This window comes from Cibotium barometz, chromosome 49 (genome assembly GCF_041138505.1).
Source record: "Cibotium barometz isolate CiBa-2024 chromosome 49, ASM4113850v1, whole genome shotgun sequence".
NCBI classification, from domain to species: Eukaryota; Viridiplantae; Streptophyta; class Polypodiopsida; order Cyatheales; family Cibotiaceae; genus Cibotium; species Cibotium barometz.
This window is the reverse complement of record NC_141094.1, coordinates 17,020,318-17,088,127: the sequence shown is the minus strand read 5'-3', so window position 1 is coordinate 17,088,127 and position 67,810 is coordinate 17,020,318. Positions and strand designations below refer to the sequence as shown.

Below are 67,810 nucleotides of genomic sequence, written 5' to 3'. Positions count from 1 at the left end.
CCCGTGTACTCCATGGCCAGTAGCTCATTACATAGAGCACATCCCTAGCTGCACCCTGCACGAGGCCGTACTACAGCCACTCTGCACCTACATACTATGTAGAAGCTGTTGCCTAGCTGTACTTGTAGCCGTACCTTGCAGCCCTTGCCACTTCTCAGCACCCCCTAATCAGCCATCTCTCAGGCAAGCCCTTTTTTAGTCACCCCACCCTTGTGAGGAGAGGGTGTCCTTAACTCTTCTCCCCCCGTGTGAAGAGACTTATAGTCCTCACCCCTTGAAGCAAAACATTTTTTTCCTTTAGGAAATCTCACAATCCCCCCCCCATTTGCACAGACTTTAATAAGAGGTTTTTGAGCTCAGAGGAGATTCACACGCTGCAGTTTTTTGCTCATGAAGTGAGCAAACGATCTCATCAGATTTGAGATCCGACTGAAACACTGCGATCGCAGTGTCAAGGGCTACAAGGCAATGATCAAGATGTCCCCATCCTAGAAACGCCAAAATGTCACCTCGGGAGAAGCATGCGACAATGAGATTAGAGAAAATGTCCCTAATGCAGCTCCAACCCTCCCGTTGCAAGCTCCACAAGGAAACAAGGCCAGGTTAGCTTGGTTATCATTTAAAAGGAGTTTTAAATTACTCTTTAATATTAATATCAATAAATCAAGAAAGAATATGTGAATTTTTCCATTGAAAAATGTTAGAAATTCAATGAAGCTATTATTTGAAATGATGTTGTATTTTGTAATCAATGGTTAGTATTGAAATTGCTATTTTTAAGAAAAGGAGTACATGTATTTTCTCTTGGATTTCGATGCTAACTTCGTTTCCGTGCTTGTGTAGCCGGGTGGCGTCGTTAGCAAGGCCTTGCCTCTCTTCAGACGATACTATTTTCCCTCATCCTTTCTTCTTTGATTGGGTCCAATAAGGAAGGAATCTAAAAGTTGGCATCCTGTCTTACGACTATAGGATGAGAATTCTTGCTCCTATGCTCTTCTTGAAGTAATTCTCATAAGAGATCCTCGCTTCCCTTCCTCCCATTGTCTTTTCACTTTGGTAGACCTAGATCTTTTTGTATTTCTCACCTCCTCGATAAGTCTTAGAGTATAGGTGTTAATATAATTAATACTTGCTCACTAGAGGTGCTTTAGGAAATCAAAATGACCCCTACAATATCAATGATTGTGTAGAGGTTGTGTGAGTTATCCTCATATAGTACCATTCCTTCATTGTCAACTATAAGCCTCCTCAAGAAGAATTTATCAATGACATTAGGGAGTTGAGTCCTTACCGGCTTAGTTTGAGCTCTTTTAGCAATCTTTTGGGCCTTTCTATCTCATCGGCCATGGCTAAAGGTCTAACATTATCAATGTCTCCTCCTCAGGACCCTCTACATCTCCTATCACTTTCCATGTCTCGTGCCTATACCACCAGGGCTACCCAAATCTTCTCACCACTTTGCCTTACATCCGGCTACTACAGATCAGTCCCAAATCATACCATTTAACCTCGCATGCCAACTTCATGGCATATCCTAAACTATTCATGCCTTTCCAGCCTGGAAGCAACTTTATCACTGACTTGGGTGATGTGAGGATGTGGTCACCCACCATTAGGAAGGAGGATATGTTAGCCACTCTCTAGGTTAACATGGTTTTACCTACCCAACCTACCAGAAGGCGCTTTGCCATCTTGCCCACTAAACAGGCATTATCATACCATTTAACCTTGCATGCCACCTTCGTGTCATATCTTGGACCATCCACGCCTTTCTACCTTGGCAGTAACTTTATCAATGGACTTGGGTGGTCACATTAAGAAGAGGGATACGTTAACAAACCACTCCATAGGTTAACATGGTTTCACCTACTCGACCTACTGTAAGGCACTTGGCTATCTTACCCACTGAATGTGCACTTGGCTATCTTACCCACTGAATGTGCACTTATCTTTTGTAAGACGGCATTGGAACATATAAAGCGACCTTACCTTGTGCTTAATGTCAAATAGGGAAAGTCTAAGGACTTCGTGTACATACTTGCTTAAGACTAGTAATAGAGGTTAGACCATTTTTTAAGTTTGGCTGGTCTACTGTGAAAACTAGTCACTTTTATATAAGTCATTTTTTACAATAAGCAATACACAATCATTTCCTTGTAGTAGACTACTTGTGAGCTCTCCTCTTCTCTTTTCTTGTTTGCATGTAATTGAATCTTGCATGTTTTGATGGATGCTAGATAGGATTGGTTATAGGTTTTTTTTACTTGCATTAGCTTCTCCTTCATCCCCCACCTTTTGTGAGAAAGAACCATCACAAAGGACCATCTCGTGCTGCCTCCATCTAGGCATAGAGAGATCTCCCTTCACCCTTAACAAAGGAGCATTCCGGTGTAAAAATGGAGTGAGCTATGTGATGGTTCGGACAAGCTACCGCACCTACATTAAGAAGTTACAATTGCAGTTGTAAGGCAAGGCCCAATGACACATGCTTCAGCACAATGAAGGTAAGGTCTTGCCTTGAACACAAATAAAGTAGTAAGTTTACATATTATTAAACATGACTAGTAGAACAAAATTGTTTGGTAGAACACATATCAAATTAAGATTCAAATGTCAAAGTTACAAGGGGTAGATATTTCATATAAGTGAAGGTGGTTTTTTAGCTTCTTCCTATAATAATTCCATAAATTGTAAATTTAGAGTTATTTGGCATGTCATCTAATTCTATGGACTCATGGACATCCTTCAACATCCATTTGGTATTAAACATGAGAACCCTAGAGTTTTCAAAACCTAAGTAAATACTGAGTTTATATTGAATCAAACTTTCCTATGAATCTATAATGGCAGCCAACATGCTCACCTTCTTCCATCATCGATACTCTAAATCCAGGATTTGTTAAGAGATGTGGTATGACATTAACGCTCAGAAAATTTAAACATTGCACTTCAAGATATCACCTTTATGCATGCCTACTTTCACCTTTGATTATTCTACTCTAAGAACACTATCTAAATTATTCTCATACGTATTCCTACATAACCACATTATCTTTGTTTTGTGCATATTGACACCTCTAAGGCATGATACATTCATGAAGGGGATAAACCATGATAGCTTGAGCCTCTAAGAAATCCTTCCAGCCTTAATAGATTTTTTAATGTTAAAGACTACCTTGGATTTAAATGAGGCTAACATACCCTTGCTCGACAATTCCTAATCAATAAGAGAAGCAAGACCTAGAATAGGTGGAATTTCAAGTCTACCATATAATTGGGAATTGGGAGGGATAATGTGCTTAGCATTACACAAAAATAAAGCTTTGTTTATAAAAAAAGGAAGAGGGCTAGTCTAGAAATAATACCTTCCCAAACTCAACATGCATGGATTCAAATGTCTTAGTGAAGAATTCCACTAACTGTGCTACCACTTAATGCTTGATGTGGGTACACATATGAAATCATGTCAATAACACCACATGAGAAGGAAAATATAAGTGAAATAGGCATAATAATTGCAAACTATAGCAGTGAATACCAATGAGGAGAAGCTTGTAATAACTTGTAGCTACTAGGGTAGATGGATCCAAGTTCTTGTCCCTAGCCGTGTACACATGTGGCACCTTGGCAACCACCCATTATGCCCTATTTTGAACTCAAGAATGTTTCCCTTCCAATGGTATTATACCAAGTCTCTTCTTGGTTTCTTCACCCTATGAGGGCTGCATAGTCACCCAATCATAAAGCTTGAAGTTCATAGGCTTCTAGAGCTTAAGCTTGCCATTGAGATACAACTCTAGTTAAGAAAGGGTGAGAAGGAAGAGAGGGAGAAATAGCTATAGGTTGCAAGCTTGAAGAGCTTAGAGAGAGAGAGAGAGAGAGAGAGAGAGAGAGAGAGAGAGAGAGAGAGAGAGAGAGATATGGGAGAGGGATAAAGGAGCAACTTACCAATATCCACATGCTAGAAGAGCTTAAGAAATGGTGAGGAAGATAAGAGAGAGAGGTCCAATAGTAGATAAGAGAGAGGGGGGAGAGAGAGAGGTCTAACAAAACAGAAATAAGAGAGAGAGAGAGAGAGAGAGAGAGAGAGAGAGAGAGAGAGAGAGAGCTCAAAACATTTGTTTTAAAATTTTTGAATGTATATATAAAAAGGTTCCTTTTTTGTATGAAAATCTACTTCATGGGGGAAATCCTAAATTTCAAATTTTGAATCCCTCTAGATTTTTTTACAAGTGAGACGGAAGAGCAAGTAAGCTAGCACACTATTTTAGGTAGGTACCATAGAGGCATGACCATCTTTTTTAATAAGGACCATACTAAAAGCGGGATAACTTTTTTAGGGGTACCATATAGGATGTTCCATATTTTTTAATAGGGATCACACTAAAAGTGGGATAACCTTTTAGGAGTAAGATAGAGTAACTCCAAAAGTAGAAGGGACCACCAACCTTGGGTACTATATATAGAAAATTTCGACAACCTTTTCTAATATATTAGGATCATTAGTTTATTATGTGGTGCCCCCTTATTCATGTGCATGATGACATAATTCATCTCAGAATCTACCTAGGTCATCATCAAAGCTCCTTACCGTAGTAGACGGGTGGCCATACACCATCGAGCATCTAGTCACCAAAGAAGGCCTTAACCCCAGTGGGGCCAGGTTTGAAGGCATCATAGTCCCCGAATTGGAGCTGGCTGCTACTCGAGTCCCTTTCCTCACACCCCTCTAAAGGCTAGGGACTGATACATCAGGGCATCACTCACCCCTCTAAAGGCTAGGGACTGATACATCAGGGCATCACCACTCTAGCCAATCTACTTACGTGCCAACCGACAAATTGGGCCGAAGCCTTTACCAATGAAATCCAAAGGCTCTTGCAAGAGTCCAACAGGTAAGGTACATTTTGTCCACATGCTTACAAAATCCTAGCAAAGTTTCCACCCTTACAAATTATAGGGATGAATGGGAACCTCGCCATTTTTCTTCTTCTTGGAATTGTGCAATAATTTCCCCCTTGGGAAATTATGACTTCACTATTGTGTAGGGGTATGACTTCACTATTGTGTAGAACCCTTATGTGGCCATCACTTGTCTTAATCACTCTCTAACCCTTTAAGGGAGTAGCTCTCTCTCTCTCTCTCTCTCTCTCTCTCTCTCTCTCCTTACCTGACTCCCTTCCCCCTATTACTTGACTCCCTAACCCTTTAAGGGAGTAGCTCTCTCTATGTCCTTACGTGACCCCTTCTCCCTATCACTTCCTTAATCCTCCTTTCCTCTCCTTGTTCCCCTTTAGGAGTCAAACTCTCATCGTAGTGAAACAAGTGGTGAGTGTATGTTGTGTTTGTGCCTATTTTTTAACGTTTCATATTGGGATTAATTGTTGTGGAGATAGCAATTAATTGGAACAACTAATGTATTTACGTTTGTGAGATAGGTGATGAGTAGTGCATGTGTCACACATGGAGAATCTTGTCTATATCATTTCAGATTATTATTATTCGTATTATTTTGTTAGCCATGTGCCAATGAGGTACATATTATTTATGCATGCTTGTGTGTGGCGTTGCTATATTATTAGCATATATATTAGAAGAGTTTTGGTTATATTACACTTAATGTGTGAACAAGTTGTAGTGCTTGAGCTATTTTTGTAAAAGTGGAAAAGCAAGCCCTATTTTGTACATATAACTAATATTAGCTCCTTGGGCTGTATATTGAATACAATTCTCAAAATACTCATGTCGTGAAAGTGGGAGCTACATGCATGAGGGCGGAGATTGCACCCAAAAGTGTGTTGATGGTGATGTCTACTCTATCTCATATTTTTATTTTATGTTCAATCTTGTCAATTTGATTCAATTATATGGTTTATTCCTTGATGTATTTGTGAGTTTGATTAATTTCTTCAAGAAGTACATGAGGTCTCATGATAGTAGTATCAGAGCTATGGGTACTTACACTTAAAGAACAGGGAGAAGCTCACAAAAATCTAGAGGATAAAGAAGACAAAAGCTCAAGAACTCATGGACAAAAGCTTGGAAGGTTTATGGGAATTTTCTAAGCCATAGGATGAAGAACAAGATCAAGGGCTACCAATTTATGTCACCCTTTCTCCCAAAACTACTTTTGTGTTGCCCAAAACCACCCTCTCTGGTGAAATTTATTTTTTGTCAATTCTTAGCCTCTCCATAATCCGATTGTATGGATAGAATAAAAAATTTAAGGAGGATTAAGATCAATTGTCAATTGCTAAACCCCTGTTCATGATAGAAATCCAGGAGAGTTGCCTATAAATCAATTTGAAGAAAAACGGCTTATTGGCTTATTACAGTAGAAAAATTATTGGATTAAAGTTTAATCAAGAGGGAAAATTCAAGTTTTCAAGAAGAGAATTAAAGCTTCAAATTTTTCTTCTCTCCCTTCCATCATTTGGCGACAGTGGCGGCAACAATGGTGGCCTTCCTCTTCACTTTTCTCACAGTTGCGCGCAGCGCGGGGTCTCCCAGCCGTGAAGAAACATCTTCTTTTGTATATTTGAAGCTTAAACTTTAAGCTTTGAAGCTTCATATTATTATAAGCTTTTTTTAAAAAAAGCTTATAACCTTCTACAATTACCTATTACATAAGCTTTAAAAAGATTATAACCTTCTACAATTACCTACTACATAACCTTCTACAATTACTTATAAACATAAGCTTTAAAAAGCTTATATCGCTATGAGTTCAAATCCCCTCAAAGCCTACAAAAAAAAAAAGAGAGCTCTATAAAAGCCAAAATTCCAGCAAGTGGACAAAAATCTTGATGGGGATTTCTTCTACAAAATTTTATGGACTTTTTCAAGACTTCTTCAATGCATTATTATTTGGATCATTTCGGCATCAAGGAGTTATTTTCCTAGTTATCCTCTACATTGGACGTGTCTCTTGGGCAATATTCTCGAGTTTTTGAAGATTTTCAGAATCATCGCTTATTGTTGACTATTCAACATCAACAAAATTATTTTTACCACTTATCTTTCAACATACAAGTTCTACTTCGAATATTTTGCGAACTTCTCAAATTCTAGCACATCGGTGATATTTTATTACTCAACCGCGCATTAGATGAGCTGAGTATTATTATTTTAGCAAGTTTTCATTTCTATATTTAAATTTGCAACTTTTATCTTTCCACATCAAACACGATTGATGATGAAGAAGAAGAACACCCCTACTATGATGAGAATCCCGACTCCTAAGGTTATATATTCATTTTGTTTCATTATTTTGTACAATAAATTTTATTTAAGAATTTTTGTAAATTTATAGGAGAGTTTTTATGCATCAAAAGTGGAATTGGCCCTTCCATCTTGAACTATACTTTTTGTTTTTTTCACTACGTATTAGTCTTGTGTTATGGGACACAAAGATTAACCATGTGTGAAGGATTCCAATGCATACTTATCTCTAGATTTATGTGGGATAATTTTTGGTGGTATGAGACACTATAATCTATTACATATAGAATTCCTTGATAGAGTGTATATCTGGCATAATCAAAGAAGTTACTAGAATTTGTATATATATATATATTATATATATATATGTATATATATAATATACATATATATGTATATTATATACATATATATATATATATATATATATATATCTATATATATATACACACACACACATACATACATACATACATACATACATACATATATATACATACATACATACATATATATACATACATATATATATACATACATACATATATATATATATGTATATGTATGTATGTATGTATGTATGTATGTATATATATATATATATATACACATACATACATACATACATATATATATACATATATATATATATATATATACATATATACATATATACATATATGTATATATACACATATATATGTATATATACATACACACACACACACACACACACACACACACACACACACACACACATATATATATATATATATATAGAGAGAGAGAGAGAGAGAGAGAGCGAGAGAGAGAGAGAGAGAATAAGCTTCATACAGTAAAGTATAATGGCTCTCTATTTTTGCACATTGACTTGTAATACTTTTCACTATATGTATTGAATGGTAATGTACTTGACACTTCCTGTGAAGACTTATTTGAATTCATTAGCCCCATTCTCAAGGGGCTTGTAGGGCAAGGCCCAAGGGCTGGTTAAAGTGCTCAAGTTTGGCTCTTTACTTTCAAGTGCTAATTTACGATTCAAGAATCTAGAAGTGGGGCAAGACTTGATCATGGGGACATATGTTGCTCGTGTGTGAAGACACATTGGTAAAAGGAATCACCACTAATGACAATGATTGAGAGGAGGTGAAAGATCAAATCTTCACAACCTATTCATAACGATCTTCAAGTGGGATTAGTTGTCATTTCCCAAAAATAATAATAATTGAGCATTCCTTATAACTTAGTTTAACAATCCATTCTTTCCTTCTTGCATTTTTTTCCCTAAAAAATGATTACAATAGTAAACATCATCAAAACATTATGTCTTAGTCAATGAAAACACAACTTTTGCCACCATTTTAAAGACATATATAGTAGAAATAATAATCATTTATTAGGTAATGTAATAGGTAAAAACAAGGTAAAATATTTTTATGTGTTAGAATTGGTGAGCCTCAAGAACAATTTAAATGTCCTTGAGGCTCACTAATTTATTCAACCCATAAAATATTTGTATGGGTTAGAATTAGTGAGCCTCAAGAACAAGTTAAGTATTAAATTGTGCTGATTTGATATGATCTAATTGTTTCATGTTCTTGTTTTATCACCTTTTCTTGCAAATTCATGTAAGCGACTGCTCAACCACATATCGCTATTCATAAAACATTTCTATTGACAATGGACACACATTTAAAATGGCAAAGTGAATCCTACAAAGGTAACGGGAAAATTGGTTTAATCTTCTACATGTAAGCTACCCACCAAAACACCATGTTGAGAGCTAATTATATGGCTGCTTCAACTCAATGCGATTTAGAAAACTCATGAGCTTTAACACTAGGTGCATGATATTCAAAATTTCCGCTCCTAAGACCACGTGTGTTCATGAATTTTTATGAGAATTTAGCCCCAACATTTTCTCCAATACGAATATGGGAAAAACTAGGTGCATGATATTCAAAATTTCCACTCCTAAGACCACATGTGTTCATGATTTTTAATGAGAATTTAGCCCCAACATTTTCTCCAATACTAATATGGGAAAAACTCGTCCCAATTTGGATAAGTTAGTCATGTCTTGGTCATGGGAGGAAAGAATGTGCCTTGGGATCGATACCTTGATTTCAATCCTTGAATGGATTTCTTTAGGCACAATTTCCTCACGGATCTACTTTGCTTTACAATGCAACATGAAATTCTTTATTTACATCATCCCTTATGTTATTGTGACCATTGCATTTTTTACATCAAAATCATATATAGGAGTATGAAGATCCTTTTGAGCAACCCATATTTTTTCAAAGATAAATTTCAACCCATGCTCTTGACAAGTACCGAACCATTACTTTTTGAGTGATAATACTAGATTAGTCTCTCTATATTATTTAATGACCGTCCATTCGAGTGATAATACTAGATTAGTCTCTCTATATTATTTAATGACCGTCCATTCGAGTGATAATACTAGATTAGTCTCTCTATATTATTTAATGAGCGTCCATTCCGGATGAGGTTAAACTTCTTAAACTCACATATCCATCAATATAGTGACTTATTACCAAACCATTTGACCTAACACGGACCTTGATGGACCAAAGAAGGAAATCCCCCCTCCAACCGTGTGATGATATTGGGCGGGCGGGCTATCCCGCCTTAGTTTGGGCATGTGTAGATCCTTTCTTAGAATGTGAACATGGATGATGGTGGAATCATTTATTTAAAAGGTAGGGCATGGAACTTGATGAAGGTGAAAAGGAAAATTGAAGAAAGCATTATGGATTCATTCATGAATCCTGATTCCTGACGCTACAGCAAATATAATCTTAAGCTTCCGACGACGTCAAAATTGAAGGTCTGCCCAACTTCCAAGTGGCGGCTGTGACGTCATAATCTTCTAGTCTGAATGTCCTCAATTTTAGGACATCATCCTACGTGTCCGTCTCATGGCCCATCTTCTCTCTTCCTGGTCATGCTTGCACTCATCTCTCTCTTCCTGGCCATGCTTGCACTCATCTCTCTCTCCTCGTGGCCATTCCTTGACCATGGTTGACGCATCCGCTCTCTACCATTTCTCCCTCCTCTCCTCGTGGTACCCCACTCTCTCTCTTCCTCTTCGGACCATATCCATCCTCTCTCTACCGCGCTGCTGCACTCTCTCTCTCCCCCCCTTATTTCTCTCTCTTGCGGGATGGTTGTTTTTGCTTCACTCCACAGCCATTCCTGTTGATTTTTGCCTTCCTGTGGTGTCCTTTTATCTGTACCGCCATGGGTAGCTCGTGTGCCCTGAATTCACCTTAGAAGGTTATTCACCCTCTCTTTCTCTCTCTTTCGCCATGGCTGCTGTTTCTTCGCTTTGAACCCTACAATTTGCCTGCTTTGAGATTGACTTGTTGGGCTAGGCGAGGTAGGAGACAAGGCCGAACACTGAGCAACATGTTTTGGCCATTCTTTTTGCAGAGGGCAGAGGGAATCTGAGCTGTAAGAGAAACGAAGTGCAACAATTACTTGCACACTTCTTGAGACAGAGAGAGAGAGTACTTTCTCTCTTCTTGGGGTGGGTGCTCTCGTGTATCGAAGCAGCTTGTCATCGTCCCGTCCCTCTCTCTTTCTGAGCTTAACTTTAAGCTTGCTGTTCTCCCTTTTGCAGACAATTGATCTGCAAAGAGAAGCTGTATTTTGTGCTGAAAGACATGTTACTCGTGCAGTACGAGGTATCTAGCAGAAAGCTTTTGAACCGGAACTTGAGATCGTCTCCTTGGCTCGCTTACATGCAACAGAGCTTCAATTCAGCCATGGTTTCCACCCCCCCTGGCCGTTCAGGGTTTGGCACGAATGCACACTACTGATTATTGCAGGGGTACTGAACCTACTTGAGATCAAAACCCTTGGCGGAGCTAAGCCTGTGATCAAAATTGTAGGTTTAACAGTTCCTCTGATCAAAACCCCAAGTCTACTCCTAAGACAAATTGTTTTGAAGATCAAAACCCCAAGAGAAACTGTTCTGGAGATCACAACACCAAGTTAAGCTGTTTTGAATGTCAAAATCCTTTGTGAAACAGTACCGGAGGATCAAAACACAACTCAAAATCAAAGTGAAACTCTCCTTGTGTTGCGACATGGAAGTGAGGAGGTGTAGATGGCCCTGGGGTACTGAAATCCATGTAGATGTTCCGTATTGTGGCATTTACAACTGATCAGCATTGAGAGGCCTGCACAGGAGGAGCCATGCCCCTTGCCAGATACGAAATCAGGAATGAGTACAGCCTTGCCAATCCGGACCTCTATAGGGCAGCAGCTAAGGATGATCCAGAGGGGTTGCTCGAGGGAGTGGCCATGGCTGGTTTGGTCGGCATTGTCCGGCAGCTAGGAGACCTGGCAGAGTGAGTTTTCCCTATGGTTCTAATTTTCTTGCATTATTACTGCTTGCTATTTGGCTTTTTAAAAAAATGCTTGGTCAGGAAGAAGTACGGTTCCGCTTGTTACACTGTGGTGATCTAGTTATAGCTTTGCTTTCCGTAGATCCTGACTCTTTTGATGTAGAATGCTGCATTTGCCAACATTGAATGAAACGTGGTCTGTAGATTGGTTTTGTGCTTTGAAATCGTGGCTGAGTTTTCCCATTACATGGATGGGAGTTATGGAAACTCAGCACAGATGTGAGTGCTAATGTGACCATGCCTCTGTATTAATCTCTTGGGTTTGACACGACTAAGGACATAGTCTATACTGTCTTTCAAGGTAAATCTCATGAAATTAAGATTGCACTCTTACCTTTTGTTAAGATTTGACGTAGTCACTCTGCACGCTTATCCTTTTCAAGCTTTGAGACATGACCTGAACTTTCCTTGCATTTTTTATTGTATGCATGAGCATAAATGGGTTAGTGTGGATGCAATTCTCTTCTCTCCTTGCTTGTTTTAGGGGTGATCTACAGTTAAAAGTATCTTCCAAATGCATTGCATGATGTCAAGCCAGTGAACCAAGTGACTTTATGGAGGCCCAAACATTCTGAGACCCCCTCTCAGTTTGGCTTCACACAAGCAAAGTTAGACTATTGCAAAGCATCTGGGGGCATGGTCTTTCATATTAATGATTACAGGCTAACTGATATTTGAATCATGAGTCATTAATGGATGCTTTGGAATGCTATCAAATAATGCTTATAGCTCTTTGAGTGCTATTTCTTTGCAGAGTTTTTACTTGCCAGTTCATTTCAAACCTTGTATAAAAAATGCTGTATGTAGTGCAGGTCTTACTTGATTTTTGATTGTCTGCTGGCAGTTAGCTCAGCAGAAGGTTTCATTACAGCTCCATGGACCATTTTTTATTTTCTTCTTGCAAAGATATTGGTTAGTCATGCTTGTCAGGTCTTTTCGCCCCTAGCCTTTCTAGAACCAAGTTTCTAGCCATGATTTCTGTGAAGGATTAAACTAGGGTCTGCAGAGGTGGTGAGATGTTACATGCACTAGGGGCGGATGACATGTTTAAAGCTTTATGATTAATTTTTTTTTGGTGGTGTGTTAACTCAACACTGAAGAGAAAAAGAGGAAAGAGAGATCACACTGTATTCCCGATTGAGTCCCAATACCCAGTGGAGGGGCCCAGTCTTTAGGTGTATTTTCTTTATTATGAAGTTGAAATATGTACAATATAGATCTTATCCTTGACTTGAAGAACTTCCTCCTTGTTGCGCTGAACATAAGCCTGTGTATTGAGACTGAACTGTTAGTTGGAACATTCTGCTCGATACAGGTGCTTGCCAAAAGAGCTCTCTACTAAGTGGGGCTCTGGAATACCCTGTGCTCCAGGTCTTGGGCACAATGCTCGCCTCTGTCCATCGACCATGAAGAAAAGTGTTGGTGTTCCCTTCCTGGATTCTAGACCCGCTCTATTAGCTTTTCCGGATAGTAGAGCAGGTTTGATAGTAGAGAAACCTGCTCTGATACCAAAGCCAAGCAGCAAAGAGAAATCTGTTCTGATACCAATGTGAGAATGCACTGACAGAACTGCAATTCATTCAACTATTTTGAAGCTCAAGACAGAAGAGGAGAAAAGAGCAGTTGAGCTTGCGCTGGAGCTTCTTCCTGTTGTGCACCTGCTGCCTGAGCCTTCGCCCCTTACTCTGTCTTTCCCTTGCCTTCGCCTCCCTTTCCCTCATCTCCTACTTCCTTCTTCCTTCTTCCTTCGCGCTGCCGCCCCCTTTGCCCACCTGCGCCCGTCTCAGTCCATGCCTTCCCCTTCTGCTTTGCCTCCCTCTTTCGCCTCAGTCCTCACCATTGCTCTACCTCCGCCCCTTCCTCTTCGCTGCCAGCTCGCTTTCACCCCCCTGCACGGCCAGTCAGGCTGTGTGCTGCCCCCCTTCTCTGCGGCTCCTCGCCCTCCTCTTCCTCTTCACTATTGCCCTCGCCTTCCCTTGCGCTGCCTGTCTTCCCTGTCAGTTCCTCTTGTTGCGAGCTTTCTGTCTCGCCAGCCCTCCCTCTACTGTCACCCGTTTTCCTCAGCACCTATGGCAGCCGCTGAGTCACCCCTGACTGAGGTTGCCGTCCCTTGCCCATTTTCAGAGGCGGACCTTCAGCTCTTAGCTTTGACAGTATCCTCCCTTGCGGCCTCTTCTCTGGCTTGCAAGATTGTAGGGAGTCATCTTGCGCGCAGACAAACCCGCGATTTTCTCCAGGCAGCTCTCATCCGTGAGCCCCAAAAAATCATCGGCAAGGGTTTGGCTACTCTTAGGTGGAGTTTGATTCACCGTGGCGGCTGATCGTGTGATGCAAGAGAGTCTCGTTGTGATATACAACGCTGAAGCATTCTTCGTGAGACGGCACCATGGCTCGGATGTTGCATCTGACATTTGGCAAGTGTATCAGCTTCCGAAAGGAGTATCACCCCGTGATTCGATCGATAGGGCAGGTTTTGGAGTCGCCGCAGGTAGCTGTGTCAGTGGTGGCTAGGACAATAGGCATCCCGTCCATCAGAGTCTGCATTGCTTCCCTGAAGGATGTACCGTAGGTCATCGCAGTCCCCAGCCTCCAGGGTGACCCGATATTTCGGGTAGAGTACACTAGTCACCACGGACAGTGTTTCATTTGCATGTAGATGGGTCACCTTGCTCGGTCCTGTCCATGGCATCAAGCCCGCAGAGGATTGCCCCCCCTCCCCCCTCCCCCCCTCCTCCCCCTCTCTGCCCGAGGCCTCAGCACGAGCACTCAAAGAGTAGGAGATGCAAGACTTGAGCCCATGGCGGAGGCTCCTGACCAGCCGATCCCACTGGTCCAACTTCCCTTCCAGGCTCAGCAGGAGGAGGGTTGTAACCATTAGGTCCACCCTTATGATTTGGATAGTGTCTGGTGAGCCCAGACAAATCCGTGATTTGCTCTAGGCAGTCCTCATCGGCGAGCCCAAAAAATCATCGGCAAGGGTTTGGCTACTCTCAGGTGGAGTTTGATTCACCGTAGCAGCTGATTATGTGATGCAAGAGAGTCTCGTCGCAGTACATAGCGCTCAAGCGGTCTTCGTGAGATGGCACCATGGCTTCGACCTTGCATCCGATATTTGGCAAGTGTATTAGCTTCTGAAAGGAGTATCACCCCCTGATTCGATCGATAGGACAAGTTTTGGAGTCACCACAGATGGCCGTGTCAGTGGTGGCTAGGACAATGGGCATCCCATCCATCAGAGTTTGCATTGTTTCCCGGTAGGATGTCCTGCAGGTCATCGTGGTCCCTAGCCTCCAGGGTGACCCGATTCTTCAGGTAGAGTACGCTGGTCGCCGTGGCCAGTGTTTCATTTGCATGTACTTGGGCCACCTTGCTCGGTCCTGCCCTCGGCATCAAGCCGGCAGAGGATGCCCCCGCGCCCCCCCCCCCCCCCCTCCCCTCGGCCTCAGTAGGAGCGCTCAACTAGAGCAGGAGAGATGCGCGACTTGAGCCCATGGCAGAGGTTCCTGACCAGCTGATCCCACTGGCCCAACCTCCCTTCCAGGCTGAGTAGGAGGGCTATAACCATTTGCTCCACCCTTATGATTTGGACAGTGTCCGGTGAGCCTAGACAAATCTGTGATTTGCTCCATGCAGCCCTCATTGGCGAGCGCCAACAAGGGTTTGGCTACTCTCAGATGGAGTTTGATTCACCGTAGCGGCTGGTCGTGTGATGCAAGAGAGTCTCGTCGCGATATGTAGCGCTCAAGCGTTCTTTGTGAGATGGCACCATGGCTTCGACCTTGCATCCGACATTTGGCAAGTGTATGAGCTTCCGAAAGGAGCATCACCCCCTGATTTGATCGATAGGGTAGGTTTTGGAGTCGCTGCAGATAGACACGTCAGTGGTGGCTAGGACAACGGGCATCCCGTCCATTAGAGTCAGTCTGCATTGCTTCCCCATAGGATCTCCCGCAGGTCATCGCTGTCCCCAGCCTCCAAGGCGACCCGATTCTTTGGGTAGAGTATGTGAGGGCAAAAGGACGAAAGGACTAGATGTACGAGAGATCAGAGCAAAACCACACAACATGAAATATGTGAGTGAATATATCATGGTGAGTGCAAATATGTACAAGAGCCCTTTGATGTGAGGTGAATCTGAGTAGAAAGACCAATGCAGAAGCAAAGAGGATGTTGGAGCTGAAGCATGGTTGGTGACGAAGGCTCGCGTCGATGTGAGGCAAGGCACTCTGAGAGGTGGTCGGTGTCGAAGGTTCGTGTCGGTGGAAGCAGAGGCACTCCGAGGTGGTAGTGGTAGCGGAAGATGAGGTGATGCAGGCTCTGATGACAAGGGTGCTGCGGTACCTGAAGTGGTCAATGAAGAGCAGAGAGGGCTGCTGTCCCGAGTGATGGTGGTGGTGGTGGTGCAAGCTCTGGTAACGAGGGTGCTGCAAGACTTGAAGGGTGCAGGCTTTGATGACAAGGGTGCTGCGTACCTGAAGTGACAAAGGAGCAGAGAGGGTTGTCGTCCCAAGTGGTGCAAGCTCTGGTGACACGGGTGCTGCGTACCTAATATGAAGTCGATGGTGAAGCTAAGCAGAGAGTGGTCTGCTGTCCCGATGGTGAGAGCTGAGGCAAAAACGCTGATATGCTCTATGTACATAGATGAAGTGCTGATGTAGGCGCTGATCTATGCTGATGTAAAATGCAGATGACAGTGCTGAAGTAAGCCTGATGTAAGCGCCGATGTCAGGCATGTTTCATTTGCATGTAGATGGGCCACCTTGCTCGGTCTTGCCCTTGGCATCAAGTCTGCAGAGGATGCCTGCCCTACCCCCGTCCGAGGCCTCAGCAAGAGCGATTGACGAGAGCAAGAGATGCAGGACTTGAGCCCATGGCGGAGGTTCCTGACCAACTGATCCCCAATGTTTCATTTGCATGTAGATGGGCCACCTTGCTCGGTCTTGCCCTCGGCATCAAGTCCGCAGAGGATGCCTGCCCCACCCCCGTCCGAGGCCTCAGCAAGAGCGATTGACGAGAGCAAGAGATGAAGGACTTGAGCCCATAGCGGAGGTTCCTGAGCAACTGATCCCACTGGCCCAACTAGGAGGAGGGTTGTAACCATTTGGTCCACCCTTATGATTTGGACAGTGACCGGTGAGTCCAGACTTATTTTACAAAGGATGTGAACGGGGAATTTTTCCAAGGTATGATGGGTTACCAAGCAATCTAGAACTCATGTGAATTATGATTTCACACATACATGGTATGGTTTGCACAAGTATAGGCTTATATTTTATGAGACATGGACATTTTATATAGAAGAGGACACCTGTGGAGGTCAGAATTTGATATGGAATCTTTACAGAGGTTTAGCTGGCATGTATATGCCTGAAAGGTGGCCACAAAACATAAGTTTCATGGGATTTTATTCATTTATATGGGTTATAAGGTTTATAAGTGTATGTGTACTCATTGAAGTTGGGCGGCCAACAGCTGATAATCTGTAAATGAACACACACACACACACACACACACACACCAGAGGTGGACTATTATGGACATAACACAAGATTGGGCGCCTGGAAACTACAAATAGCTCCACAAGTTGCTAAAAAGGGCTAGGTAAGCTATTTTGAGCTGGTCGATTTGCAGAAGAAGGTAGGGGGAGTTATTTTCAGCTGGCCAACTTGCATGTTTGCATATAACTGGCATGGGCGTGTGCTTTTCAAGCTTGCCTTTTCTCTTGCGGTGCTGACATACAGGGTGGTGACTTGCGGCTTTCTGTTTTGGACAGCCCCATAGCAGGCCCTACAGTACTCTCTCTCCGTCATTTGCATAAGCAAGGCTTCTCTGACTTATATCATATAGGCACAAGCTCTGCTATGAAGTGTTTACTGGCTGAAAACAGAGATACAGGGCTGGACAGTAAGGTTCTTCACCACAGATAAGGGTTTGTCTTTGCTTTTGGGCGCCAGAGGTGTTTTGAGCATAGACATTGCCTCTGGGAGCGATTCTAGAGAGTTTCATGGGCGAAATCTGCTTTTCGAGAAATCTTGAAGACTCTAGCCTTGAGTTACAAGTGCAGAAATTTGTGAGTTTGTGGAACAATGTTCTCACAGATTCAATTTCTCTCTTTGATTGGAAATCATATATACTTGGAAAATTCCGTTGCTGAGCACTTGCATCCTTTGTTTGAAAGATTAATCCCGAGGAAGAGAGAATCTCGTCGAAGGGGGGTCGGCCGTTCTCTTGCATGTAAGATTTCTCAAAAAGGATTGATCACTGTGACCTAGTCTTATGCGTCTAAAAGGATTTTATATGGAGTATATCCTAATGGTGTGGGATGTTAGGATCTATTGCATCTAAGATTTCTCAATGTATCTAAATTTCTATCCTTGGATGTCCTGGTGATAGTAACCTAAGGTGACCGGACTTGATTTAGGGAAATCAACGATGGGAGAGCAAGTAAGAATTGGTTTTGTGTCTAGGCCGTTATTTATTGAAGGATTGGTGGTGTGAAGCATTATGCTTCACCATCTTTGGATGATTCTTTGACTCACTTTGCGAAACCCTTAGGTACATTTATTGGTTTTAACACTTCGGTATCGATGCTCGCACATATGTATATGACCTATGTTTAGAGAATGGTAACCTTGATATTGAGATCAATTGTTTGCTTGGAGAGATTTTATCTTCTGAGATGATACCATTTGGGTGCTGGGTGTTGTTTGGAAAGCGTACTCATTGCATTTTTTGTGGCAGGTACATTCACAAACTTGTACTTGAGTAAAACCAATGTTTTATTGGCCTTTGTTGAGGCATATGTCCAAGACTATGTGGTAAAGTGTTGATTGGTAGGGTTATATTAGTTCTACCCAGACTCAATAGAGCATAATGCTATTTTAGCACGATTTTACCATGGTGATATAATACATGACAGAACTTATAGTTGTTGGACGCTCAAGCAGTCTTTCGTGAGTCGTGATTATGTATGAGTTCTTGCCCATCTATGCTATTCCCCTATGTATCATGATTCTACCAAATCCCGATATGGATAGGTAATTTTAATGTAATTGGTATTGAGGATTTAAGTTCATCTAGTAATTGGTATTGAGGATTTAAGTTCATCTAGTTTTCCAAGGGTGCTAACTTGAGGAAAAGATTAGTGATTGAGGGTTCTACCTCTCTAAGTTTATCCAGTTTTAATGTAATTGGTATTGAGGATTTAAGTTCATCTAGTTTTCCAAGCGTGCTAACTTGAGGAAAGATTAGTGATTGAGGGTTCTACCTCTCTAAGTTTATCCAGTTTTCCAAGGGTGCTAACTTGAGTAAAGATTAGTGATTGAGGGTTTTACCCTAATCACTAGTTTTACTAGAATTGGCATTGAGGATTTAAGTTCATCCAGTTTTCCAAGGCTGCTAACTTGAGGAAAGATTAGTGATTGAGGGTTTTACCTCTTTAACTTGTGGTTGAGGATTTTATCTTTTGTTCCAATTATGGTGGGGCTCACATGGGACTGTAAGAGCTTAGGTTTAAGCTTGTGTCTGATTGATTGATTGTGAGAGAGTAGGCAGGGGTGAGCTCAACTTGAGATTTACATTTCTGATAGGAATTCCCGAGATTTAGTTACGAGTGTGTACATGCTTGAAGTGGGGAAGTATTCTATGTACCTAAAAGCTAACCCTAGGGTTAGGTTGGCTCATTTGTGGGTTAGGGGACCCAAAAGATTAGTAAGCAAGCTGATTATAAGGGTTAAGGCTCAAAAAAGCTTATAAGTTAATAATCCCATAAGTATAGCTTGTATTGGATATTGGCAAAAGCTATATAAGTATGGCTTATGAGTGTGTTATTGTGGTATTGTGTTACTGTGCGCATGGGGTTTGTACCTATACCATGAGTGCTACCGGGTTTACTCCATCTTGATGCAGACATCACCGATGGATGGCCTCATCAGGGCAGGTCCTGGCAGTATGGGATGCCAGGGCTGGTTTGGTGCGGTCTTTATGGACGGATCTTTAGCGCCTATCCGATGTTCTTGGATCCATGGTTGGGTGGTGAGGTAGCCAGTCGAACCCTAGTGGAAACTAACCATGTACTTGTCTTGTGTTTAGGTGATCTTGAGAGAATTCCGTCATGAGAATCCCAGATTTTGTGGTGTGAATCTGAAACTCGCGGCGGCAGTGCCCAGGGGACTAGGGCCTTTGACACACTTGTTGATACCATCAATGCATATTAAAACATTTAAACATGGCCACAACCTTAACACATATCCATCATCACTTTGCATAAAACATAAAGCTGGACAAAACATCCACAAATGGAGCTTGCACGAGTGACACCGCATAGAGGCCGGAATGGGCCGAACCCCCCCCCCCCCCTTGGAGTATTTTATTACCCAAGGAGAATAATATCATGTACAAGCTTTGAGGGCCTTACTCTCCCCACGGGAGATGCCGGATTATCCCTATACAAATGCCATAACACAGCCCAACACAAGGCTACCAAGCCGGAACATAGGCTGTAGAAATGCCGGGCCAACAATATAATCCATATACCTCCGTGTGGGTATTGATTCTTCCCAAAAACCACGGGTCTTCATGCAATAGAGCTGGTACAGCAAGTACAACTCTCCATTCAGCCGGTACAGCAGGTACAATGGCTGGAACAGCAAGTACAGTGGCTGGTACAGTAGGTACAGCAAGTACAAATGCTAGTACAGTAGGTACAATGACTAGTACAGTAGGTACGGTGGCTGGTACAGTCGGTACGGTGGCTGGTACAGCAAGTACAGTGGTTGATACAGCCAGTACAGTGGTTGGTACAGCAAGTGCAGCAAGTACAAATGCTGGTACAGCAGGTACAATGGCTAGAAATCATAATAAATGATTAAATACCCTTGCCTTTAGTATTTCTTCGCGATGGAAGCCTCCAAAACAGTCCCCAACAGCCGGTATTCTTCATGGGCAGCCTTCAAGAGAGAGAGAAAGAGAGTAGCCATCATTAGGGCAGCCTGTAACGGTGGTAGAGGCTAGTGTGCAGCAAGAGAGCCTCAATTAATGAAGAGAGAGGGCTCCAATTTATAGATTTGGGCCTCCCATGAGCTAAAATGGCAGGAGAAGGCTACAATGACAAGTGGAGAGCCACACAATAGCTGAAGTGACAAGTGTGAGGCCACTTGTCTCACTTTGATCCACTTTCTAACAAGTGTCAGGCCACTTGTCTCACTTTGGTCCACTTTCTTGCCACATGTCCCAATCTAAGAGATGGGTCCTTCCATAAACTTTATCTCTAAAAATATCCCAACTGGTAGACATTCTGTCATAGGCACTTTGCGAACTCTTGGTATCTGCTCAATTCCAGATGTAATGACGCGAACAGAATTTTCATCGGAGTCGGGCTAAAAATAGCAACTCTCCTAAATTTTAGGAGTGTGGTCCTTTGTATTCTAGGATAACCCCCCATTCCCAAAGCTTGTACTTTCCAAATATTTAAACATCCTGGAGTCCACCAGATCCCTTTCAGACTCGGAAATGTCCAGGCTGGTGACATCCTCCCCAGCTTCTTAAAAGTTGTCCGCAACTTTAAGCTTCAAGCCATATATTCAAGATATAATCATGTCCCATCGATTGGGCGAGACGAGACAGTCTCAAAAATTCAATATAACTGAAGAATCCATGTCCCAAAGAAATGGGTGAGACTAAATAAGTCTCCATAATACCAATATCAAAATCATGTCCCAAGATAAATGGGCGAGACAAAAACAGTCCCATAAGTCCAGATATCATAATCATGTCCCAAGATAAATGGGCGAGACAAATCAGTCCCATAAGTCCAGATATCATAATCCATGTCCCAAGTAAATGGGCGAGACAAAACAGTCCCATAAGTCCAGATATCATAATCCATAATCCATGTCCCAAGTAAATGGGCGAGACAAAATAAGTCTCCTGCCAACAAGACATCGGTCCTTATGACCTATGGCATAGACATAATTCCCGTCATGTCCACTTTACCACTTGCACTCCGTGTTGGTACTCTGACCACACACCTTGGATGAGAGGTGGGCTCAAGTAACAAGATAAAACAATCACTCGCAGGCATAGATAACCTAGTGTTCCATAAGCATTTCTGCTACACATAGTTTTTAGGCATTTCGGCCACCAATAGTTTGTAGGCATTTCGGCCACCAACTCACACTGCCCTCTCAAGTGTCCATGTTCCCTTCCATGTGCTCTCTATTTTTCCACCCGCACATGGTAGAAACAATCTTCAAGAGAGCACGTAGGACAAGAGAACACTACATAGGGTATGTTGTGCTTGTCACTACCCTTTGAAGTGCCCATGTTCCCTTCCATTTGCTCTCTATTGTTCCACCCTCACATGGTAGAAACAATCTTCAAGAGAGCACGTAGGACAAGAGAACACTACACAGGGTATGTGAATCATGAGTTTCATAAGTTCAATGCATCCCAAATAAAGGGAGCCAAAAAGACTAATCCATCCGAGTAAAAGGGAGCCATAAACATAATCCATAAACCTGAGGATGGATCCAAATCCCTAGAAAAGAAGTCCTGGAATCCATAGACCTGTATACCATAATCCTTGTATACCATAACTCTTACCACATAGTCCGTGCTAACCACACACCTTGGAGTAGAGGTGGACTTTATCCATAAAAGCATCATATCCATGAGATATCCAAAGATTTCTTCTCTTTAAACTCGGACAGATTCGTCCATAGAAATTGCTTGTAAAGCCCAATATCTATATAAATCTCGTCCAAGAAAGAAATCTCCATAGATATAATCCATCCCAATAAAGGGAGCCATCAAAAGAATTCATCCCATTAAAGGGAGCCATAAACAATGTTTCCCTGAAACCATCTCAAGGCAAACAACACCACCTTTCTCCTTGCATAGCTATACAAGGGTTAGTGAACATCAAAAACACTTCATAGTAAATAGCCAAAGCACCAACTTTGCAAACTCAAAGTATACTTAGCTTTTCTTTGCCAGGTTGGTCATGAAGCCAAAAGAAATATCTCGTCACCATATCCTTAAGATATCCTGAGATATATCTCCATATAGCTTGCCTGTAAGCTTGATAATATAATCCACAATATCCATATGGAAAGAGTGCTAAACGTGTGCACATAAAGCCAACTTCACACTTCCACGATAAAATTCTATGAATTCATAAATCCTTAGATCAACAAGCTGTCTACTGCTCATGCTCTTGCTTTATAAGCTATGAAGCGGCTGGCCATGCTTAACAGCAATGATGGTAAGTGTGGTCCCCACTTGAGATCTTTTCTCTTCCTTATTGATAGAAGGAAGCCTCGGCTTCCAAGAAAGTCTATGCTCTGATACCAATGAAACTCGCGGCGGCAATGCCCAGGGGACTAGGGCCTTTGACACACTTGTTGATACCATCAATGCATATTAAAACATTTAAACATGGCCACAGCCTTAACACATATCCATCATCACTTTGCATAAAACATCCACAAATGCTGAAAATGGAGCTTGCACGAGTGACACCGCATAGAGGCCGGAATGGGCCGACCCCCCCCCTTTGGAGTATTTTATTACCCAAGGAGAATAATATCATGTACAAGCTTTGAGGGCCTTACTCTCCCCACAGGAGATGCCGGATTATCCCTATACAAATGCCATAACACAGCCCAACACAAGGCTACCAAGCCGGAACATAGGCTGTAGAAATGCCGAGCCAACAATATAATCCATATACCTCCGTGTGGGTATTGATTCTTCCCCAAAAACCACGGGTCTTCATGCAATAGAGCTGGTACAGCAAGTACAACTCTCCATTCAGCCGGTACAGTAGGTACAATGGTTGATACAGGAAGTACAATGGTTGGTACAACGGCTGGTACAGTAGGTACAGCAAGTACAAATGCTAGTACAGCAGGTACAATGACTAGTACATCAAGTACAATGGCTGGTACAGTCGGTACGGTGGTTGGTACAGCAAGTACAGTGGCTGGTACAGCAAGTGCAGCAAGTACAAATGTTGGTACAGCAGGTACAATGGCTAGAAATAATAAATGATTAAATACCCTTGCCTTCAGTATTTCGTTGCGATGGAAGCCTCCAAAACAGTCCCCAACAGCCGGTATTCTTCATGGGCAGCCTTCAAGAGAGTAGCCATCATTAGGGCAGCCTGTAACGGTGGTAGAGGCTAGTGTGCAGCAAGAGAGCCTCAATTAATGAAGAGAGAGGGCTCCAATTTATAGATTTGGGCCTCCCATGAGCTAAAATGGCAAGAGAAGGCTACAATGACAAGTGGAGAGCCACACAATAGCTGAAGTGACAAGTGTGAGGCCACTTGTCTCACTTTGATCCACTTTCTAACAAGTGTCAGGCCACTTGTCTCACTTTGGTCCACTTTCTTGCCACATGTCCCAATCTAAGAGATGGGTCCTTCCAAAACTTTATCTCTAAAAATATCCCAACCGGTAGACATTCTGTCATAGGCACTTTGCCAACTCTTGGTATCTGCTCAATTCTAGATGTAATGACGCGAAGAGAATTTCCATCGGAGTCGGGCCAAAAATAGCACCTCTCCTAAATTTTAGGAGTGTGGTCCTTTGTATTCTAGGATAATCCCCCATTCCCAAGGCTTGTACTTTCCAAATATTTAAACATCCTGGAGTCCACCAGATCCCTTTCAGACTGGGAAATGTCGAGGCTGGTGACAGAATCCCGGACACCCCTATAGGGACCTGTCACCGTAGGGACCTGTCAAATCTAGTGAACTCATGGGAACTAAAGCTACTTTGGAGTCACTGAAAAGAATGTGATGAAGGGGGAGGGAGACACCATCAGAGCTAGATGCCTAGGGAAGAGACTTCAAAAAGATGGTTTTCTTTAGCTTGGTGTTTTTCATTTTTAGAGGGTGAGCAGTCACCTATTTGTGTTGTTGCTGGAGCTGTTGTCTTCAAAAATAATCTGGATGAGGCACAAAAGTAGAGCCATTTGAAATTCCAAGTCTGTTTCATGTTTGGCTTTCACACAGTGCCCCTCATTATTACATGTAGAAGGACGTGACTTATAAGGTTAAAATGCTTGTGTATCTAAAAGTGTGAAGTTCTTTGAGTAGAATTGCTTATAGTTAGGGTTGCACTAATAGTTTGCGCAGTTATGTGATATTTCCATTGGTTACATACATGTAGACATAAGCAGCATCTTGAGGAGTGCTTTAGTAATTTGTATGCCTTGATTGAACTCAAATACAACCTATTTATGCACAACCTCTCTCTGAAGAAAATCCCTTCGAAATGCAATTGGAATGGTGCTTCATTTTGTTGCTTGGTTATTGCCAAGAACAGACTATGTATTATCTTGGTGCTATGTTTGCATTCCAGATTTGCAGCAGAGGTGTTCCATGATTTGCATGAGGAGGTCTTGGCTACTGCAGCAAGGGGTCATGAACTGCTCAATCGCGTGCAACAGCTAGAGGCAGAACTTCCGCTGGTTGAGAAAATGATGCTTACTGAGACCATTCATGTGAATTTTGCCTACAATCCAGGTATTCTGTTTACATTTGTATCCTCAAAATCTGGAAGTGTACCTCAAAGAACAGATTTGATTTGTTAGAAGGGTGGACTTTTTATGATTGATGGCCCTACATTGTGTTGCCTTTGGCTCCTGCTGCTCTATTGTGATATCCATTCTCTTTCCTTGGGCCTTGGGGGGTTAAATTTTTTCTTATTTGGTTTATTCAGCAAAGTTAGCAGTCAAAATCTATGCTTGTAGACTTGTTTGTACTAAAATTTTAATTTGAATGACCGAAGGAGTAGAATGGCATGCAAGCATCCGCAATGATCAGAATCACTTTACCCAGGGAGATTTACCTCGTTTCATTCGCAATGCTTATGAGGACTGCAGGGGTCCACCGAGACTTTTCTTGCTTGATAAGTAAGCCATTTTGTACGCTGGTACATGGCATCCAGTTTATTTGAACTGGGAAATTGTATGTTCTTTAAGTATACATGATCATTTTATACACTTTACTTTTATCAGGTTTGATGTTGCTGGAGCGGGGGCTTGCTTAAAGAGGTATACTGACCCATATTTCTTCAAGATGGAATGGGCAAGCTCAGAGTTGATGAAAGCAGAAAAAGAACAGCAAGACAAAAAGGCACGAAGGATCAAGGTAAAAGTAAAATAACTGATTATACTATCAAAATGGTCTTATTTATTATTGTTGCATTTGTTCCTTCGTCTCAGGGCATTTCCAATGTGGAAAATTTTCAAAATTTCCACCAGATCCACTCATAAGTTCTCTCAAGTCAAGATACACTCTTATGATTACTGAATCACAATATGCAAAGTATGTATTAGTCTTCAAGACGAGCACAAATGTAGTGAAAGTGGTAACTGAAGTGAGCCATAAAGTACGAACACAGCTATGTAATGAAATAATAGACAAAAGGGACTGGCCTCGCAATATACCCCATGGCAAGCCTTCTTGGTTCACTTTTTCCATCACTCTGTTCTCTTCCTTTGTAGCCCATCTTACTGCTTGTGTCATTATGTAAGTCTTTAAGTTTTGTGAACTGATTAGGCATCATTGCCTTTGCAGATGTCATGGAAATATGTATAACCCTGGTGCAGAAAATAGTGGTGTAATAATACATTTACAACAAAAATGAAGGATCTGTTGATGAGAACTGCTTTGTATCTATATATGGAGCCATTGAAACACATCATCTCCCCCCTCCCCCCCCCCCCCCCCCCCCCCCCCAAAAAAAGAAAAAGAAAAAAGAAAAAAGAGAGCCTGAAGTATACATTTGCATACTGTATGGATTCTCTGCTGGTCGTTGTACTTGCTTTTCATGCATTCTTCGTATATGTTAATAAAGACTCAACTGCACCCCCAAGGGCTTCTTGTGTGCCTTCATGATCTCTTCATGAGAAGCTTCCCCGCGTCCCCCCCCCCCCCCCCCCCCCCCCCCCAAACTGGCCTTAGGCTCAAGATATAGTTACTGATTTTTCACTGCCCGTAGGCGCTTAATTATCCACCTGTAGGCGAGGAACCACCAAAGGGGGTTTTGAATCCAGGACTTCTTGGTCCTAAGCAAATACCTTCACCACTTGAGTTATCACCTCATTGGCTCATGAAAAACTTTTTTCTTGGATTATGATTTGAACTGCTGCTGCCTGCTTTTAATTTGCAATTTAGCATGTTATGTTGATGCTATTTCCATGCCATCCATAGTTTTCAAAGGAATAGACCAAAAACAGAGTTTCTGATTTTGTCAAAGAATGATTTAGAGACTCAGCAGCATTGTTGATGTTTTACAATCCTAATTTGGCTAGTTTTTGGTGCTGAATGTCTGTGTAGAAAAAGGGTCGACGGCAACGGAATGGAGAGGTCAGGGAAGCAAGCCTTGCTTCACATACGCAACCCAGGTGTGTATTATGTGCTGTACAGAAAATTAAGGTCATTCACAGCTTCATGTCACAAGCATGTTAAGAGGTTTTGTAGCAGGATTTCAAAGCCAGATCGATTATTGTTTGTTTTTGTTTTTGTTTTTTTTGTTTTTTTTTGCAGAATGCGCAACGTGCCATCAGAGGCAGGGAATATAGCAAACACAAGCGTCCACTCTCCCGTTCTAGACTCTGGCCTTAGTTTTCAACAAGAAGCAGTTGGCTCAACACTGCAACGGAATGGACATATGCATGTGTCTTCAAGATTACTGATGCCTGATCAGGAAGGGCCTGATCTCAAGGCCATCATGAATGTGCCTGCACAGGACCTCAGATTCAATGAGGCTTCTTTGGAACCCTCAAAATTCAACTGTCAGCCCCCAAAATCTGATTCTGACAAGATAGAAATTGCAGGAATGGCTAGCTACACTGATGTGGTACTGCAGAAAGAAGATTTGGGTATGAGTCCAAGGACAGCAGAGGATGCGGCTGATGATTTTGCCAGTGAGACGGACAACTTTATGGATGCACTGGCAACAATGGATTCAGAACTGGAAACAGACTCAGAAACGAAGATGAAAATTGAAGTTGATGGAGAATTTGACTTGGAGTCGAGAGAAGAGGAAGCTCTTGTGCCATCAAATGACCCAACTTCTGATTATTTGAGAAAATCAGATAAGGAAAATGTTGTCACAGAGGAAGGTATTGTAAGTGGTCATCACACACAAAAAATAGAGCCTGCTCACTTCGTTGATAGCCCACAGACAGATTTTGCTGAAGAGGGAGAGTCCCCTTTTGTTGATGGCACTTATGTTTCTCCCTCTATTCATGCTTCAACTCCTACCAGGAGTGGTGCATCATCTCCTGCACTGGAGGAGACAGCTGTTTCCAAGTCGGAAGATTATCTAGACTCTGGAAGTATTGATCACGTCCCAGAGACACCTGAAACTTCTGAGGCAAATGATAACAACGACCTTCATATGGAAAATCTTTCAGCTGCATGCCACCAGCTGCCAGAGTCTGCTGTTCCACCAGGTGACAGATCCCAGAGTGAGTTTCCTGAACACCTTGGTTCACCTTCTTCTCATACGTCGGTGCAATCAAGGGAGTTTCTTAATAGAGAGTTCTCAGCATCACAGCTGGAGAGAGACAGTAATGAAGACTCCAAAAGTGAACTAAGTGAGAGTCCCAAGGAAATATCCCCACACTTATCAGCAAATTCTAGCATTCAGCCCATGAGATGGGCCATGGACTTTTCTAGATCTCCCAATGATACAGATGATGAGATGGATGGCATGCAAGTCTCATCAGCTTCTCCTTCTTCGAGTTCTTCAACTCTTTCCAGTCCACACCCATCAACATTGGCTACCACAGTCTTTAACATGGATTTGGAAAGTAAACCACAGTCTCTACTCTCTCCTCGGGGATCAATTGAATCATCTCCACATTCTCTTGTAGGTACTTCTTCTAAGTCTGTCGTAAGTACAGCACCTCATTCGCCTGTGTCTCTTGTGAAAACTGGTGCTGACCCTTTAATGTCTCCGTCTCCTGAAAGTACTGCACCTCATTTATCCACCTCGACTCAGCAGTCAGCTTTTGATTACTTCCCATCTTCAGAGCCAAACCTCAATACTTCTTTTTCTCAAAACATGACTGCAAGTTTTCCAGCCCCGAGTCCAGGATTTTTGGTAGATGAACTGGAACATTCTCCACCACCTCCACCTTTACCACCACTAGAATGGCGCATGACAAGACGATTCCACAGCACTGTTACATCCTCTTCCAAGGCAACGGAGTATCCTGCTACACTTCCTACCCCTCGTAACTTTGCAGTGATGCCTGATGAACTGTTGCAGGCTTTCAGATCTTCTACTACAGCACCTCCTGCCCCTCATAACTTTCTTGTGAGACCTCATGAGCAATCACAGGCTTCCAAACCTCCTACTACAGGGCCTCCTGTATCTCATAACTTTCATGTGATGCCTGATGAGACATTACAGGCTTTCAAACCTTCTACTGCAGGCCCTCCTGCCCCTCAAATCTTGCCTATGAGGCCTGGTGAGCTATTAGAGGCTGTGAAGCCTTCTACCACAGGACCTGCTGACATTCATCAGGAAGATTCATCTTTTTCGGCTAGCACAGACAACGTTCTACAAGGGTCAAGTCCAGTTTTGTCACCTTCAGAGGGTCTAGGAGGTAGCCGCTTTCGTGCAGCATTAGCTAACAGGAGCTCGGCAGATAAGGCTGATGATAGTGGCACATTTTTGTTCTCATCATCAAAAGGCGAGCAGAATACTCCTGCAATGCTTGATGAATCAACAATGGATTCACGTCCTTCTGGTTCAAAAGCTGCAGTTGGAAGAGTTATGTCACCTCCTCAAAGACTTGACCCTGTTCAGGACTCACGACCTATGATCCTTCCAAAATTTGAAAGGAAAGATTCTCTCATAGAAGCCATTGCATCACATGACAGGAACACGGTAAAATTTCTGATCAAAAGCTGCGAAACATGTTTGTAAAGATATAAAATCTTAAGGAAATTAGTTTTCAACTGGGATAGCCTTGTGTTGATTCATTGAGGTGCTTTTGTTAATCCATGTGTTGGCAGATGAAGAAGGTTCCAGACTGGAGTCAGTCTTCACGAACAGCACCTTCTGATGACAGAGAGATCTTGCTTGAACAGATCAGAACCGGGGTGTGCTCTTCTTCACCTGCTATCGATGAACCGTTTCTCAATAAAACAAGGAGTTCGGTTCAGTTATATGAAGTGCCTGTTCTGTGTGGTGGCCATGTATGCAGGTACTAAATGTTTGTTTTTCCCTTCTGTTTTGATAGTCCTTCAGCTTGCGGCATACGAAAATAGAGAAGCAGGCAGCCCCTCGACCTGTTACAAATATTAATGTGGCTGCAATACTGGAAAAGGCAAATGCAATCAGACAGGTGATTTTCAAGTTTTTACTCAAATCCGTTTCTATGAACCCGCTTTAGAATCTTGAAACAAACTTCAACCCTTCAGTTCGGTATGCTATGCTGATGGTGGAGTTGGTGGAAGCACTAATAGGGAGAGGAGCGACTTAACATGGGTGCTCAGCTTTCTATGAGCTGGTTATACAGCTAGGGGTAGGGGAACAATAGAAGAGGTGGAGGCAGAGGCAAGGGTAGTAGCTTAGGAGATGGAAAAAGTTAAGCTTGGTGCCCATTTACTCTGCTGATAAAGCAGATATAAGAAGAGTGAGTGCCACTATTATGATAAAGCATGTCATCATAATAAAAAAAGGCAGGAGGAACTGTGACTAGAAGAAAATGCATAGCTGTGAATCAGTATCTGTTCAAACTTCACATGTAATTCATTATTCTTTATAGACGCTATACGGAGCACCAATCATGCATGTCTCTAATTTGTACATGCATTTTAAATGTTATCACTGAGTGAATTTTGTCAAGCATTTGCATTGAAAATCATTGTATTTATGATTTCTTTATTTACTATTTTCTTGGCTTGCAGGCTTTTGCTGGTAGTGATGAGGATGATGAGGATGATGACTGGAGTGATGCATGAATAACAATGTATGTTACTCCTTAGCCTTGTATTGGGAGGTTGACCTGTTTTTGAGTAGCCAATGTATCACTCCATTTGTCTGTAACAAGGTAGCATCAATCTGTGTCCCTTTTGCAGGTGAAAAGCCTCAATTTTGGTTGTCGTTTTGACTTCAGCTTGAAATTGGGAAAATTGACGTCTTTTAAGTAGCCAACATATCTTCACCTTTGTCTTAACATGGTAGTGTCAATTTGCAGGTAGAAATCATCACGTGGAGTCTTTGCAAGAACACAGTAGCATATCCCAGCACGCTGACTCATTTCAAGGCTGTCCTTGCACCTCCATTCTTACAAGTCAGAGAGTGGCTTGCTTATGCAGCTAAAGCCCTTCAAAGCCTGCAGCTGGAATATCAATGAATGCTGCTATGCTGTCCAAGGGAAGACGAGAGCATTTCTTACTTTTAGGAGCCATATTGGCCATGCTTTGTAGAGTTGCTCCATGGAGTCGTGGTGGCCATTATACCTTTTTTGTTTGTAGGCATTGATAATTTTGAGAAGCTTGTAGCATCTGTAATTTCTCTAGCAATTAACCGCCATTGCAACAAACATGGAGGTTCTATTGAGAAGGCTTATTGTAAAGTACAAATGGGCCCTTGGGAAGGCCATAACCGTTCGTATCTTGCATTTGCAACAGATTGTAAAGTCGCACTACAGCTACAGCAGTTTGAATTACCGGCTCTTCTAACGTAACAGCTTATGACAAGTGAATGTATTACACTAGTACTTTGTATGCTTATGCCAACTAGTAGTGAGTAAGGACAATTGAAAGAGTCACTTATGACTGTGAGGTGGGGATAGGTCCGAGCAAGAAGACAAGGAGAAAATGGTAATCAAGCGGGAGGCACACTCTGGTGAAGAAATGTTGCCAAATTGCAGCTTTTTATGAAAGAAATTGGAGCAACAACACGGAGAAAATGGTAATCAAGATAGGAGACCTACTTTGGCGAAGAAATGTTGCCAAATTGCAGCTTTATATGAAAGAAACTCAAGTCCTTGCCGTCCTGTGTAGATGTCTTCTTAACCCCACGGTCATCCTATGCTCCCCTTCCTCTTGCTGTAGGCTGTGCCCTCCATCCTCTTTTGCACCCTTGGCTGTTGCCCTCCTCTGCTACAGTGCCCCCATGCTGCTTTCGGTCTTGCTTCAGTCCTTTGTTTCTCACCCCTTGTTTCTTCCTTAAGCTGTCCCTTGCCCCCCCCCCCCCCCCCCCCCCCCCCCCCCCCCCCCCCTTCTTTCAGCCGTTGCTGCCGCCTTTTATCTCCTTTCATCCGCTCTTTTCTTAGCTCCCGCTTTGTCTCCTCCCCCTCGGTTCGTGTGCATTCCTTTAAGGCAAGGGTTTGGTTTTTTCCCTTTTGTGGTAGGTGTCACCGCCTTTTGGTCCTTTCCCTCAGGACTCTATGGCAAACGCTCCGGCAGCTCTGACCAATGCTGTCCCTTCCTGTCAGTCCTTTTTTGAAGTGGACCTGCAGTTCGATTGTCACCTCCCTTGAGGTCTCCACATTGGTATGCAAGCTAGCTGGTAGCCGCTCGGTGTGTGGACGGCTCAGTGATCTTTTGCAAGGTAGCCTAATTGGTGAGTCTAGAAAGATCACTGATTTTCATCCCTTGGGGCGTGGATACTACCAAGTTGAGTTAGATCATCGAACATAGTCATGGAGTTGGCACCCCGTCGAATTGCCAACGGTCCGGTGGCATCATGGCCTTGATCCAGCACGCTAGCATCTCAGACTTTACTTTTACAGGTTGTTTTCTTGGCCTCAAGAAGGAACATCTTCCCCTTCTCTGGGTGATAGGTGGAGTTATCGAGAGAATGATGGAATCCCCTCCCTTGGTTCTAGCTCGGATGGCAAGGATTTCTTCTCTTCGCATCTCCATAGCCTCTTTGGAGATAGTTCCCCACGTCATATGGCTTCCGTGCCTTCGTGGAGCTTCTATTTTGTTTGGCCTCCTTGGATGGTGCTTCAATTTCCGCCAGATGGGACACCTCCTAGAGCTTGTCCTTGCTGTTAGTCTAGGAGCGCCGCCAGTGGTCCCCCGCTCCCCCTCCTCCCCCTTCTCCGCCTCCCTCAACCTTTGCCGGGCTTCCCTTCCCCCTTGGCTTCACCAAAATCCCCTCCTCCCGTCCCATCCACTTCTCATGAGTATACCCATCGCCCGTCGATTGCACGCTTGACTCAAACAGGAGGCAATAGACTAACTTAGTACTCAGGGTTCCAAAAAACTATATACGTCTTGCACCCAAAAACCCTCTAACTCAACACTCCAAAAAAATTTCCAATCTTCAAGAATTCAAAACTTCTACTTTAACTTCTAAAATACAATAGCACAAAACCTTTTCACATCGAAAACTGAACTTTAAAAACTCTATGTTAATATATTAAAAATTACACTGATGTATAAAAATATCTTACTATCCATCTTGATAAGTGATGAAGTATTACATTGTCAATTTAGAACAATCATAGAATTGATTTTGGACAAGCCAATTTAAGAACAATCATAGAATTGATTTTGGACAACCATAGTAGTGATTTGGATGATCATCACACAATCACAAAAAAATTACAAAGTACTTTGAATAAATCAAGTATCCCAAGACATGTGAATAAACGTGTTTGAGGTCTTTGCTCTTGCTCTCCATAAACCAATAGCATCTATAAAATCAAAGGACATAAGTGGCAGTCCTTCAACAGAAATGCACATGAGTACATCCATGCGCTTCATCTCTAACCGGTTCCTCAATTTGCTTTTGATGATGTTTTGCACACTAAAACCTCTTTTACACACTCCGGTACTACATTGCAACATTACAATTTGAGCTAGAGAAGTCGAGAGCTATAGCCTAGTCACTCCCAATAACACATCTTTCAATCATTACCCTATAGTACATATCACCTTTAATTGCCTTGCACATAGTCCACAACTAACCATGTTGACCACCAAAATCTAGAATCGATGAAAATCCATATCCATAATGACCTTGCAAGTTCATATCAATATAGCATGGACCAGCTGAAATCTCCACATCTACCAAAGCAATAGTAGAAGATATCAAGATTGGTATGATTCACATCCACATAACTTTTTTTAACTCTAGTGCAACATTAGCTAAGTGTTTCAACACATCTACCAAAAAATGCAACATGTAGATAAACTTGAAGTTGGCAACCACCTCATACAATCTTTCATTCTCTTCTTTTAGACATAAAAGAAGTGGCTCAAGTACTTCACACACCTTAACAATGACTTTGTGCCGACTTAACCTCCCTAGTTTATTGATTTTCTCCATCTTAAGGTGTGGACAATCCAATCCTTCTTGCAATTGAGCTAATCTTGCAAAACGTTTAGAATTTTTCCTAAACCAACCAATACACATTTAAGGTTGAATCCATAAAATTAGCATGCTACGAGTTTTTGAATGCATCCATGCATCCGACACACATAAATGCTTCTATGAGCAACACAATGGATGGAGGTCATGTAAGGAATCCTCTTTCTCATTAAGTCAACAAGACCATTTCTTACACTTGTCATTATAGATGCTCCATCCGAACCAAAACTCACTAGTTTTGAACGATCAAGCCCATATTCATCTAACAATCCTACTAAGGCAAATTCTAACCCCTTGGCTGAACGATCCATGACCTCAAGCAAACCCAAAAAAGAGGTTTGCACATCATTATCATGCATGTAGGTTGCATACACTATAAGATGCTTCACAACAAAAATATATGTTGACTTATCAACCATGATCCCAAAAAAAAGGAAGCCTTCACTTTCTGGATGATAGAATTGCATATGGATTTACTAATGTATGAGGCAAACAAGGTTGCTGCCTTATCATTTTAATAAAGCTCCTTGGGAAGAGCTTACACACCACATAGACATTAGTTCAACAAGGCTTGAAAACTTATTGAAGGCAAGGTCCTCCTTGGCAATGTAATAGGCACATTGAAACAAATATAGTACTTCAAATCCACATCACCTTGTTGCCATTTTATTCCCTTTCTTAAAGCATTTTTGCCACAATTGACAAAGTAAGTAGCTCATTTATGTTGGTTTGAAGATGCATGCACTCTAATAGCACTTAACTGTATATTTGCAGATCCATATACCAAATTCACTTCGATATTTTTTTCATTTTTTGGCATATACTACAAATATACGACCACGCACACCATCAAAATGCGCCCAATCAAATGATATACTCCATGCATCATTTCACATAATGCAGGCATTTTTAATTCTTGCTACCTCGTCCTCTTGAGTATTATTAGAAACACCTTCAGAGCCATGCAAACTCGAATCTTTCTCTTTCTTGGCCTTCTTTTTGGATAGGGCAACAGAACGTGTAAACTAGGCAACGCTAACAAAGTTGATTGCTTATGTGCCGTTACTATAAAAACCACAAAACATTTCATTAATCACAAGAGATTTAATCAACCCTTCCTATTTGTTATTTAATAATGTTTTTTCAATATCTCATAGTACACTTTGTACACTCCACTTTCACTTTATTAAGATTGGTTGCAAAAACCAATTTTTGAAGACAAGGCTAAACTACAAATGCAAAAAAAGGTATAAATTACAATGTTAAAATATAAATAAATTAGTAACTTTCATAACAATTTGCATGGCATATAAGTTAAACAATGAACTTACAAAGAAAATAAATAAGCAACTGAAGGAAATTTAAACACTCCCTTGCTCAGACATCCATCATATCTCTCTCTCTCTCTCTCTCTCTCTCTCTCTCAGGCATGTATGAATGCATGTAGTGCTGCCCATGGCCAAAGGACGACAAGTGTCCTATGGCTCCAAGAGCTTCCCTTGCCTTGAGAAACAAGAAAAGAGCATAAAACGAGAAAAATAGAAGTTGACCTAGACAAGACCCACCCTCGAAGCTCTTTCATGCTGCAGCATTGAAACAGCATAATACTAGTGCCCAGTTAAAACAACATTCGATTAGAGTTAATAGACTCCGCAGCCCCCTAATCATAAACGAAAACAACTGGATAAAAACATCATTCGATTAGGCTCTGCGGCCAACAAACAAGCATGGAGATGAACACAATCAAATTGAATTATAAAAAACCTTCGATTGACCAGTGCCCCCTTATCGTAAAAGCAAGCAAACTATTGAAAAAAAAAAAAAAATCTTGCCTTACATGCTGCAAAAACGTAACACGCTAAAAACTAGGCCATGGCCGACGGTAGGCTCGACATAGCAAAGCTGCTTGACGGGAGGCGGCGAGCTCAAGCCTCAGTCACATGGCCACAAAACTAGGGTTCACATAGTCACAACCCAAAACCATAATGTACCCTCGCCAGCCAATGGAAGTAGTTCTTCGAAGTCCAAGCATGAAGCGCGGAGAGGATATGATACATTATGCTATTTTGTTGGAGTGATTTCTGAATAAGCCTCCGGCATGATTCGTCTTGTGGGCTCAAATGGAATTATCTACATGAGGACTTTGAACATTAATTTTGGCTTCAACACAGGGTTGCCCGAATGAATGAACCCCTCGTACTATGTAGTTGATAAAGAATCCAAAATGGCATCATTAGTAAATGCTTCAAGATTATCTTGCGGGATAGGATGTCGTACCTCTTGAGAGTGCCGTGGTGGAGATGGGTGAGGGGCCAGTACCTCCTCGGGGGCGAGAGGGTTAGTGGGAAAATCTATCTCGGGAGTATGGAAAGATGAGAAAATGTAGGCAACTTGAAAGGTGTTAGTAGGTGGTGTGTTAGGATATGGGTTAAGTAGCTTACTACGACATTAGAATAGACAGGGTAAGTTGATTTTAAAAATGATGCAGAGGATTCTTCTTGACCCTGACCTGTGCGAGGAGGTGGGTGGCTAGGCTTACGAGACTTAATAACCTCCCGTAAGTCTGGAATTTCTTCTTCATTGATAGTGGGATATTCTATATGGGTAGCATCAAAATTGTATTGCACATTTGTTAGCATTGCTTCCAAATGTTTGTAAATATTAGAGTAGAGTTTTAGAATTCCAAAAGGATGATATAGAGTGGACTCACATTAATTTAGATGTTGGTGAGTGTTACAGACCTCTAGCCACCCATGACTTATAACCCAATAGTAACTATGTGCTACTACTTCATAGTTGGCGGGCGTCTCTGGAATGTCATCTGGGACAAACAGGTCTAATTTTTTGACACTGTTGTCCAGAAGTTTTGAGTTTTGGAGAACGTGACACCAACTACAAAGGTTTAGCACTATAGGATGTAGAGGGTAGAAAAAGATGTTATGGGGATTAGTTAATATTAAGTCTCCCCTCAAAATTCCCATTATTATGGTGAGATCAGCATCTCTTTCAGTATTTTGTTTGATTAATGTTAGTTCTCCTAGGCCTATATCTTCAGATAGATTTATGTCATATTGAAGTAGAGAGAGTGTTAGTGTAGACAAAAACAAAGAAAGAGTTTGAGAAGGGGCCTGAGGAGTTAATGGGAGCTGTCCCAACTCGGAGGCGTGCTCAAGGAGTAGACGAAGATCATCAATAGGCTCCGGCCGCTGACTTGTTTCTTGGATTGTTAGCTGCTGACGCTCTAATGCTTGTAGGTGGGAGTCTGTGTTGCTAAGGAGGTTTGAAATTGACATTTCTCTGACCATCTTTGCAGCATCTAGTTCTTTGAATCTTCTTGTTGCATCTTCTTGGGCCCATCAGGCCGTTGCTTCCCTGTCTTGAGCTTGGGTAATCTGCTGGAGCCTTTGGGCAGTGAGCCTTTGAGTGTCGTGTAGTTGTTGTCTAAGCTGCATCATTGCCTCTTGGTGTGCCAACTCTTTTCTTTGTGCTTCGGCCCGGCTTGCACTTATTGTTTCATTAAGTGTTCGGATCTTCTCTGCATGAGCCTTGTTTGTTTGTTCCCTTTCATGTTGTAAATGGTTCGCCCTTTCCTTCTCTGCTTTCTGTTGTGCTATTAACTGCTGGATTTGGCATTGCATTTCTTCTTCTTTAGCCTTGGCATTTGCTTGGAAACTTGCATAGAAACCCTGTTTTCTTAAAGAACTGCCTTACGCCAGAATGTTGGAGGGGACAGAGGGGTCTCACAGCTCATCTCCGAGCCACTACTCTCCATCAAACAAGAGAATGCCCTATAGAAATATCAGGCATACCAAAGGGCTCAACCACTTTCTCTTTACCTTTATGTGATGTCATGTGAATTGGGATGTAAATGAATGATATGGATGTGAATAGATGTGATGAGATGTGAGGTGAATCAGATAGATGTAAATGAATGGATGGATGGGATGTGATGTGAATAGATGTGACAAGATGTGAGGTGAATCAGATAGATGTGAATGAATGGATGGATAAGATGTGATGTGAATAGATGTGATGAGATGTGAGGTGAATCACATAGATGTGAATGAATGGATGGATGGGATGTGATGTGAATAGATGTGATGTGAATAGATGTGATGAGATGTGAGGTGAATCACATAGATGTGAATGAATGGATGGATGGGGATGTATGTGAAAGAATGGATGTGGATATGTATGTGAAAGAATGGATGTGGATGTATATGAAAGAATGGATGTGGATGTATGTGAAAGAATGAATGTGGATGTGTATGTGAAAGAATGTGATGTGATTTAAAGAGATGTGATGTGACATGAATATATGTGGATGTGAAGTGATAGATATGAATGTATGGATAGATGTGGGTAGTCGTACATGTGAACGATTGGATGGATGTAAATGAATGAGATGAGATGTGTATGAATGAGATATGATGTGGATAGATGTGATGTGATGCTATGTGGATAGAATGTATGTGAGGGGATAGTGATGAGAATGAATGTGATGGATGTGAATGAATGTGATGTGATGAGATGTCGATATGGGTAGATGCGAGTGGATGAGATCTGATGAGGATAAATGAGGAAAGATGTGATGAGATGAAAATGATGTGATTGGATGAGAATAGGAATACATATGAAATGGGTGTGGATTAAATAATGTGGAACAATGTGGAAAGACGATAGTTCGTTATAGAAACTGTATTTATGACCTGTTTTTAAATGACTATTTTATGTCAAGAATGCTGGGGAAGCATTTTGACCGTCTTGTGAATGAGGTCGTGGAGACCTAACTGATAAAGTTGCAACAGCTGACGGAGAGTCAATGGAGGACGTCTCGCGTAGCAAGGTCGGCTGAGGTCTTGACCATCCTCGGTTCGATTTAAATGGTGAGCTTCCAGTACGGTGGATGAGGGACTAAAGAAGCGGCCTATGAGTGAAGCGCTAGGTGACCTGCGAAGGATCCTAGAGGGTGCTGACCATACGGTGCTTGGGCTCTGGGTCGCCGAAGATACCCACACGTGCGTTGTGGAAGATATTAGAACAAGGAGTAAGAGTTGTTTTCAGAATTCGGGCATGGATCTGGTTTATTGACCTTGCTGGTCCTCAACGAATGAGTCCATGCCTCTTTTATATGGATCTGTTGGTTGATCTTGTTGATCTTCAACGGAGATTCCATTTTGATTTTTATAAGTGAATATATTGCCAAGTACTATGAGCTAGGAAAACTATAAAAAGGCCCCTTAGTGGACAGGTGGTGAGCGTTCTGTTTGCCAATGATGCCATAGGTACACCGATGAAGGAAAAATTCGAGATTAGGATTCAACCGGATATTTTGGAGGATTATGATCACTGATACTATAGTTTCACTAGAAGATTGTTTTAAAGACAGCTGAATCTGTAAAAAAGGTAATTTCATATTGGGTGTGTAAGTGGTGTGACTAGTTTTAAGTTTGCATGAATATCTCGCTAGGGGGCCTGGGAACTCTTTTCCCTGGTGGTATACACGGGACAAAACCTAACCAAATTCTTAAACGGATCCCATCACTACAGTGTTGGTTGGGCGGTTGGCTAACCCACGGGACTGGATGGGGTTAGGCTAGACTGATAGATCCCTAAAAAGAGACTCATTTCTATTATGGTACGATAGATGAAGTAAATCCCGGATAAAAATTGTTCTATGGAAAAGAATCAACGACTGTGCCTATCAATGAAGAAAAAAGCGTTGGTCTCTATGATCCAAGTGCAAGTCTTTTCCTTGATCTGACTATGGGACTTATTACGGGTTTCGTCAGATCAGTTCAGTTAGTTAAGGCTCTTGACTACATTAGAGTAAAAATATCTTGGTGGAATCGCCCGTGCTTTTCGGACGAGGGAAGTTTTTCAGGGTTCAGTTTTGGAAGAACGGAGGGATTAGTCTCTTGTCCGGATATACATGGGTGAGGCCCCGAGTGAGGTACCCTGCCCTGCGCAAGAAGTGCTACTTTTGTTGCTAGCACCCCAGAATTCGTTGCGCACTGAGGGGACAGGGACCTTTCAGCTGGTATCAGAGTGAATTGGTTAAAGTGGATTAACCAAGAAGCCAAAAATGTCAAAAATTAATGAAATAACAGTAAAAAGTTAGAAATGTGCGATGAAATTCATACAAATTGATATTCAGACTGAAATTCATAAATTAGTAATTGGGTCTTCAGATGGAAGTATCGCAATTGCATGGAATCCTTGACTTGCTTGAGGCGTAGACATGATGGTATTTACCTTATAATTCCAAGGACCTTGACTACTCGTATATACCGAGGGTATAACTGCAACTCTAAGACCTTGAAATTATAAGCAAAAATGCTATCCAGATGATGAATTCGAATGTGGTTGATATGATTTTAAAACTCTGGTTGAGAACTGATGAGTTGATTTGGATTCTGATTGAAAAATGATGATTCTTGAATTTTGGTTGAAAAGCGATAATTTGAGCAAAACCACAGAGGATGAATGGGACTAGTCCCTGTGATGATATTCGTAACTGGAATGACGATAATGACTTCAGCAAATCACTATGAGATTAGTGGATTGTGCTGACAGATTGCTACTGTTAGCACTTGATCCAGTGGATCAAGTTAAGGGATGGCAAATTAAAAATCTGTATAATTAAAATTCCCATGGAGGACTGTTCAGATGGAAAATTCGATCTAATGGACCATTATTGTGTTAAAGATACGAATGTTATGATTTGAATGAATTGTTCTCTGATGATGAGTTCTATATAAGGGATCTTTATCCCAGGATTCTGTTGGGTTCACCAGACTATAAGGAACGCCAGAATCAGTTGGATCTCTTAAGGGAAAGAGTTGTCCTCTAGTTTGCGAGATGAGGACATCTCGCGTTTTTTAAGTGGGGTAGGATGTAAGATTCCTCCCTCCAGCTTTTGAGGTGTGCAGGTGTAAGAACCTCCCCTTCTGATCTTATAACTATTCCCCTCTCTCAAATAAAAGAAAGATCCTGTTTTACCCTGTTTTGGCCTGGAGAGAGAAAATGTCTAGAGGGAGGTGATTCAAAATTAAGATATTTTTGGATATAAAAATCCTCCTAGTGTCTAAAATGGTCTCCCCTGAAACACAAATTCAAAAAGAACTTTCTAATGTGAATTTGAAATTAATTGAAAATAGGTATAAAGGACCTTAGCCTAAGGATCCAGATTTTCAAAAAAAAATTGGATTATTCCTATGGGCCAATAGAATCAATCAAAGTGCAGGGAAAAGATAAATTGAAGAATAAAAGAAAAACCCCCCAAAAATGAGTAAATACTGACATAAGATGAAGAGTGGACTAAGGACCAAAGAAAAGAATTAAAAAACTGGATTTTGACACCTTAGTGTGGGGATCTCCCCTCATGATGTAGGCGCATTTTTCTCATCATTACCCCCAATTTTTAATCAATAAAATGAGATATTTTCATCACTTCTCTCTCCTATTTCAAAACTAGATCCAAAAAGTAGCTGAATTGACCCAAAAATGGTTAAAAATCGACCAAACTGATCTGGAAAATTCTAGAATCAGTTTGCTTGGTTAGAGACTCACTTTTTCCTATAAATAGAAGCCTTCCCCTTTGTAAAAGCTTAATGGTGTGTATGCACTGTTACTCTACTCCTGTCTCCTGAGCCATCTACATTGAATTTTTTAATAATTCAATTGTTTTTGGCCTAATCCTCTCCAAAGTGAATTGGTGGCCACTATTGCTTCAAACAATAGTAGAACCCTCAATCCCTCAAGCCAAAGGAGAGCTTACAAGCTCCATGTAAGCTAATTTTCTTACTTTGTTTACAAATTTTTATAAAAAATCTATGGTTTTCTTGATTTTTATGAATTACAGATGATTGAGTTAAATTAAAATGCTATGCCTGATGAAAAGGCCACCCCCTTCTCTTATTTACATTCCAACCTTTCTTAATCCTAGAAAGATTAACTAAGTGATTAATTAAACTCTTCTTATTGTTTACTCTCTTGAATTTAGAAATTGTATAGATTAGAGTTCTATAATTCTAAATTGAGTTAATTGAGTTAAGATAAAAATGAGAAATGGTCAATCATACAAAAAGGAGGTTATGGTAAAATTTTCTAGAATTTTGTGAAAAAGAAAATTTATTTTTATAATATTCCAAAAGAGTAATTCCCACCATTTTTGCTTCTCAAAGAAATATTCTAATTACTCCATGTACATATTCACCTATGAATATGCATGGATATCACTGATATTAATCGTTAAAATTCATTTTTATGCATAAAAAGATGCATAAAAGAATTTTTTTATTACAAAAGTGTTATTCTTATTAAATTTGATTATATGCATAGAAAGATGCATAAAGGATTTTTTTAATTACAAAAGTGTTATTCTTATTAAATTTAATTTTTATGCATAGAAAGATGCATAAAGGATTTTTTTAATTATAAAAGTGTTATTCTTATTAAATTTGATTTTTATGCATAGAAAGATGCATAAAGGAATTTTTTTAAATTATTAAAGTGTTATTCTTATTAAATTTGATTCCATGCATAGAAAGATGCATAAAGAAATTTTTTTATTATAAAAGTGTTATTCTTATTAAATTTGATTCTATGCATAGAAAGATGCATAAAGGAATTTTTTAATTACAAAAGTGTTATTCTTATTAAATCTGGATTTTATGCATAGAAAGATGCATAAAGGATTGATTTTTATGCATAGAAAGATGCATAAAAGAAAATTTTTATTATAAAAGTGTTATTCTTATTAAATTTGACTCTATGCACAGAAAGATTCATCAAGGAAATTTTTTTAATTACAAAAGTGTTATTCTTATTAAATTTGATTTTTATGCATAGAAAGATGCATAAAGGAATTTTTTTATTATAAAAGCTTTATTCTTGTAAAAAATTATATTTATGCATAAATAGATGCATAAAGAAATCCTTTTTATTTTAAAAGTGTTATTCCTATTAAATTTGATTTTATGCATAAATAGATGCATAAAAGGATTTTTTTTATAAAAGTGTTATTCCCATTGAAGTTTATTTTTATGCATAAATAGATGCATAAAGAATTTTTATATCAAAATTAGAATTCTCTTAAATTCTATGTTTAAATTCTATGAGTATTTGATAAATGAATAATTAAATACTCTAAGAGAGAAATTCTATCATTTTATATTCACACGGATTGTAAAAAGAAAATTCAGAAAATCTATCGAGATCAAAATATTCAGATAAATGATTAATTTATTCCTCATTGGAATTCGTAACTAATTTAAAAATCAGTGAATATTCAAAGAAAGAAATTCAGTAAAATAGTAACTGAATTATCAAACCTCTTCGAGAAAGATAGTTCAAGAAAAATCTTATCTGACTCCAACCTTGAATAAGTCTATGACCAAGTTTTGTGAGTTTCGAGGAAAGAAGGTGTGACCAATTTAGAAAAAAAATTTACACTCAAAACTCCCGCCAAATCTGAAACTAAGTTGGAGACCCTTCGAATTGATCTGTGGATCAAGGTTATAGAATTCGAGGAATTCTGGTATGAAATTCAGAATTCCGATCAAGAAGTTGTGGAGATACTGATTCAAGAAATACTCTTGTATTCAAAAGTAAATCAAACTGAAAACTTGCATAGAAACCCTATTTTCTTAAAGGACTGCCTTACGCCAGAATGCTGGAGGGGACAGAGGGGTCTCACAGCTCATCTCCGAGCCACTAGACTCTCGATCAACAAGAGAATTTCCTATAGAAATATCAAGCATACCAAAGGGCTCAATCACTTTCTCTTTACCTTTATGTGATGTCATGTGAATCGGCATGTAAATGAATGATATGGATGTGAATAGATGTGATAAGATGTGAGGTGAATCAGATAGATGTGAATGAATGGATGGATGGGATGTGATGCGAATAGATGTGATGAGATGTGAGGTGAATCAGATAGATGTGAATGAATGGATGGATAAGATGTGATGTGAATAGATATGATGAGATGTGAGGTGAATCAGATAGATGTGAATGAATGGATGGATGGGATGTGATGTGAATAGATGTACATATTCACCTATGAATATGCATGGATATCACTGATATTAATTATTAAATTTGATTCTATAAATAGAAAGATGCATAAAAGAATTTTTCTATTATAAAAGTGTTATTCTTATTAAATTTGATTCTATGCATAGAAAGATGCATAAAGGAATTTTTTTTATTACAAAAGTGTTATTCTTATGAAATTTGATTTTTATGCATAGAAAGATGCATAAAGGATTTTTTTTAAATTATAAAAGTGTTATTCTTATAAAATTTAATTTTTATGCATAAATAGATGCATAAAGAACTTCTTTTTATTTTAAAAGTGTTATTTCTATTAAATTTTATTTTATGCATAAATAGATGCATAAAAAGATTTTTTTAATAAAAGTGTTATTGAAGTTGAGTTTTATGCATAAATAGATGCATAAAGAAATTTTATGTCAAAATTAGAATTCTCTTAAATTCTATGTTTAAATTCTATGTGTATTTGATAAATGAATAATTAAATACTCTAAGAGAGAAATTTCTATCATTTTATATTCACACGGATTGTAAAAAGAAAATTCAAAAAATCTATCGAGATCAAAATATTCAGATAAATAATTAATTCATTCCTCATTAGAATTTGTAACTAATTTAGAAATCAGTTAAGTGAAGATTCAAAGAAAGAAATTCAGTAAAATAGTAACTGAATTATCAAACCTTTTCGAGAAAGATAGTTCAGGAAAAATCTTATCCGTCTCCAACCTTGAATCAGACTATGACCAAGACCAAACTCTTTCGTCAGTTTCGAGGAAAGAAGGTATGACCAGTTTAGAAAAAAAAATTACACTCAAAACTCCCGCCAAATCTCAAACTAATTTTGAGACCCTTCGAATTGATCTGTGGATCAAGGTTATAGAATTCGAGGAATTCTGGTATGAAATTCAGAATTCCAATCAAGAAGTTTTGGACATATTGATTTAAGAAATACTCTTGTATTCAAAAGAAAATTAAACTGAAAACTTACATAGAAACCCTGTTTTCTATGTAGACGCCAGAATGCTAGTAGAGCGGGCAGAGGGGTCTCACAGCTCCTCTCCGAGAGCCACTAGACTCTCCATCAACAAGAGAATGCCCTATAAAAATATTAGGCATACCAAAGGGCTCGACCACTTTCTCTTTACCTTTATGTGATGTCATGTGAATCAGGATGTAAATAAATGATATGGATGTGAATAAATGTGATGAGATGTGATGTGAATAAATGTGATGAGATGTGATGTGAATAGATGTGATGAGATGTGAGGTGAATCAGATAGATGTGAATGAATGGATGGATGGGATATGATGTGAATAGATGTGATGAGATGTGAGGTGAATCAGATAGATGTGAATGAATGGATGGATGGGATATGATGTGAATAGATGTGATGAGAAGTGAGGTGAATCAGATAGATGTGAATGAATGGATGGATGGGATGTGATGTGAATAGATGTGATGAGATGTGATGTGAATAGATGTGATGAGATGTGAGGTGAATCAGATAGATGTGAATGAATGGATGGATGAGATGTGATGTGAAGAGATGTGAGGTGAATCAGATAGATGTGAATGAATGGATGGATGTGGATGTATATGAAAGAATGGATGTGGATGTATGTGAAAGAATGCATATGGATATGTATGTGAAAGAATGGATGTGGATGCATGTGAAAGAATGGATGTGGATGTGTATGTGAAATAATGGATGTGGATGTGTATGTGAAAGAATGTGATGTGATGTAAAGAGATGTGATGTGACATGAATATACGTGGATGTGAAGTGATAGATATGAATGTATGGATAGATGTGGGTAGTCGTACATGTGAACGATTGGATAGATGTGGATAAATAAAATGAAATGTGTATGAATGAGATATGATGTGGATAGATGTGATGTGATGTTATGTGGATAGAATGTATGTGAGGGGATGGTGATGAGAATGAATGTGATGGATGTGAATGAATGTGATGTGATGAGATGTGGATAGGGGTAGATGCGAGTGGATGAGATGTGGATATGGGTAGATGCGAGTGGATGAGATGTGGATATGGGTAGATACGAGTGGATGAGATCCGATGAGGATAAATGAGGAAAAATGTGATGAGATGAAAATGATGTGATTGGATGAGAATGGGAATACATATGAAATGGGTGTGGATTAAATAATGTGGAACAATGTGAAAAGACGAGAGTTTGTTATAGAAACTGTATTTATGACATGTTTTTAAATGACTATTTTATGTCAAGAATGCTGGGGAAGTATTTTGACCGTCTGGTGAATGAGGTCATGATAAAGTTACAACAGCTGCTAACGGAGAGTCCATGGAGGACGTCTCGCGTAGGTCGAGGTCTTGACCATCCTCGGTTCGATTTAAATGGTGAGCTTCCGGTACTGTGGATGAGGGACTAAAGAAGCGGCCTATGAGTGAAGCGCTAGGTGACATGCGAAGGATCCTAGAGGGTGCTGACCATACGAGTCCATGGCTCTTTTATATGGATTTGTTGGTTGATCTTGTTGATCTTCAATGGAGATACCATTTTGATTTTTATAAGTGAATATATTGCCGGGTACTATGAGCTAGGAACTATCAAAAAGGCCCCTGAGTGGACAGGTGGTGAGCGTTCTGATTGCTAATGATACCATAGATACGCCGATGAAGGAAAAATTGGAGATTAGGATTCAACCGGATATTTTGGAGGATTATGATCAGTGATACTATAGTTTCACTAGAAGATAGTTTCAGCAATTTCATATTGGGTGTGTAAGTGGTGTGACTAGTTTTAAGTTTGCATGAATATCCGGCTAGGAGGCCTGGGGACTCTTTTCCCTGGTACCCGGGACAAAACCTAACCAAATTCTTAAACAGATCCCATCACTACAGTGGTTGGGCGGTTGGCTAACCCACGGGACTGGATGGGGTTAGGCTGGACTGATGGATCCCTAAAAAGAGACTCATTTATGTTATGGTACGATAGATGAAGTAAATCCTGGATAAAAATTGTTCTATGGAAAAGAATCAACGGCTGTGCCTATCAATGAGGAAAAAAGCATTGGTCTCTATGATCCAAGTGCAAGTCCTTTCCTTGATCTGACTACGGGACTTAGGGGTTGTTTGGTCAGATCAGTTCAGTTAGTTAAGGCTCTTGACTATGTTAGAGTAAGAATATCTTGGTGGAATCGCCCGTGCTTTTCGGACGAGGGAAGTTTTTCCGGGTTCGATTTTGGAAGAACCGAGGGATTAGTCTCTTGTCCGGATATACGTGGGTGAGGCCCCGAGTGAGGTACCCTGCCCCGCGCAAGAAGTGCTACTTCTGCTACTAGCACCCCAGAATTCGTTGCGTTGAGGGGACAGGGATCTTTCAGCTGGTATTAGAGCGAATTGGTTAAAGTGGATCAACCGAGAAGCCAAAAATGTCAAAAATTTATGAAATAACAGTAAAAAGTTAGAAATGTGCGATGAAATTCATACAAATTGATATTCAGACTGAAATTGATAAATTAGTAATTGGGTCTTTAGATGGAAGTACTACAATTGCATGGAATCCTTGACTTGCTTGAGGCCTAGACATGATGGTATTTACCTTATAATTCCAAGGATCGTGACTACCCGTATATACCGAGGGTATAATTGCAGCTCTTTACTGGTAGTATATACGAGTAAATCTAAGACCTTGAAATTATAAGCAAAAATGCTATCCAGATGATGAATTCGAATGTGGTTGATATGATTTTAAAACTCTGGTTGAGAACTGATGAGTTGATTTGGATTCTGATTGAAAAATGATGATTCCTGAATTTTGTTTGAAAAGCGTTAAGCTGAGCAAAACCACAATGAGGATGAATGGGACGAGTCCCTGTGATGATGTTCGTAATTGGAATGACGATAATGACTTCAGAAAATCACTATGAGATTAGTGGATTGTGTTGACAGACTGCTACTGTTAGCACTTGACCCAGTGGATCAAGTTAAGGGATGACAAATTAAAAATCTGTATAATTGAAACTCCCATGGAGGACTGTTCAGATGGAAAATTCGATCTAATGTACCATTATTGTGTTAAAGATATAAATGTTATGATCTGAATGAATTGTTATCTGATGATGAGTTATATATAAGGGATCTTTATCCCAGGATTCTGTTGGGTTCACCAAACTATAAGGAACCCCACAATCAGTTGGATCTCTTAAGGGAAAGAATTGTCCTCTAGTTTGCGATCTCGCATTTTTTAAGTGGGGTAGGATGTAAGATTCCTCCCTCCAGCTTTTGAGGTGTGCAGGTGTAAGAACCTCCCCTTCTGATCTTATAATTATTCCCCTCTCTGAAATAAAAGAAAGATCCTGTTTTACCCTGTTTTGGGCCTGGAGAGAGAAAATGTCTAAAGGGAGGTAATTCAAAATTGAGATATTTTTGGATATAAAAATCCTCCTAGTGTCTAAAATGGTTTCCCCTGAAACAGAAATTCAAAAAGATCTTTCCAATGTGTAATTGGAATTAATTGAAAATAGGTATAAAGGACCTTAGCCTAAGGGTCGTCCAGATTTTCAGAAATTTTTGGATTATGGTCCAATTAAGGTTCCTATGGGCCAATAGGATCAATCCAAGTGTAGGGAGGAGATAAATTGAAGAATAAAAGAACCCTCCCCCCCCCCCCCCCCCAAAAAAAAGAGTAAATGCTCACATAAGATGAAGAGTGGACTAAGGACCAAAGAAAAGAATTAAAAAACTGAATTTTAACACCTCAGTGTGGGGATCTCCCCTCATGAAGTAGGCACCTTTTTCTCATCATTACCCCCAATTTTTAATCAATAAAATGAGATATTTTCATCTCTCCTCTCTCCTATTTCAAAACTAAATCCAAAAAGTAAGCTGAACTGACCCAAAAATGGTCAAAAATTGACCAAACTGATCTAGAAAATTCTAGCATCAGTTTTCTTGGTTAGAGGCTCACTTTTTCCTATAAATAGAAACCTCCCCCTTTGTAAAAGCTTAATGGTGTTTATGCACTGTTACTCTAGCCATCTACATTGAATTTTTTAATAATTCAATTATTTTTGGCCTAATCCTCTCCAAAGTGAATTGGTGGCCACTATTGCTTCAAACAATAGTAGAACCCTCAAGCCAAAGGAGAGCTTACAAGCTCCATGTAAGCTAATTTTCTTACTTTGTTTACAAATTTTAATGAAAAATCTATGATTTTCTTGATTTTTATGAATTGCAGATGATTGAATTAAATTCAAATGCTATGCCTTTGATAAAAAGGCCACCCCCTTCTCTTCTTTACATTCCAACCTTTCTTAATCCTAGAAAGATTAACTAAGTGATCAATTAAACTCTTCTTATTGTTTACTCTCTTGACTTTAGAAATTGTGTAGATTAGAGTTCTATAATTCTAAATTGAGTTAATTGAGTTAAGATAAAAATGAGAAATGGTCAGCCATACAAAGGAGGTTATGGTTTGGCAAAATTTTCTAGAATTTTGTGAAAAAGAAAGTTTATTTTTATGTTATTTCCAAAGAGTAATTCCCACCATTTTTGCATCCTAAAGAAATATTCTAATTACTCCATATAAATATACACCTATGAATATGCATGGATATCACTGATATTAATTATTAAAATTTATTTTTATGCATAGAAAGATACATAAATGAGTTTTTATTATTATAAAAGTGTTATTCTTATTAAATTTGATTCTATGCATAGAAAGATGCATAAAGGATTTTTTATTACAAAAGTGTTATTAAATTTTATTTTTATGCATAGAAAGATGTATAAAGGAATGTTTTTATTATAAAAGTGTTATTCTTATTAAATTTGATTTTTATGCATAGAAAGATGCATAAAGAAATTTTTATTATAAAAGTGTAATTCTTATTAAATTTTATTCTATGCATAGAAAGATACATAAAAGAAATTTTCTATTATAAAAGTGTTATTCTTATTAATTTTGATTCTATGCATAGAAAGATGCATAAAGGAATTTTTTTAATTACAAAAGTGTTATTCTTATTAAATTTGATTTTTATGCATAGAAAGATGCATAAAGGATTTTTTTTAATTATAAAAGTGTTATTCTTATTAAATTTGATTTTTATGCATAGAAAGATGCATAAAGGAATTTTTTTTATTATAAAAGTGTTATTCTTATTAAATTTGACTTTATGCAGAGAAAGATTCATCAAGGAATTTTTTTAAATTACAAAAGTGTTATTCTTATTAAATTTGATTTTTATGCATAGAAAGATGCATAAAGGATTTTTTTAATTATAAAAGCGTTATTCTTATAAAAATTAATTTTTATGCATAAATAGATGCATAAAGAACTTCTTTTTATTTTAAAAGTGTTATTCCTATTAAATTTGATTTTATGCATAAATAGATGCATAAAAGGAATTTTTTTAATAAAAGTGTTATTCTCATTGAAGTTGAGTTTTATGCATAAATAGATGCATAAAGAATTTTTATATCAAAATTAGAATTCTCTTAAATTCTATGTTTAAATTCTATGAGTATTTGATAAATGAATAATTAAATACTCTAAGAGAGAAATTTCTATTGTTTTATATTCACACTGATTGTAAAAAGAAAATTCAGGAAATCTATCGAGATCGAAATATTCAGATAAATGATTAATTTATTCCTCATTGGAATTCGTAACTAATTTAGAAATCAGTTAAGTAAATATTCAAAGAAAGAAATTGAGTAAAATAGTAACTGAATTATCAAACCTCTTCGAGAAAGTTCAGGAAAAATCTTAAACGACTCCAACCTTGAATTAGACTATGACCAAGACCAAACTCTTTCGTCAATTTTGAGGAAAGAAGATGTGACCAGTTTAGAAAAAAAAAATTACACTCAAAACTCCTGCCAAATCTGAAACTAATTTTGAGACCCTTCGAATTGATCTGTGGATCAAGGTTATAGAATTCGAGGAATTATGGTATGAAATTCAGAATTCCGATCAAGAAGTTTTGGGGATACTGATTCAAGAAATACTCTTGTATTCAAAAGAAAATTAAACTGAAAACTTGCATAGAAACCCTAATTTCTTAAAGGATTGTCTTACCCAGAATGCTGGAGAGGGCAGAGGAGTCTCACCCAGAATGCTGGAGGGGGCAGAGGATTGTCTTACCCAGAATGCTGGAAGGGTCTCATAGCTCATCTCCGAGCCACTAGACTCTCCATCAACAAGAGAATGCCCTATAGAAATATTAGGCATACCAAGGGGCTCAACCACTTTCTCTTTACCTTTATGTGATGTCATGTGAATGGGGATGTAAATGAATGATATGGATGTAAATAGATGTGATGACATGTGATGTGAATAGATGTGATGAGATGTGAGGTGAATCAGATAGATGTGAATGAATGGATGCATGGGATGTGATGTGAATAGATGTGATGAGATGTGAGGTGAATCAGATAGATGTGAATGAATGGATGGATGGGATGTGATGTGAATAGATGTGAGGTGAATCAGATAGATGTGAATGAATGGATGGATGGGATGTGATGTGAATATATTTGATGAGATGTGAGGTGAATTAGATAGATGTGAATGAATGGATGGATGTGGATGTATGTGAAAGAATGGATGTGGATATGCATGTGAAAGAATGGATGTGGATGTATGTGAAAGAATGGATGTGGATGTGTATGTGAATGAATGTGATGTGATGTAAAGAGATGTGATGTGACACGAATATATGTGGATATGAAGTGATAGATATGAATGTATGGACAGATGTGGGTAGTCGTACATGTGAACGATTGGATGGATGTGGATGAATGAGATGAGATGTGTATGAATGAGATATGATGTGGATAGATGTGATGTTATGTTATGTGGATAGAATGTATGTGAGGGGATGGTGATGAGAATGAATGTGATGGATGTGAATGAATGTGATGTGATGAGATGTGGATATGGGTAGATGCGAGTGGATGAGATCTGATGAGGATAATGAGGAAAGATGTGATGAGATGAAAATGATGTAATTGAATGAGAATGGGAATACATATGAAATGGGTGTGGATTAAATAATGTGGAACAATGTGGAAAGACGAGAGTTCGTTATAGAAACTGTATTTATGACCTGTTTTTAAATGACTATTTTATGTCAAGAATGCTGGGGAAGCATTTTGACCGTCTTGTGAATGAGGTCGTGAAGACCTAACTGATAAAGTTGCAACAGCTGACGGAGAGTCAATGGAGGACATCTCAGGTAGCAAAGTTGGCCGAGGCCTTGACCAGCCTTGGTTCGATTTAAATGGTGAGCTTCCGGTACGATGGATGAGGGACTAAAGAAGCGGCCTATGAGTAAAGCGCTAGGTGACCTGCGAAGGATCCTAGAGGGTGCTGAGCATACGTGCTCGGGCTCTGGGGTCGCCGAAGATACCCACACGTGCATCGTGGAAGAAATTAGAACAAGGAGTAAGAGTTGTTTTCAGACTTCGGGCATGGATCTGGTTGATTGACCTTGCTGGTCCTCAATGGATGAGTCTATAGCTCTTTTATATCGATCTGTTGGTTGATCTTGCTGATCTTCAACGGAGATTCCATTTTGATTTTTATAAATGAATATATTACCGGGTACTATGAGCTAGGAACTATCAAAAAGGCCCTTGAGTGGACAGGTGGTGAGCGTTCTGGTTGCCAATGATGCCATAGGTACACACACCGATGAAGGAAAAATTGGAGATTAGGATTCAACCGGATATTTTGGAGATTAGGATATGTGATACTATAGTTTCACTAAAAGATTATTTTAAATACAGTTGAATTTGTGAAAAAGGCAATTTCATATTGGGTGTGTAAGTGGTGTGACTAGTTTAAAGTTTGCATGAATATCCGGCTAGGGGGCCTGGGAACTCTTTTCCCTGGTACCCGAGACAAAACCTAACCAAATTCTTAAATGGATCCCATCACTACAGTGGTTGGGCGGTTGGCTAACCCACGGGACTGGATGGGGTTAGTCTGGAGTGATGGATCCCTAAAAAGAGACTCATTTCTGTTATGGTATGATAGATGAAGTAAATCCTAGATAAAAATTGTTCTATGGAAAAGAATCAGCGGCTGTGCCACTCAATGACGAAAAAAGCGTTGGTCTCTATGATCCAAGTGCAAGTCTATTCCTTGATCTGACTATGGGACTTACGGGTGTGGTCAGATCAGTTCAGTTAGTTAAGGCTCTTGACTACGTTAGAGTAAAAATATCTTGGTGAAATCACCCGTGCTTTTCAGATGAGGGAAGCTTTTCCGAGTTCAGTTTTGGAAGAACCGAGGGATTAGTCTCTTGTCCGGATATACGTGGGCGAGGTCCTGAGTGAGATACCCTGCCCCACACAAGAAGTGCTACTTCCACTGCTAGTAACCCAAAATTCATTACGCTGAGGGGACATGGATCTTTCAGCTGGTATCAGAGCAAATTAGTTAAAGTGGATCAACCGAGAAGCCAAAAATGTCAAAAATTAATGAAATAACAGTAAAAAGTTAGAAATGTGATGAAATTCATACAAATTGATATTTAGACTGAAATTGATAAATTAGTAATTGGGTCTTCAGATGGAAGTACCATAATTGCATGGAATCCTTGACTTGCTTGAGGCCTAGACATGATGGTATTTATCTTATAATTCCAAGGACCGTGAGAATAGCCGTATATACTGAGGGTATAACTGCAGCTCTTTATTGGTAGTATGTATACGAGTAAATCTAAGACCTTGAAATTATAAGCAAAAATGCTATCCAGACGATGAATTCGAATGTGGTTGATATGATTTTAAAACTCTGGTTGAGAACTAATGAGTTGATTTGGATTCTGATTGAAAAATGATGATTCCTGAATTTTGGTTGAAAAGCAATAAGCTGAGCAAAACCACAATGAGGATGAATGGGACGAGTCCCTGTGATGATGTTCATAACTGGAATAACAATAATGACTTCAGCAAATCACTATGAGATTAGTGGATTGTGCTAACAGATTGCTACTGTTAGCACTTGACCCAGTGGATCAAGTTAAGGGATGACAAATTAAAAATCTGTATAATTGAAATTCCCATGGAGGACTGCTCAAATGGAAAATTCGGTCTAATGGACCATTATTGTGTTAAAGTTATGAATGTTATGATATCTGAATGAATTGTTATCTGATGATGAGTTCTATATAAGGGATCTTTTTACTAGGATTCTGTTGGGTTCACCAGACTATAAGGAACCCCAGAATCAGTTGGATATTAAGGGAAAGAGTTGTCCCCTAGTTTGCGAGATGAGGACATCTCACGTTTTTTAAGTGGGGTAGGATGTAAGATTCCTCTCTCCAGCTTTTGAGGTGTGCAGGTGTAAGAACCTCCCCTTCTGATCTTATAATTATTCCCCTCTCTGAAATAAAAGAAAGATCCCGTTTTACCCTGTTTTGGCCTAGAGAGAGAAAATGTCTAGAGGAAGATAATTCAAAATTGAGATATTTTTGGATATAAAAATCCTCCTAGTGTCTAAAATGGTTTCCCCTGAAACAGAAATTCAAAAAGAACTTTCCAATGTGCAATTAGATCTAATTGAAAATAGGTGTAAAGAACCTTAGCCTAAGGGTCCAGATTTTTAGAAATTTTTGGATTATGGTCCAATTAAGGTTCCTATGGGCCAATAGGATCAATCCAAGTGTAGGGAGGGAGTAAATTGAAGAATAAAAGAAAAACCCTCAAAAAAATGAGTAAATGCGCACATAAGATGAAGTGCGGATTAAGGACCAAAGAAAAGAATTAAAAAACTGAATTTTGACACCTCAGTGTGGGGATCTCCCCTCATGATGTAGGCACCTTTTTCTCATCATTACCTCCAATTTTTAATCAATAAAATGAGATATTTTCATCTCTCCTCTCTCCTATTTCAAAACTAGATCCAAAAAGTAAGCTGAACTGACCCAAAAATGGTCAAAAATTGACCAAACTGATCTGGAAAATTCTAGAATCAGTTTGCTTGGTTAGAGGCTCACTTTTTCCTATAAATAGAAGCCTCCCTCTTTGTAAAAGCTTAATGGTGTTTATGCACTGTTACTCTACTCTTGTCCTGAGCCATCTACATTGAGTTTTTTATTATTCAATTGTTTTTGGCCTAATCCTCTACAAAGTGAATTGGTGGCCACTATTACTTCAAACAATAGTAGAAACCTCAATCCCTCAAGCCAAAGGAGAGCTTATAAGCTCCATGTAAGCTAATTTTCTTACTTTATTTATAAATTTTAATGAAAAATCTATGGTTTTCTTGATTTTTATGAATTGCAGATGATTGAATTAAATTCAAATGCTATGCCTTTAATGAAAAGGTCACCCCCTTCTCTTCTTTACATTCCAACCTTTCTTAATCCTAGAAAGATTAACTAAGTGATTAATTAAACTCTTCTTATTGTTTAATCTCTTGAATTTAGAAATTGTGTAGATTAGAGTTCTATAATTTTAAATTGAGTTAATTAAGTTAAGATAAAAATGAGAAATGGTCAGCCATACAAAGGAGGTTATGGTAAATTTTTTTAGAATTTTGTAAAAAAGAAAGTTTATTTTTATGTTATTCCAAAAGAGTAATTCCCACCATTTTTGCATCTCAAAGAAATATTCTAATTACTTTATGTACATATTCACTTATGAATATGCATGGATATCACTGATATTAATTATTAAAATTGATTTTTATGCATTGAAAGATACATAAAGAAGTTTTTTTATTATAAAAGTGTTATTCTTATTAAATTTGATTCTATGCGTAGAAATATGCATAAAGGATTTTTTTATTACAAAAATATTATTCTTATTAAATTTAATTTTTATGCATAAAAAGATGCATAAAGGAATTTTCTTAATGATAAAAGTGTTATTCTTATTAAATTTGATTTTTATGCATAGAAAGATGCATAAAGGAATTTTTTTTCAAATTATAAAAGTGTTATTCTTATTAAATTTGATTCTATGCATAAAAAGATGCATTAAGGAACTTTTTTATTATAAAAGTGTAATTCTTATTAAATTTGATTCTATGCATAGAAAGCATAAAGGAATTTTTTTATTACAAAAGTGTTATTCCTATTAAATTTAGATTTTATGCATAGAAAGATGCATAAAGATTTTTTTTAATTATAAAAGTGTTATTCTTATTAAATTTGATTTTTATGCATAGAAAGATGTATAAATGATTTTTTTAATTATAAAAGTGTTATTCTTATTAAATTTGACTCTATGCATAGAAAGATGCATAAAGGATTTTTTTAATCACAAAAGTGTTATTCTTATTAAATTTGACTCTATGCATAGAAAGATGCATAAAGGATTTTTTTAATCACAAAAGTGTTATTCTTATTAAATTTGATTTTTATGCATAGAAAGATGCATAAAGGTTTTTTTTATTATAAAAGTATTATTCTTATAAAAATTGATTTTTCTGCATAAATAGATGCATAAAGAAATCCTTTTTATTTTAAAAGTGTTATTCCTATTAAATTTGATTTTATGCATAAATAGATGCATAAAAGGATTTTTTTAAATAAAAAAGTTATTGCCATTGAAGTTGATTTTTATGCATAAATAGATGCATAAAGAATTTTTATATCAAATTTAAAATTCTCTGAAATTCTATGAGTATTTGATAAATGGATAATTAAATACTTTAAGAGAGAAATTTTTATTGTTTTATATTCACAGGGATTGTAAAAAGAAAATTCAAGAAATCTATCGAGATCAAAATATTCAGATAAATGATTAATTTATTCCTCATTGGAATTCGTAATAACTAATTTAGAAATCAGTTAAGTGAATATTCAAAGAAAGAAATTCAGTAAAATAGTAACTAAATTATCAAACCTTTTCGAGAAAGATAGTTCAAGAAAAATCTTATCCGACTTCAACCTTGAATCTGACTATGACCAAGACCAAACTCTTTTGTTAGTTTTGAGGAAAGAAGGTGTGACCAGTTTAGGAAAAAAAAATTACACTCAAAACTCCCGCCAAATCTGAAACTAAGTTTGAGACCCTTCGAATTGATATGTGGATAAAGGTTATAGAATTCGAGGAATTCTGGTATGAAATTCAGAATTCCAATCAAGAAGTTTTGGGGATACTGATTCAAGAAATACTCTTGTATTCAAAAGAAAATCAAACTAAAAACTTGGATAGAAGCCCTGTTTTCTTAAAGGATTGTCTTACGCCAGAATGCTGAAGGGGGCAGAGGGGTCTCACAGCTCATCTCCGAGCCACTAGACTCTCCATCAAACAAGAGAATGCCCTATACAAATATCAGGCAAACCAAAGGGCTCAACCACTTTCTCTTTACCTTTATGTGATGTCATGTGAATCGAGAGATGTAAATAAATGATATGGATGTGAATAGATGTGATGAGATGTGATGTGAATAGATGTGATGAGATGTGAGGTGAATCAGATAGATGTGAATGAATGGATGGATGGGATGTGATGTGAATAGATGTGATGAGATGATGTGAGGTGAATCAAATAGATGTGAATGAATGGATGGATGTGGATGTATGTGAAAGAATAGATGTGGATATGTATGTGAAAGAATGGGTGTGGATGTATGTGAAAGAATGGATGTGGATATGTATGTGAAAGAATGGATGTGGATGTATGTGAAAGAATGGATGTGGATGTGTATGTGAAAGAATGTGATGTGATGTGACATGAATATACGTGGATGTGTATGTGAAAGAATGTGATGTGATGTGACATGAATATATGTGGATATGAAGTGATATATATGAATGTATGGATAGATGTGGGTAGTCGTACATGTGAACAATTGGATGGATGTGGATGAATGAGATGAGATGTGTATGAATGAGATATGATGTGGATAGATATGATGTGATGATATGTGGATAGATGTGATATGATGTGGATAGATGTGATGTGGATAGATGTGATGTGATGTTATGTGGATAGAATGTATGTGAGGGGATGGTGATGAGAATGAATGTGATGGATGTGAATAAATGTGTTATGTGGATAGAATGTATGTGAGGGGATGGTGATGAGAATGAATGTGATGGATGTGAATGAATGTGATGTGATGTGATGACATGTGAATATGGGTAGATGCGAGTAGATGAGATCTGATGAGGATAAATGAGGAAAGATGTGATGAGATGAAAATGATGTGATTGGATGAGAATGGGAATATATATGAAATGGGTGTGGATTAAATAATGTGGAACAATGTTGAAAGACAAGAGTTCGTTATAGAAACTGTATTTATGACCTGTTTTTAAATGACTATTTTATGTCAAGAATGCTGGGAAAGCATTCTGACCGTCTTGTGAATGAGGTTGTGGAGACCTAATTGATAAAGTTGCAACAGCTGACGGAGAGTCAATGGAGGACGTCTCGCGTAACAACGTGGGCCGAGGTCTTGACCAGCCTCGGTTTCATTTAAATGGTGAGCTTCTGGTACGATGGATGAGGGACTAAAGAAGCGGCCTATGAGTGAAGCGTTAGGTGACTTGCGAAGGATCCTAGAGGGTGCTGACCATACGGTGCTCGGGCTTTGGGTCATCGAAGATACCCACACGTGCATTGTGGAAGATATTAGAACAAGGAGTAAGAGTTATTTTTAGAATTTGGACATGGATCTGGTTTATTGACCTTGCTGGTTCTCAACGAATGAGTCCATGGCTCTTTTATATGGATATGTTGGTTGATCTTGCTGATCTTCAACGGAGATTCCATTTTGATTTTTATAAGTGAATATATTTCCGAGTACTATGAGCTAGGAACTATCAAAAAGGCCCCTGAGTAGACAGGTGGTGAGCGTTCTGGTTGCCAATGATGCCATAGGTACACCGATGAAGGAAAAATTGGAGATTAGGATTCAATCGGATATTTTGGAGGATTATGATCAGTGATACTATAGTTTCACTGAAAGATAGTTTTTAATATATGTGGGCGAGGCCCCGAGCGAGGGACCCTGCCCCACGCAAGAAGTGCTACTTTCGGTGCTAGCACCCCAGAATTTGTTACGCTGAGGGGATAGGGATCTTTCAGCTGGTATTAGAGCGAATTGGTTAAAGTGGATCAACCGAGAAGCCAAAAATGTCAAAAATTTATGAAATAACAGTAAAAAGTTAGAAATGTGATGAAATTCATACAAATTGATATTCAGACTGAAATTCATAAATTAGTAATTGGGTCTTCAGATGGAAGTGCCGCAATTGCATGGAATCCTTGACTTGCTTGAGGCCTAGACATGATGGAATTTACCTTACAATTCCAAGGGCGGTGACTACATGTATATACCGAGCGTATAACTGCAGCTCTTTACCGGCAGTATATACGAGTAAATCTAAGACCTTGAAATTATAAGCAAAAATGCTATCCAGATGATGAATTCGAATGTGGTTGATATGATTTTAAAACTCTGGTTGAGAACTGATGAGTTGATTTGGATTCTCATTGAAAAATGATGATTCTTGAATTTTGGTTGAAAAGCGATAAGCTGAGCAAAACCACAATGAGGATGAATGGGACGAGTCCATGTAATGATGTTCGTAACTGGAATGACGATAATGACTTCAGCAAATCACTATGAGATTAGTTGATTGTGCTGACAGATTGCTACTGTTAGCACTTGACCCAGTGGATCAAGTTAAGGGATGACAAATTAAAAATCTGTATAATTGAAACTCCCATGGAGGACTGTTCAGATGAAAAATTCGGTCTAATGGACCATTATTTTATAAAGATATGAATGTTATGATCTAAATGAATTGTTATCTGATAATGAGTTCTATATAAGGGATCTTTATCCTCCCAGGATTCTGTTGGGTTCACCAAACTATAAGGAACCCCAGAATCAGTTGGATCTTAAGGAAAAGAGTTGTCCTCTAGTTTGCGAGATGATGACATCTCGCGTTTTTTAAGTGGGGTAGGATGTAAGGTTCCTCCCTCCAGCTTTTGAGGTGTGCAGGTGTAAGAACCTCCCCTTCTTATTAAATTTAATTCTATGCATAGAAAGATGCATAAAGAAACTTTTTTATTATAAAAGTGTTATTCTTATTAAATTTGATTCTATGCATAGAAAGATGCATAAAGGAAAAATTTTTATTACAAAAGTGTTATTCTTATTAAATTTGGATTTTATGCATAGAAAGCTGCATAACGGATTTTTTTAATTATAAAAGTGTTATTCTTATTAAATTTGATTTTTATGCATAGAAAGATGCATAAAAGAAATTTTTTATTATAAAAGTGTTGTTCTTATTAAATTTGACTCTATGCACGGAAAGATGCATAAAGGATTTTTTTTTTAAATTACAAAAGTGTTATTCTTATTAAATTTAATTTTTATGCATGGAAAGATGCATAAAGAAATTTTTTTATTATAAAAGCGTTATTCTTATAAAAATTGATTTTTATGCATAAATAGATGCATAAAGAAATCCTTTTTATTTTAAAAGTGTTATTCCTATTAAATTTGATTTTATGCATAAATAGATGCATAAAAGGTTTTTTTTAATAAAAGTGTTATTCCCATTGAAGTTGATTTTTATGCATAAAGATTTTTTGTATCAAAATTAGAATTCTCTTAAATTCTATGTTTAAATTCTATGAGTATTTGATAAATGAATAATTAAATACTCTAAGAGAGAAATTCTATCGTTTTATATTCACACGGATTATAAAAAGAAAATTCAAGAAATCTATCGAGATCAAAATATTCAGATAAATGATTAATGTATTCCTCATTGGAATTCGTAACTAAGTTAGAAATCAGTTAAGTGAATATTCAAAGAAAGAAATTCAGTAAAATAGTAACTGAATTATCAAACCTTTTCGAGAAAGATAGTTCAGGAAAAATCTTATCCGACTCCAACCTTGAATCAGACTATGACCAAGACCAAACTCTTTCGTTAGTTTTGAGGAAAGAAGGTGTGACCAGTTTAGGAAAAAAAAATTACACTCAAAACTCCCGCCCAATCTGAAACCAAGTTTGAGACCCTTCGAATTGATGTGTATCAAGGTTATAGAATTCGAGGAATTCTGGTATGAAATTCAGAATTCCGATCAAGAAGTTTTGGGGATACTGATTCAAGAAATACTGTTGTATTCAAAAGAAAGTCAAACTGAAAACTTGCATAAAAACCCTATTTTCTTAAAGGACTATCTTACGCCAGAATGCTGGAGGCGGCAAAGGGTCTCACAGCTCATCTCGGAGCCACAAGACTCTCCATCAACAAAAGAATGCCCTATAGAAATATCAGGCATACCAAAGGGCTCAACCCACTTTCTCTTTACCTTTATGTGATGTCATGTGAATCGGATGTAAATGAATGATATGGATGTGAATAGATGTGATGAGATGTGAGGTGAATCAAATAGATGTGAATGAATGGATGGATGGGATGTGATGTGAATAGATGTGATGAGATGTGAGGTGAATCAGATAGATGTGAATGAATGGATGGATGGGATGTGATGTGATGTGAGGTGAATCAGATAGATGTGAATGAATGGATGGATGGGATGTGATGTGATGTGAGGTGAATCAGATAGATGTGAATGAATGGATGGATGGGATGTGATGTGAATAGATATGATAAGGTGTGAGGTGAATTAGATAGTTGTGAATTAATGGATGGATGTGGATGTATGTGAAAGAATGGATGTGGATGTATGTAAAAGAATCGATGTGGATATATATGTGAAAGAATGGATGTGGATGTATGTGAAAGAATGGATGTGGATGTGTATGTGAAAGATTGGATGCTGATGTGTATGTGAAAGAATGTGATGTGATGTAAAGAGATGTGATGTGACATAAATATACGTGGATGTTAAGTGATAGATATGAATGTATGGATAGATGTGGGTAGTTGTACATGTGAACGATTGGATGGATGTGGATGAATGAGATGAGATGTGTATGAATGAGATATGATGTGGATAGATGTGATGTGATATTATGTGGATAGAATGTATGTGAGAGAATGGTGATGAGAATGAATGTGATGGATGTGAATGAATGTGATGTGATGAGATGTGGATATGGGTAGATGTGATGAGATGTGGATATGGGTACATGCGAGTGGATGAGATCTGAGGATAAATGAGAAAAGATGTGATGAGATGAAAATGATGTGATTGAATGAGAATGGGAATACATATGAAATGGGTGTGGATTAAATAATGTGGAACAATGTGGAAAGACGAGAGTTCGTTATAGAAACTGTATTTATGACCTGTTTTTAAATGACTATTTTATGTCAAGAATGCCGGGAAGCATTTTGACCATCTTGTGAATGAGGTCGTGGAGACCTAACTGATAAAGTTGCAAGATAGAGAGTCAATGGAGGATGTCTCGCGTAGCAAGGTCGGTCGAGGTCTTGACCAGCCTCGGTTCGATTTAAATGGTGAGCTTCCGGTACGGTGGATGAGGGACTAAAGAAGCGGCCTATGAGTGAAGCGCTAGTAGGTGACCTGCGAAGGACCTAGAGGGTGCTGACCATACGGTGCTCGGGCTCTGGGTGGTCGAAGATACCCACACATGCATCGTGGAAGATAAGACTCTTGACTACATTAGAGTAAAAATATCTTGGTAGAATCGCCCATGCTTTTCGGTCGAGGGAAGTTTTTCCGGGTTCGGTTTTGGAAGAATCGAGGGATTAGTCTCTTGTCCGGATATACATGGGCGAGGCCCTGAGTGAGAGACCCTGCCCCGCGCAAGAAGTGCTACTTCCGCTATTCAATTGTTTTTGGCCCAATCCTCTCCAAAGTGAATTGGTGGCCACTTTTGCTTTAAACAATAGTAGAACCCTCAATCCCTCAAGCCAAAGGAGAGCTTACAAGCTCCATGTAAGCTAATTTTCTTACTTTGTTTACAAATTTTAATGAAAAATCTATGGTTTTCCTGATTTTTATGAATTGCAGATGATTGAATTAAATTCAAACGCTATGCCTTTGATGAAAAGGCCACCCCCTTCTCTTCTTTACATTCCAACCTTTCTTAATCCTAGAAAGATTAACTAAGTGATTAATTAAACTCTTCTTATTGTTTACTCTCTTGAATTTAGAAATTGTGTAGATTAGAGTTCTATAATTCTAAATTGAGTTAATTAAGTTAAGAGAAAAATGAGAAATGGTCAGCCATACAAAGGAGGTTATGGCAAAATTTTCCAGAATTTTGTGAAAAAGAAAGTTTATTTTTGTGTTATTCCAAAAGAGTAATTCCCACCATTTTTGCATCTTAAAAAAATATTCTAAATATTCCATGTACATATTCACCTATGAATATGCATGGATATTACTGATATTAATTATTAAAATTGATTTTTATGCATAGAAAGATGCATAAAGAAATTTTTTTAATTATAAAAGTGTTATTCTTATTAAATTTGATTCTATGCATAGAAAGATGCATAAAGGATTTTTTTTAATTATAAAGAATTATCAAACCTTTTCGAGAAAGATAGTTCAGGAAAAATCTTATCCGACTCCAACCTTGAATCAGACTATGACCAAGACCAAACTCTTTTGTCAGTTTCGAGGAAAGAAGGTGTGACCAGTTTAGAAAAAAAAAATTACATTCAAAACTCCAGCCAAATTTGAAACTAAGTCTGAGACCCTTCGAATTGATATGTGGATCAAGGTTATAGAATTCGAGGAATTTTGGTATGAAATTCAGAATTCCAATCAAGAAGTTTTGGGGATACTGATTCAAGAAATACTCTTGTATTCAAAAGAAAATCAAACTGAAAACTTGCATAGAAACCTAGGAGACAACTTATGTAGACTTGGAACCATATATGGCTGGATGATTAGGAGACAACTTATGTAGACTTGGCACCATATATGTCCATATATGGTTGGATGATTAGGAACATCTTATGTAGACTTGTATCCTACTTGGTACCATGCTAAGTAGGATGCATGTAAGTACGAGTCAATTGACCACCGCACTCTTAAGGTAGAAGGAGATCTTCTCAAGACACCTAGTCCTCGAGTTGTTGTGGGACCAACAAATGGCAACCAAATGACCTCGGACGGGTATGTGTTCTAAAGTGTAATGGAATTCAATTAGGATAATTCAATACACCCTTTGAAGAGAATGTCTACTCTGGACATAAACAATGATAAAACCTTTGTTACACATATACATGTGCACACACACACGTGTATTGAAATTCAATCAGAATAATTCAGTACACCCTTTGAAGAGAATGTGTGTGTGTGTGTGTGTGTGTGTGTGTATTAAGCCTTTGAAGAGAATGTGTGTGTGTGTGTGTGTATTTGTTACATCACGGTAGCCACCACCATAGCCAAAGAGGGGCAAGAGCTCTAGTCACCACCCAACCAACCATAGAAGAGTGTGGATAAGTATCCACACTGTCGGGCTTATATTGTGGCCTGCCTACCCACACTAGCCTGGCCGCCCATGATACTCTGACCTGGGAGCCTCACAGGTGAACCCCGGACACACTCGTCACACACGCTCCAAAGTGTGGACTCTGTGTCCGGTCGAGCTCTGCCGTCGCTATATGAGCGACTCATGCATGCTGTTTTACAGGTTACCTGATAGTATTAAACCTTTGTCATACATACACATGCATGCATGCACACGTGTATATTAAACCTTTGTCACACATACACACACGTGTATATTAAACCTTTGTCACACATACACATGTGCACACACACACACACACACACACGTGTATAAAGATGCATGCACACAGATTATTTGAACTCACACATCTTTCAATGCATAAGTAAACCTTAAAGATGGAATAAACCATAAAGTGGAGTACATGTTTGTCCAAGTCACGTTGAATTAATTCTATACGACCTTCATTTGAGTCTTGTTGAGATTTAAAATATTAAAATTTCACATTAATTTAGGAAGCTAAAAACACATTGAGAATTTGATTGTAAAGATTTTTTTGTTTTTTTAAAAGAGAGATAGTAATGGCATAGGTAAGCGAGGGATATGGAAGAGAGATAGTAGTAGCATATGTAAGGAAAGGATATGGAAGAGAGATAATAGCAGTATAAGGAAGAGAGTATGTGAGTAGAAACTAAAACACGCACCTTAAAAATTGGTGAAAATATGATAAACAAGATTTTAAGTGAAAGAATCAAGAAAGTGTGAAATAACAAGAAGTTACATATCAAAGAAATATCAAAACTTTTTTTATTTTCATGTAGTATAAGCTTAGATAAGAAAGAGATATGGAAAGAAAAATATGAGTAGAAACAAAACAAAAAAATAGGTATTCAAAATGGGTGGAAATTTATAAACAAGATCTGGAGTGAAAATAACAAGTTTTATATAAAAGAAATAGCAAAAAATTAAAGTAATGAAATAGTAATAGCAAATGTGAGGAAGAGGGAGTAGGTGAAAAATAGAAATAGCATGTCTACAGATGAGGGAGTAGGTGAAAAATAGTAGTAGCATATAGCAAAACATTAAGTAATGAAATAGTAGTAGCATATATAAGGAAGAGGGAGTAGGTGAAAAATAAATTTGGGACAAAAAAAGGCAAACAAGAGGGAAATAGCAAGAAATAGATTGGAAACAAAGAGAGATCGTAGTGACACAGGTGAAGAGGGTATTGGAAAGGGAGGATGTGAGTAGAAATTTAAAAACTAGTCTTGAAAAATTACTAAAAATATAAAAACACGATTTGGAGTTAAATACAAAGAAGAGTTAAAAAATAAGTTATAACACAAAAATGAAAAAGCATTTTTTTTTAAAAGGAAAAAAACCCTAAGAAATATTGAAGAATTTTAGCCATTGAAAAAACATATAAATGAATTTGAAAAATCCATGAGTAGTTAGAAAATGAATTTGGAAAATGCATGAGTAGTTAGAAATTGAGTTTGAAAAATGCATGAGTAGTTGGAAAATGTGCAAGTAGTTAAAAAATAGGCTAACATAGAGTGAAAAATAACATTAGTGACTTTGATTTGTATCTTGCAAATTTGAGTTTACTGGACTCTAGAAATTATTAAAGCGGTGGCAATGGAGAGGTTGAGGTAAATATTGAATTGGAGGAAGAAGAAAGTCAGTATTTGAAGTAGGGAATAAGAAGTGATTGAAGGTCATGGGGAGATACTATGAGCTCAACCAATCCTACAACTACAACAAACAAATGAACACTAACCTTATTATCTATCACAACATTAGGATCACTTGTGGACGGCTCAACCTCCCTAGCAGCTTAAAGCTCAACCTCACTTGTGGGATAGCTCAACTTCCCTACTAGCAGCTTCAAGCTGGTCTTATAAATGGATGATCTTTTGATCTTGTCTTCAAGTACATTTTTACATACTTTGCTTTAATAGGTTGTTTGCTTTACCACATCTTCATTCTCTCCTTTCACCTTTGTGGCCTCATCATCCAGCCATTCAACCTACATGTTCTTGTGTGCAAGAGTGTCTTCTAGGCTTCTTCTTCTTCTTCTTTTTTGTGGGGGTGGGGGTGGGGGGGGGGGGGGGGGGGGGGGCATTGATCTGCTCAATTATTGCTTCCTTGTCAAGCACTACAAGAGTGAGGCTATGATATTATGTACCTACAACATTATGTCTTTCCTCAAGGACCATCATGTAAGCTCTACTAGTTCCAAGAGCTTCTTGAGTTGTTATTCTTGCCTTCTAGTGAACATTTTTTTAGTTCTTTGCTCCATTTCCTCCGTACAAGCCCAAAGAAAACTCAGCCTTGGGATTGCATTGAACTTGTCTACACTATGCAAACATCTTGACTGTATCGGTGTACTGTGCCAAACAAGTTGCCTCCTTTTGCAGATGTATCTCAGTTATAGCTTTGTCAAATGATTCTCCTTCTTTTCCCAAAATTTTTAAAGCTCCCCCAAGATTTCAACTATACTTAATGGAGGCTCTATGTGATTGCTAAATCCTTGTACCATAGTGGGGATAGTTTCCACTTGAAAGAATTAAATTTGTGATTCACTGGATAAAGTTTTAGCCCCACTTGAAAGAATTAAATTGATGACTAAACTAGCTAACCAAGCAAGAGTGAAGCCACTGGGGCCAATAAAGAATGTGCAAGTAACATTAAGAACTGCAAGACTTAAATTTACCATGTTAATTGTGGTGTTCTCGCAGAGCCAAGAAACCATGCACAATTAAGAAAGTAAGGTAGTATCAACACAACTACCTACTAGATAGATGTAGTTAATCTTTGTACTTAAAAAATATTCCCCAGAGAAAGCACTCAATGGATATTTTGAGAAATGGAGAGCCTCTCTTTGAGGCTTGCTAACCAAGACATTGAGTGGACTTGATTTTGTGAACTTAAGATTTTTTGGAGAATTCATAGAAGATGCTCCATACAAACCAAAACAAAAAGATCAACCCAATAATCCAAGTGAAAAATGGAGAAGGATACCAAGATCTCCCAACAATCATGTAGAGGTGGATGAAATGTACAAAAAGTAGGAATGGGAATGGACAACTTTCAAATTTGAGAATACCAAAAGGGAGAAACCCAAAGAAAATTAAGCCTCAACAATCTGATTTGGAAGAATAAAAGTTCTTTTCTAGTCATCAATACATAGAGGACAATCAACACTTGTTGATTCCATCAAAAGTAGTGAATCAAAAGGATGCAAAAGCCCAAGAGCTTCCATATAACCAAAACAAGTGAATCAAATCTCTTGAAGAACTTCAAAAGATAGAAAAAGGCATGTCGAATTTAAGAAGAAGA

The 67,810-nt window shown here is 38.8% G+C and overlaps 1 protein-coding gene across 7 annotated transcripts; it reads left to right on the top strand.

Annotated features, from left to right (window-relative positions):
* Window positions 1-10,373: 10,373 nt before the first annotated feature.
* On the top strand, window positions 10,374-31,412 carry LOC147610353 (uncharacterized). 7 transcript variants are annotated; one of them, XM_086785904.1, is made up of 12 exons: window positions 10,374-10,524; window positions 10,681-10,777; window positions 10,871-11,603; window positions 25,028-25,191; window positions 25,457-25,580; window positions 25,686-25,818; window positions 27,010-27,077; window positions 27,220-29,575; window positions 29,704-29,790; window positions 29,931-30,035; window positions 30,601-30,662; window positions 30,891-31,412. In XM_086785904.1, exons 3-11 carry the CDS (start codon window positions 11,449-11,451, stop codon window positions 30,652-30,654), a joined length of 3,246 nt encoding a protein of 1,081 aa, XP_086642030.1. In that variant the 5' UTR covers window positions 10,374-10,524; window positions 10,681-10,777; window positions 10,871-11,448; the 3' UTR covers window positions 30,655-30,662; window positions 30,891-31,412. The 7 variants fall into 7 exon arrangements, with proteins under 7 accessions (XP_086642030.1, XP_086642032.1, XP_086642033.1 ...); XM_086785908.1 differs by having other exon boundaries at window positions 10,412-10,524; window positions 25,463-25,580; XM_086785907.1 differs by having other exon boundaries at window positions 10,409-10,777; window positions 25,463-25,580.
* Window positions 31,413-67,810: the final 36,398 nt, after the last annotated feature.

Coding starts and splice junctions, on each gene's coding strand:
- LOC147610353 (XM_086785904.1), top strand. CDS start 11,449: ATGCCCCTTGCCAGATACGAAATCAGGAATGAGTACAGCCTTGCCAAT. Junction 25,819..27,009: donor AAAAGGCACGAAGGATCAAG/GTAAAAGTAAAA, acceptor ATGTCTGTGTAG/AAAAAGGGTCGACGGCAACG. Junction 30,036..30,600: donor AGGCAAATGCAATCAGACAG/GTGATTTTCAAG, acceptor CTTGGCTTGCAG/GCTTTTGCTGGTAGTGATGA.